Raw genomic sequence first — 57,497 nt, 5'->3', positions numbered from 1 at the left:
CCCAGGAAATACTTTTAAGGTCCTCAAAGGAGTGAAGTACTGTGCGCGGGCCGCGCTCGCCGCCTGCCGGGAACAGGCGTAACTGTAAGGCCTGGAGCGCGGAGCTCCGGTGTCGGGGCGGGGCTAAGGATGGCTGGACGGGACTGCGGTCCAGTAGAGGAAGAAACCAGGAGCGAACACCAGGTGGCGCCATTGCACCGGAAAAGTGTCCTGAGTCAGACAGGAAAAACAGGCCCAAACAGATTGCTCTTTTCTATTGCTTTTCTTTCTTTTTCAAACAGGCTCATACTGTGTAGTCCAGGATTCACAATCCTGCCTCAGGTTCAAAAATAACTTTTTCATCTGCATTTTAGGCGGTAACTGTACCTCTCACCAGTTCCCCAGCCCTTACTATGGGTCCTAAGCTGTCACTCTACCGCTGACCATGTCCCCAGCTGTTTTTTTTTTTTTTTAATATTTTATATTTATTTATTTATTTGGCAGAGAGAAAGAGGGAGAGAGAGAAAGAGAATGGGCGCGCCAAGGCTCCAGCCACTACAAATGAACTGCAGACTCGTGTGTCCCCTTGGCTTACGTGGGTCCTGGGGAATCAAACCTGGGTCCGTTGCCTTTGCAGGCAAAGGCCTTAACTGCTAAGCCATCTCGCCAGCCCTGTTTTTTCGTCAGGCTGACCTGGAATTCACTATGTAGTCTCAGGGTGGCCTCAAACTCATGGCGATCCTCCTACTTCTGCCTCCCAAGTGCTGGAATTAAAGTCATGTGCCAGCAGCCCTGGCTTGCTTTCCTTCATTCTGTTAAATGATTGACATCTGTCATAGTGACTTTTAGGAACTGGGGTTGTCTTTTCCTACCCAGCGTCTTTTTTAAAAATACATTTAATTAATTTAATTATTTGAGAGAGAGAGAGAGAGAGGGCGAGAATGAGCGTGCTAGGGCCTCCGACCATTGCAGATGAATTCCAGATGCATATGCTCCCTTGTGCATCTGGCTTAGGTGGGTCCTGGAGAATCGAACCAGTATCCTTTGTCTTTGCAGGCAAACACCTTAACCGCTAAGCCATCTCTAGCCCCAGCGTTGTTTTTTGGTTTTTCTTTTCTTTTCTTTTCTTTTCTTTTCTTTTTTTTTTTGTTTGTTTTTTTGAGGTAGGGTCTCACACTGGTCCAGGTTGACCTGTAATTAACTGTGTAGTCTCAGGGTGGCCTTGAACTCATGGCAATCCTCCTACTTCTGCCTCCCGAGTGCTGGGATTAAAGGCGTGAGCCACCATAGCTTCACCGTTGTTTTTTGATTTGATTTAAAAATTTCTTTTAACAATTTCCATAATTATAAACAATATCCCATGGTAATTCCCTCCCCACCCCCACTTTCTGCTTTGAAACTCCACTCTCCATCATTCCCCCTCCCCCTCTCAAACAGTATGATTTTTCTTTTAAGGCTAACTAGCCCAGGCTGACACCTGGAACTCACTCTGTAGCCCCAGCCTGGCCTTGAAGTCCCTGATCCTCGTACCTCAGCCTCCTGGGGCTACATGTGCCATCTGGTTAGGGTCCTCCTGAGTGCCCCCAGGAAGGCTTATGTGCCATAGTCTTGGTTCCCCACAGGTGGCTCAAATAGGTGGCCTCTAACCTCCATGGATGGATCCTGAATGGCTTTGTGCTTTAATGGTGCTCTTGGGAAGTGGTGGAAAGCAAAAGATGGGAACCTGGTGGGGGAACTAGTTTTCTAGGGTTGAGCAGGGGAGGAAGAGACAGGCCCTGCTGCTTCCTACCTCTCTGCCTCCTGCCACTCTGTGTGAGCCGCTTTATTTCCTCACCTTCTCCCAGGGTGCTTTGAGGCCCCTGGCAGCCATGGTGCAAAACTCCACAACTAGGAGCCCAGACCAGCCTTCCCTCCATTAAACTATTTCAGGAAAAATGGCTCCAGAGGTCATGCTCACCACACAAACATGAGGGCCTAAACTCCATCCCCAGTACCAATAGAAACCACCAGGCAGGGAGGCAGAAGCAGGAGGATCCCTGAGGCTTACTGGTCACCCAGTCTAGCCTAACTGGAGAGCTCCAAGTTCAGTGAGATCCTTTTTGAAAAAGAGGTGCAGGTTGGAGAGATGGGTTAGCGGTCAAGGCTCTCGCCTGCAAAGCCTAGTGACCTGAGTTTGATTCCCCAGTACCTACATAAAGCCAGCTGCAGTGGCATACACATCTGAAGTTCGCTTATAGCGACTGGAGGCCCTGACGTGCCCATTCTCTCTCTTTCTGCCTCTTTTTTTTTTTGTTTTGTTTTGTTTTGTTTTGTTTTGTTTTGTTTTTTCGAGGTAGGGTCTCACTCTGGCTCAGGCTGACCTGGAATTCACTATGTAGTCTCAGGGTGGCCTCGAACTCTCGGTGATCCTCCTACCTCTGCCTCCCGAGTGCTGGGATTAAAGACGTGCGCCACCACACCCGGCTCTCTTTCTGCCTCTTTCTCTCCCTCCTCTCTCTCTCACACACACACAATTGGAAAGAAAAAAAGAAAGATCCAGAAAGCCAGACTGTCAATCTCCAAATTTCAGGAACTACAAAGTGATCATGACCATAACTAGAGAAGCCAGTGTGGTGGTGCACATGTGCCACCCCAGCTCTCCAGAGCGGGAGGCCAGAAGATCAGGAAGTCACGGTCATCCTCAGCTACATATCAAGTCTAAGGCTAGCCTGGGCTACATGAGATCGTGGCTCAAACATATATATCAGGAGGACAAAACACGTTGACCAGTTATGTGTAACAATGATAAAAATAACAATAGGTACTGGAGAGATAGCTCAGCAGCTAAGGTGCTTGCCTGCAAAGCTTAAAGACCCACGTTCGATTCCCCAGTACACATGTAAAGCCAGATGCACAAAGTGGCTCACGTATGTGGAGTTCATTTGCAGTGGCTGGAAGCACACCAATACTTACACTCTCTCATGTGCTTATAAATAAAAATGTTTTTAAAATATCAGCAACAGGGCGGGTGCCTGCGTGAAGAAACCCCTGCTACAGACAGGCCGGGTGCAGATTCCCACAGAGGCGGCTCACAGAGGGGCAGTGTGTTCACTCAGGACACACAGCGCGTCTGCAGCACCCTTCCCGGGCATCCTGGCAGGAGCGGGGAGGGCGGCCAGGCTCTGCAGCTCGGTGTGGGGTGCAGCGGAGTGGGAATGTCGAGGTCCACGGGGTGTGCGCTGGCGTCGAGGGGTGCAAGGGCACACCCTGCGGAAGGCCTGCCTGAAGTGCGACCCCAAGAACGCGTAGAGCAGTGGGTTGAGCGCGGAGTTGCTGTAGGACATGCAGTGGGCCCAAATCTTGAGCGCGTAGGCTGCGTAGCTCCGGGGGTGCCAGGCTCCAGCTGGGCCTAGCGCTTGGAGCACGAGGAAGAGCTGAATGGGGCCCCAGCAAGCGGCAAAGAGCAGTACCACCGCGGCCACCAGCCGGGAGACCTTGGTGCGCACTGCGCAGGCGTGCTGGGCCAGCAGCTGGCCCTGGGGGTGGAGAAGGAGCTTCAAAGGAAGGGAATGAGGACCTGCCCTGGCCCCCTAGGCCCTGGGACCCTGACCCTCCCCCCCCCTGCGGCTACCCCTCACACCTGCAGGGCACCGTCGGAGGGTGCGGGGCGCACGGTGGCCCGGCCCAGGTGGCGCAGCATGGCTCCGTAGCAGGCGCAGGTGGCGAACAGAGGGAGCAGGTAGAGCGCCAACAGGTTGTAGATGGCGAAGGCTCGTTCCAAGGCCCGGCTGGGGAAGGCCTCGCTGCAGTAGGTGCGTGGTCCAGGCGACAGCCGGTGCAGGGCGAGCACTGGGGCCGACACAGCCGCCGAGCCTGTGCCCCCAGCCCAGGGGAACGATGGCCCTGAGCATCAACGTCGTCCCCAGGAGCCTGCCCGCGGTCACAGCGCGTCCTCCACCCCATCATGGCCCCCTGCAATGTCCCACTGAGGCCCAGGGTAGAGTCCTCCCCCCAGCCCCCTCCCCCCGAGCTGCACTCACCCACCCATATGCTGAGACTGACGGCCAGCGCCAGGCGCGGGGTCCGGCGGTGCAGGGCGCGCAGCGGGAACACGGTCACATACCAGCGGTCCACACTCATGGCCGTCAGAGTGGCACATGTGGCCTGCACCGAAACCTGGAAAAGCCACGTTGGTTGCATGTGGACCATTTTGCCCTGCTAGTCCCTCCACATGTCTGATCACTCGGGTACATAAGGATGTGTCCCCAAAGGAGTGCCCAGTCGTTGCGGATTGAGGGGACAGGGGAAGGGATGATGAGGGCCCAGAAGCCCAGAAATGGGGGTAGGGAGGGAGCTATTGGGGTTCCCCTGGTATACCAAGCCTGTGAAAGAGTGGCAGGCCCAGGTCACTCTCCTTGTGCTCACTGGTCACCTCATCTCATCGGAGACCTCCTCACCCACCTCTAACCGCAAACACCACTTCTCCTCAGCACAGTCCCCATGTGAGGGTCCACAGGAGCCTCTGGTTCTAAGTCGGTTCTAATTCGCGCTCTCTTTCTGCTTCTTTTTCTCTCTCAAATAAATAAATATATATTTTTTAAGCCTCCAGGACTGGACAGATGGCTTAGCAATTAAGGCACTTGCCTGTGAAGACAAAGGACCCAAATTCTACTCCCCAGGACCCACATAAGCCAGACGCACAGGTTGGCATACGAGTCTGGATTTCGTTTACAGTGGTTAGAAGCCCTGGTGTGCCCATTCTCTCTCTCTCTCTCTCTCTCTCTCTCTCTCTCTCTCTCTCAGACAAATAAAATAAAAATACAAAAAAAAAAATTTAGAGCTGGGTATGGTGTCGCACGCCTTTAATCCCAGCACTTGGGAAGGCAGAAGTAGGAGGATTGCCGTGAGTTCAAGGCCACCCTGAGACTACATAGTGAATTCCAGGTCAGCATGGGCCGTAGTGAGACTGTACCTCGAAAGCCCCCCCCAATTTTTTTAAAGTCCCCAGTTTCAGTTCCGCCCAGTCTGATACCACCACGCCCACTTAGGCTCTGCCCTTGCCCGCCCCGTCTCCACAACAGCCTGGATTCTCCTACCCTAACTACGCTCCCACCAGAGCTCACGAGGCCCACCCCTAGTAGACTAAGGCCCCAGGCCCTGGCCCCGCCCACACTCTCCATCACTACAGGTCTCCTGCTGCATCTCGCCCTCACTTCAGTTTCTGGCCACCACCCACACCAACCCCACCCCAGGCCCCATCCACCGCCCACCAAATCCTTAGCCCGCCCCTCCCACCACCAGACCACGCCCCAACCAGGGTTTAGCCCCGCCCACATCATACGCTACTTACCCCCACAGGCCCTCCCATATCCACAGGCAAGACCCCACCCCAGTCCGAGCTTCGAGCTTCACCTACTGACTGGCTCCAACACCCGTCACCACCCCAGCCTTGGCCTCATCCACAACGAGGCACTACCCCCTAGATAGACCCTGCCCACGCCCAGGATCCCGGGATAGACCCCGCCCACACCCAGGATCCCTGGATAGACCCCGCCCACGCCCAGGATCCCTGGATAGACCCCGCCCACACCCAGGATCCCTGGATAGACCCCGCCTACGCCCAGGATCCCTGGATAGACCCCGCCCACACCCAGGATCCCTGGATAGACCCCGCCCACACCCAGGATCCCTGGATAGACCCCGCCCACACCCAGGATCCCTGGATAGACCCCGCCCACACCCAGGATCCCTGGATAGACCCCACCCACGCCCAGGATCCCGGGATAGACCCCGCCCACACCCAGGCCTCTCCCCTGAGCTAAGCCCCATCCACACCTAGGCTCCTCCCCTGGATAGACCCCGCCCATATTCTTCCCCGCCGAGCCCAGCCTACCTGCTGGATGTAGTTCACGAACTTGCACATGAACTCGCCCAGCACCCAGGCGGGCAGCGGGTAGAGCAGGGCGGTGAAGGGCACACAGCAGAGCAGGAAGGTCACGTCCGTGGCAGCCAGGTTGGCTGCAGGTGGGAGACAGCCGCGGTGGGGGGGCACTGTAAGCGGCCAGAGCCCAAATCCCCCCTCCTCTTTCTTCTTCTGAGCCAATCGTCCCCTCCCCCCGTGTCTCAGTTTACCCACCTCCCAATTAGAGACAGCGCGTGCGTGCACAGAGGGGGGGGCACAGACCCCTGCTGCGAGGACAAATGTCCCCACTGCTTTTGTCCAGCGGATCCCTTGTCATTGTCATTTGGACACGGTGCTTGGGTGGTAGGGAAGTCTCCATATCCCTGGCTACCGCCTGCCTGGGCGCTCGCCCGCTGGGCAGGGTGGCATGGGGCACCAGAGAGGAAAGGACCAGGGGAGGTGGGGTGGCCGGCGGGAATCATGCTGGGGTCTGGGGGCCTTAGTGAGCCGGGCACCTCCAGGTATCACCGGGCATCGCAGGGCATCACCGGGCACTGCGGGCGGGCACTCACTCACCGATGTAGAAGTTGGTCACCGTCCTCATGTGCTTGTGGCGGCAAATAACGTAGATGACCAGTGAGTTTCCGACCAGGCCGAGCAACATCAGCGCAGCGAAGAACACAGGAACTAGCCAGGCGTCCAGGAGCCGCGGCGCCGGGTCCGAGCTATCCGAGGCGTTGGCACCACAGCCCGGGCATCCGGATCCGTTGGCTGGAGTCCACCAGGTCGCGTTGGGTCTCGCTATAGCTTCGGCCGGCATGGCTCGCCGTCCTCCTACTCCTCCTCCTCCCGGCAGCCCGCAGGGATTGCTGCTTGGGGTCTGGCCAGCTCTGGGAGGGGGTGCGCGTAGAGCCTTGGAAAGGTCTGGACTGTGTGCGGTTTTCAGGCGACAGCGTTTATACCCCGAGCCCCCCTTGTTCCCGCCTTCGCTCCTCCCTGCTCTTGGCCCTCCTCCACAGCTCGGCGGGGTGGGTGCGCTCCGAGGGGACCCACTGACAGAGGACAGGCGGGCGGGAGCTGAGCATCAAGAGAGGCTCAGGAGAAGCGTGGAGGTGGCAGTGCCTTCCACCTCCCCAGAACTGGCCACCAACATCAGAGGCCGGGAGTCCTTGCGGGGGTGTGTGGGGGGAGCCTCCTCACCTTAGGGAGGGAACCCCAGGAAACCTAGGATCATGCAGCACTCTGAGGGTTGAGGGGTTTCAGGGCAGGAGGGAGAGCCCGGATCTGGCTGGTTTGTGACTGAAACTTGCAACTCGGTCCCTTAGGCTGCCTGTGTCCCAGGGCGAGTGACACCTGCGGGGAGGGGACGGAGGCTCTCTTTCAGTGTTGGCTGCACAAGCTACCCCAACCTGCATTTCCACAGTGGCACCGCATCCCAGAAACTCCTCAGCTTCCAGGACATCCAAGCTGCCAGAGGCCCGGGAGGAAGACCTAGGATGCAGGCCCTGCTCACCCAGTACAGGGAAAGGTGATTTTGCTTGAATGGATGTGGATGCAGAGGACCAGGCCAGGGAACCTGCCCTCTCTCCTTCAGGTACTTCAAGGGCACGTGTGACACCCATAGTCCAAATGTTCCAACCCAGTTTCCCTCCCAGCACATCCTGTGGATCTCTCAAGACCTGATTTATTTATTTATTTTAATTTTTATTAGCATTTTCCATGATTATAAAAAAATATCCCATGCTAATTCCTCCCTCCCCCTATTTATTTATTTTTATTGACAGCTTCCATAATTGTAAACAATATCCCATGGTAATTCCCTCCCTCCTCCCACTCTCCCCTTTGAAACTCCACTCTCCATTATATCCCCTCTCCCTCTCAATCAGTCTTTCTTTTATTTTGATGTCATGATCTTTTCCTCCTACTATGATGGTCTTCTGTAGGGTAGTGTCAGGCACTGTGAGGTCATGGATATCCAGGCCATTTTGTGTCTGGAGGAGCACGTTGTAAGGAGTCCAACCCTTTCTTTGGCTCTTACATTCTTTCCGCCACCTCTTCCACAACTGACCCTGAGCCTTGGAAGGTGTGATTGAGATAAATTAGTGCTGAGCACTCCTGTCACTTCTCAGCACCATGGTGCCTTCTGAGTCATCCCAAGGTCACTGCCATCTGAAAAGAGAAGGTTCTCTACTAAAAGTGAGAGTAGCATTAATATATGGGTATGAACATTAAGAGAAGTGCTTACTGGGCGATTTGGTGAGCATAGTATATACATTTAAACAGACACCACCAGATGTTACACCCCTAGGGCTCATGACTACCCCTATTGTAGGTTTTCAGTATCAGGGATGTATTCCCTCCCATGGAGCAGGTCTTCAGTCAAATTAGAGGGTGGTTGGTTTCCCCCATGACAGATGTGCCACTATCACAACTGTTGGCTCATTTGGCCTGGCTGGCCAAATGTAAGGCTTGCAGTGTACACTGTGGAGTATGTTCACAAGCTTGCAGTGTCAGAACCTGATTTATGATTTATGCCACCATTGATTTCTTTTGCTCCACACAGTATCTCCAAGAAACCTCACAGTAGGTATTGTTTTGGGTCTCTTTATTTTTATTTATATTATTACTATTACTTTGGTTTTTCAAGGTGGAGTCCCACCCTCGCCAAGGCTGACCTGGAATTCACTATGTCTCAGGCTAGTTGAACTCACAGTGATCTTCTTACCTCTGCCTCCCAAGTGCTGGGTTTAAAGGTGTGTGCCACCAAACCTGGCTTGGGTCTTTTATTATTATATAATTATCTTGAGATAGGGTCTCATGTAGCCCAGGCTGCTCTCAAAATCACTATGTAGCAGAAGTTACTCTTGAACTCCTGATCCGTCTGATTCTACTCTGCTGCCCTGTGCCTGGCATTTTAAAAATGTTTATGTATTTATGCGTGTGTAGGTGTGTGCACACGTATGTCAGATCTCTTGCTGCTGTAAACAATTACCTGTCCAACCTTACATGAGTGCTGGGGAACTTAACCCTAGGCCAGGAGGCTTTGCAGGCAAGCAGCTTTAACCACTAAGCAATCTCACTACCCTCTATTTATTTATTTATTTGGTTTGTTTCAAGACATTGGCTCCCTCTAGTTCAGGTGCACCTGGAACTCACTCTGTAGTCTCAGGCCAGCCTCGAACTCACGGCAGTCCTCCAAAATTCTGGTATTAAAGGTGTGCACCACCATGCCCAGTTTTTTTGTTTGTTTGTTTTTTGTTGTTGTTTGTTGTTTGAAGGAGCAGTGTTTCTCTCTAGCCTAGGCTGACCTAGGACTCACTACGTAGTCTCAGGGTGGCCTCAAACTCATGGTGACCCTCCTACCTCTGCCTCCCAAGTGCTAGGGTTAAAGGCGTGAGCCCCTACACCCGGCTTTTTTTTTTTTTATTCTTTAAATTAATTTATTATTTTTTATTAACAACTTCCATGATTTGTAAATAATATTCATGGTAATGCCCTCCTTCCCCAATATTAATTTTTTTTTATTTTTTATTAACATTTTTCTTGATTATAAAATATATCCCATGGTAATTCCCTCCCTCCCCATCCCCACACTTTCCCGTTTGAAATTCCATTCTCCATCATATTACCTCCCCATTACACCGGCTTTTTAAATATACATATTTTATTTATTTATGTGAGAGAGAGGAAGAGAGAATGAATGGGCGCGCCAGGTCCTCCAGCCATTGCAAACGAACTTCAGATGCATGCGCTTCCTTTTGCACCTGGCTTATGTGGGTCCTGGGGAACCAAACCAGGGTCCTTTTGGCCTTGCTGGCAAATGCTTTAACCGCTAAGCCATCTCTCCAGCCCCCAGCTTTCTTTTTGGACACAGTCTCACTCCATCTGGCTGTGACGCTCCTGCCCCCCCCAGTAATGATGCCAGGTCTGCGCCCCACATGGCACCTCTCCCTTACTGTTCATTGATGAAGGCCCCCTGGAGGGTGTGGGGGGCCCGGTCAGGGTCACCTCCTGCCCTGGAGGGTGTGGGGGGGCTCGGGTCAGGGTCACCTCCTGCTCTGGAGGGTGTGGGGGGGCTCGGGTCAGGGTCACCTCCTGCTCTGGAGGGTGTGGGGGGGCTCGGGTCAGGGTCACCTCCTGCCCTGGAGGGTGTGGGGGGGCTCGGGTCAGGGTCACCTCCTGCCCTGGAGGGTGTGGGGGGGCTCGGGTCAGGGTCACCTCCTGCTCTGGAGGGTGTGGGGGGGCTCGGGTCAGGGTCACCTCCTGCCCTGGAGGGTGTGGGGGGGGCTCGGATCAGGGTCACCTCGGGTCTCCGGCGCCCCAGTCTCGGGAGGCACGACGCCGGGGTGCACCCCGGGGTTAACTGACGCCGCAGGTCCCCACGCCCAGCCGCCAGCCGGTCCCCGCCTCGGCCGGGCACAGACTCCGCCCCCCGCCGTCACTTCCTGCGGGGACCGGGACGGGCCCAGCCGGGCGCGGAGGCCGCGGCGCCGGCCATGGTGGCTCTCGAGAACCCCGACGGCGGCCCAGCGACGGCCGCGGGGACGCCGGGCGGCCGGAGCGCGCTGTGAGCCGGGGCGGTGTGGTGTGGTCCTCCCGTCCTTCCTCTTCGCGGGCTGGGGCCTCCTCTCCCTCGTCCTTGTCCACCTCCTAGGCTAGATCCTCTCCGGTAGGGCTACGGTCCTCTCCTGCTCCTCCCAGCTGGGGTCTCCCTCCTCCTCTTCCTCCTCCTCCTCCTGGGGTTGGGGCCCCTTCTTCCTCCTCCTCTTCCTCTCTGCCTTCCTCTTTCTCCCTCCTCCTTTCCCAGGCACAGATTTCCTTCTCTCAACCTTGGCTGGGGTCTCTTTTCCACCTTCTCCTCCTCCTTCTCCTCCTCCTCCTCATCTTCATCCTGGGCTAGGGTCCCTTCTTCCTCCTCCCCTTCCTCTTTTTCCCTCCTCCCCTTCCAGGCACAGATTTCCTTCTCTCATCCTGGGCTGGGGTCTCTTCCCCACTTTCTCCTCCTCCTCCTCCTCATTTTCATCCTGGGTTGGGGCCCTTTCTTCCTCCTCCCCTTCCTCTCTGTCTTCCTCTTTCACCCTCCTCCCCTTCCAGACACAGATTTCCTTCTCTCATCCTGGGCTGGGGTCTCTTCTCCTCCTCTTCATCTTCATCCTGGGCTGGCTTCTCTTTATTGGCCACCTCCTCCCCCTTGGCTGTTCACCTGCAGACTTGGGAGACTTCTCCCAAGCTGTGGAAATAACCTCCTGCTCCTGGGGTCTGCTGGGGAGGGGATCCACCTGGTCCCCACTAGTGCCGACATCTCCGTACTTCCTTGGAAGGGCCCTTTCCACCTCCTCCGTGGGTGAGGTGTGGCTGGGCCAACGTGGCTGTGCCCTTGGTCACTGTGGAGCTTCCATCTCCACCCTCCTGGCATATGCCCCTCTTGGTCCCTGCAGATAAAGTCCCAGATTGAGTAGGGAGAGGGGTGATAGGAACCCAGGAGCCACAGCCCTGGTGGAGGTAGTTGGTGACTTTGGGGAGCAGGCCGCTGTGACACACTGTGATGTACTATGTGATTGGCACCGTGTCCCCATCACCGTATGTGGGGGACGAGGAGCCCATTTGGTGGGCTGTGACAGGTGTGGGCTGTGCAACCTGGGCAGGTGACTCAGCCCTTCTGTGTCTTGGATTTCCCATTTGTACATGCACGTGGCCTTCTGGAGTGGTGGGCTTCTGGAAACTTGATGCCTTCTGCGTTCCTGAGCTATGCGATGACCTCCAGTGTCATTACTTCAGTGTGTCCTTTGTTTTCTTCAGGCAGGGTCTCATGTAGCCCAGGCTGGCCTCCACCTCACTGTAGCCAAGGATGACCTTGAACTCCTGATCCTCCTGCCTCCACTTCCTGGGTGCTGGGATCACAGGTACTCACGACCACACCCAGCTTAACTTTTTATCGAGATAAAGTCTTGCTGAATTGCCAAGGCTGGCCTTGAACTTTGACTCCCCCTACCTCAGCCTCCCTAGTAGCTAGGTTGACCAGCCTGTAGCACCATGCCAGGCTACCTCAATATGTTTTTATACTGGAGTTGTAGGTACTGGTGTCTAAATAAGTTTGGTGTTTTCTTGAATTACTTCCTGGTTGTGCACCTATTGGGGGTTGGGGACAGTGGGTCCCCAACATGCCACACCCCACTGACTCACCTCACTCTGCTTCCTGCTGGGGAAATGGGTTGTTCCGGGGTGCTGGGGGCAGAGAAGGTGTGGCAGGGTCAGCTTTCCCTTTGCCCAACCAATAGGGTACAGAAGGGGGTTCCCAGAGAGACTGCTTTTGCCAAGCCTCTCCTGATTTGGCGCAGTCTGCCCCTTGTCTGTCCTGTACACCCTTTGTGGGGGGGGTCTGGTCACTTCTTAAGGCCTCAGTCTGCCCCTCTGTAAAGTGGTCTACGTTTGGGGGGGAAGGGGAGCAGAGATACGGCCTTTGGGAGTTTTGCATCCCATAGACCCCTGACAGGTTAGTTAATTCACTCAACAAACCTGCTGTGAGCACCCCAATCCTGGCTGTGGTCACCTGCCAGGGGACTCAGCTTGTTGGTGTGTAGGGAGACAGAGAAGTTGGGTAAACAAATGACCAAGTTGGTTCCGGTGCCAACTGATAGAGCAGGAAGAAGACCTGATTGGACCAGCTAGGGGGCGGGGCTGTGTTCACCTCCTGGGAGTGACATTTGGACCAAAAGCAGAACCCAGAAGGTGGCAGAAGTCTCTGCACTTGCAAAGGCCCAGAGGCCTGGGAAATCGGAGGCACATTACTTGGGGCCATGTTGTGGCCCCTGAAGTCTTAGCTTCTATCCGAGGACTCCCCAGAGCCCATTCTCGGGACTTGCCCCTCTCACACCGCCTCTTCTCTCCCTGTGCCTGGAGTGCAGTGTTTGTGAAACTTGAACCCAGCACAACATTGGCCATGGGGCTTATTTCCCCACCCCCCACACACATACCTTTACAACCAGGCCCTGGAAGATCCAGGCTGCCCTGAGGGTACTGGACAGCCATGGGCAGTGCCCAAGCAGGGGCAGAAACTTAGGTCTTTCCTATCTGCAGGGGGAGGCTTGACAGCTGTGATGGGATGAGCCTGGTGGGGGGGGGGGTGCTGAGTGGTTCTAGGTCAGCTATAGGTTCCTAGCGTGTCAATGGAGAGAACCTGTTTTCTGGGTCTCAGATCTTTCTTCTGTCTGTACAGTGCGTGATGCCCATCCCATGTGTGGAGTCCCCAGGCCTGGAGGATGTGGTTTATTATCAGCCTGCTCCAGCTGCCCAGCTGGGGGGTGAGGGGGTGTGTGGCAGGATTCTTGGCCTGACGTCATTCTGAGTGTTTACTAAGGGACTTTGTGACTTGCTTTATCAACCCCCAGAAGTTACTCATCTGTAACACTAGGGAGTCACTGTGGTCAGAATGGTGCAGTGTTCCCCTGGACATACTTCCATCCAGGTGCCCCCACAAGCCCACTTTCCCTGAAGTGTCTGTCCCCTCCCTCCAAGTGGCTTGGCTGTTGGGTGCCCAGCAGTAGGTCTGTTTGTGCCAACTAATCCGTTGCCATAATAATAAGCAGCACTTGCAAGAGGGAGCAGTTAGCTCCGTGGGTGGCCGATTAGCTCTCCGAGGAAGCCATTACCTGGAACCCATTAGCTCCCCATTGGCTCCAGCCCTGTCTGTGGTCCCGCTACTCCAGCATCTTGTTGGTATATGTGTACGTGTGTGGCGGGGGGGGGGGGGTACTTGGGATACCAGACAGGTTAACTTGGGCATCACTTTGAAGTGATAAGGGGTGTTTCTTGATTTGCCTGGTGCCAGGGTAGGAGACAAAATCAAGTCTCTTGGTTTTTCCACTTCACACAGGTTGGGTTCAAGCCTCAGAGGATGTGTGAGCCTCACTGTATGTGGATAAATTCTGGAAGGCTTGAGGTGATGGGAGGGGTTTACAGTTCTTTCAGATGCCCACCTTCCCTTCTCTGAGCCTCAGGTCGTAATTGCACCTGCAATCCTGCTCTCTGCACAAGGGAAGGGTTGAGCGCCTTGTCAGCAAGGAAACCAAACCAGTAATGGCTGGGTGCTCCCGGACCTGCCAATTTTGGCCCTAAGGATCAACTCTCCTTGCCCACAGGCCCCTTCCAGGCTGCCTGCCCCCGCTAGCGGGCTCTCAAGTAAAGAGACTCTCGGCTTCCAGACGCAAGCAACACTTTATCAATCAGGCTGTGCGGAACTCCGACTTGGTGCCCAAGGCCAAGGGACGGAAGAGCCTGCAGCGCTTGGAGAACAGTGAGCAGGGTGGGGGGACACCTGGGAGTTCCCAGCCTCCGTGACAGTGGAGTACATGTGGGTGCTGTCTGTTTCTCTTGGAGCTCTGGGCATTGAAACTGGGGCTTTAATGGAAATGTAGTTCAATGAGGCAGGGTGAAATAAGTGGGGCCCTAGAGGCTAGATTGGAAAGGCAGTGGGGAGCCGAGCATGGTGGCATACAACTTTAATCCCAGAACTCAGAAGGCAGAGACAGGAGGATTGCTGTGAGTTCAAGGCCAGCCTGAGACTAGAGTGAATTCCAGGTCAGCCAGCGCAAGAGTGAGACCCTACCTTGAAAAAAAACTGGGGGAATGGAGGTCCTGGGGGCTCCATATGTAAGCCCCCAACACACATCATCTGTTTCCATCTAGCCCAATATCTTCTGACCCTGCTGGAGACAAACGGGGGTCCGCCTGGTGTGGAGGATGTGGATCTGACGCCCCCTGCGGCACCTGGCATCTTTGCAGAAGCCTGCAGCAATGCCACCTATGTGGAGGTAAGGGAGGGGTCCCTCACCACCTCCACTCAGTCCTTGCGCCCATGGGCTTGCCCACTGACTGATAGTGTGCTGTGTCAGTGACTCAGGTTTGTGGTGACTCAGGTCACCTGAGGTGTCCTGCCTGGGCTTCCTTGGAGGTGGGGTTGGGTCCATGCCCTGTTGAATAAACTGTTTCACATCCTCCAAAGTCCTCTTTCCAGCATCCAGCCCAAGTCCCATGTTCTTAAAGGGCTCTCCAACGAGGGTCCAGTGGACCTGTGTCTGGTGTACATTTACTTGATGTGAAAAATGAGGCCCTGAAGGTGGGCGTGGTGGTGCACGCCTTTAATCCCAGCGCTCTGGAGGCAGAGGTAGGAGGATCGCCATGAGTTTGAGACCAGCCTGAGAATACAAAGTGAATTCCAGGTCAGCCTGGACTAGAGCAAGATCCAAAAAAAAAAAAAAAAAAGGCACTTTCATTATTTTAGAGCCCAGGTTGACCTGGAATTCACTATTCACTAAACTCATGGTGATCCTCCTACCCCTACCTCCCGAGCGCTGGGATTGAAGGCCTGTGCCGCCACACCTGTGTCTCCTTTCAAGTGGCCTTCTAGAGGCCAAATGTGAGAACTGTGTTGGGGGGCTATAGGACAATAGCGAGGGCGGTTCTGGGGACCTCCATGCCAACCCAGCCCAGCCCAGAGATCAGCGCAGGGTGAATCCATCTGCCGCTCCTCCAGGTCTGGAATGACTTCATGAACCGCTCGGGCGAGGAGCAGGAGCGAGTGCTCCGCTACCTGGAGGACCATGGAGGCCACAGCAAGGCGCGGCGGCGGGGCCCTGGCCGCGGGGAGGACCGGCGGCGAGGTGGGGCCTGGCTGGGGGAGGGGGCGGGGCTGGGCGAGGGAGGGGTTTTGGGGTCTGGTGTCAGCTCCCTGTGCTCCCGCAGAGGACCCAGCCTTCACGCCCCGAGACTGCTTCCAGCGCATCAGTCGGCGCCTGCGCTCCGTGCTCAAACGCAGCCGCATTCCCATGGTAAGTACCCTCCCTCCCCACGGGCCTGGACCATGGCACGGATAGTCCAGCGTGGTGTGGGTGAGGTGAAAGGAGACCCAAGGACCGTGAGGTGGGGGACAGCGAGCTACAGACCATGGGGATCAATCAGTGTGCAGGGGCCCAGTTAATGACAATGGGCATTGCAGAGTGGATAGGAGTTCACTGACCCCGAGATCTCTTCCTTCCACAGGAAACCCTGGAGAGCTGGGAGGAGAGGCTGCTCAGATTCTTCTCTGTGTCCCCTCAGGCTGTGTACACAGCCATGCTGGACAACAGGTAGAGGGGCCGGGGGAGGAGGCGGCCAGCCTTCCACGCTCGCTCGGCCATTCATGTCCCTGTCTTCACAGCTTCGAGCGGCTGCTGCTCCACGCTGTGTGCCAGTACATGGACCTTATCTCAGCCAGTGAGTGTCTGATGCCCCACAGCCCACCTGTAGGAGCAGAGGCCAGTGTCCCCCTGGGTCAGGTTTCTGAGCCCGAGATTCAGGCATGGGGTGAAAGGAGTCCTTAGCAGAGGGCTGGCCAGATTGCAGGAATGTGCCCAGTGGGTAGAGCACTTTCTTAGCATGCACGAAGCCCTGGGTTTAGTTCCCGGCACCATAGAGAAAAAGGGTGGTAGCTGTCACTTGGGAGGCGGAGGTAGGAAGATCAGGAGCTCAAAGTCATTCTCATTTACACAGGGAGTTTGAGGCTACAGGAGACCTCCATATCATAAACAACAAAAACATAACTGGGAGGGGGGTTTGCACACACCTTTAATCCCAGCACTCAGGAGGCAGAGGTAGGAGGATTGCTGGGAGTTTGAGGCCAGTCTGAGACTACATGGTAAAATCCAGTCAGCCTGGGCTAGAGTGAAAACAAACAAAACAACAACAAAACCATGGAAGCACCCTGCGGGACAAGTAGACAGACCATCCACAGTCACAGGGCTTGAGGAGTCCACATGTGACATGATAAAAGCCTGAGGCACTCTCCTAAATCTGGAGATCAGATGAGGGTTCCCATTGTCCAAACACTTAGTCCACGTAGCCCTGTCGCTAAGACCACTTGCTTTGACCAGTATTCCCAGTGGACACCATTCACCAGTGAGGGTTGTCATGGACCCTCACTGATCCCAGGTGCTTTATTTGGTCCTGGCTTCTTGCACCTGTCTCTGCCTCCTGCCCTAGAGTTGCTAGGATACAGTTTCCATGACAACCTCCAGATAGTTCCTACTCTGCTTCCTCTGGGAATCCAGCCTTTGTTCCCTCAGACTGAGAGCCAAGGCAGCCTGGCTGGTGAGTGGACAGGTTTCGGTAAGGGTCCAGCTATATGCTGGACACAGCAAGGTCTAGAAAGATGGAGAAAAGTGGGTCCCAGGCCCAAGCGTAGGGACAGAGGCAGTGACTTGAGAAATCAGCTGGAGAGCTACTTGTAGACTAATACAATGGGGACACTGGACCCTGTATTTAACTTCATATTAGCAGAGGTTGATCTTGGTCCTCCTGCCTCCTCCCCGGTGCAGGTGACAAGTGTGTGCCACCTGGTTTATGCAATGCTGAGATTGGAAGCTGGGGCTATGCAAGAGTTGTGCCTAAAAAAAAAAAAAGTTCCAAGTATTGAGTCACACCCCCAACCCTCATTGTGGATTCTGGGCTGTTACTCTACCATTGACCACGCCCCCACCCCCCTCATTGTGGGGATTCTAGGGTGTCACTCAACCTCTGGCCACGCCCCCAGCCCTGGCTGTGAGTTATGGTTACTACCGCTGACCACACCCCCAGCTCTGTAGGATTTTTGGGGGGGGTTGGTTTTTCAAAGTAGGGTCTCACTGTAGCACAGGCTGACCTGGAATTCACTCTGTATTCTCAGGGTAGCCTTGAACTCATGGCGATCATCCTACCTCTGCCTCCCGGGTGCTGGGATTAAAGGCGTGTGCCACCACGCCTGGCTTTTGTAGTTGTTTTTAATGCTCTCTCCTGTCCCCACCTGCAGGTGCTGACCTGGAAGGCCACCGACAGATGAAGGTCAGCAACCGCCACATGGACTTCCTTCCACCGGAGCTGCTCCTGTCTGCTTACCTGGAGCAGCAATGATGGTGGCATCCTAATGCCCCTCTTGCCACCTCGCCTGGCCCCAGACATCCAGTATCTGCTAACAGATCTTCCGTATTTTTAGAATTTGTCCTTGGAAACCCATTCTTTCCCTCGGGGATCTCTCTTGTCACCTTTCTCTCACTGTTCTGTTCTCATAGGTTAGTGTTCTGTGGCAGGGAGGCTACCCAGACCATCCCAATTCTACCTCCCTACTTCTTGGACTTGTATTTGGGTGGGGAGACCTGACCTGAACATTTGTGTGGTTTTTTTCATTTAGCTTTCTTGGGGCCTAGTCTGAACCTCAGGCGAGGAGGGACAGGCTAGGTTTTTATCACTTTTAATGAACTTGACATGTTTTGTCATAAATTTTTTAAAATTTTCCCTTTGAAGCCAGGCATGGTGGTGCACCCTTGCCTTTAATCCCAGCACTTGGGAGGGAGAGGTAGGAGGATCACCGTGAGTTTGAGGCCACCCTGAGACTACATAGTGAATTACAGGTCAGCCAGAGCTAGAGTGAAACCCTGCCTTGAAAAACAAACAAACAAAAAAATTTCTTTTGAAAAGGAGAAAAACAAACTTGTCCTGAGCTGGGCATGGCAACACCTTTAATCCCAGCACTGGGAAGACTGAGGCCAGAGGATCACCTTGGGTTCAAGGTCAGCCTGGGCTACAGAGTGAGACTCTGCCTCCGAAAACTAAAAACCAAAAACCTTGCCCTAGCTGGAAAATGGGGTTTTCTCATAACCTTTGCTTGATCTCTCCTGGGTTTAAGCACTGATGGGGGTGAAGTTAGTCCTCTTGGGACCCTGCTGTCCACCCCACCCAGGAGCATTTGTCTTGTTAGTGTGTGTGTGTGTGTGTGTGTGTGCGTGTGTGCGCGCGCACGCATGTGCGTGTGTGCGCGCGCACGCATGTGCGTGTGTGAGCCCTGTGACCCAGGAATGCTTTCTTTCAAGGGCTGATTTTATGCATTTTCTGACGTGTGTATAATGGGCCCACCTGCTCTTCACAGTGTCCCCTTTTTGTATTGGGGGTCCGGAGCTTCCAGCCAGAAGCCTCTAACCTCCTCTGTCCCATCCCTTGCAATCTCCTCTGTGGCCCAGCCTGCCTCTGGTGATTTGCAGGGGACTTTAGTTTTCAGCAGGCCTGGCCCTCGCCTTTCTTCCCTTCCCTTTCATGTGATGAATTGTGCTTGGGGGAAAAGGGACACTTTAATAAATTCTGGTGCTCTGGCTTCTGCTGGTGTATTTGTCTGTGAGTCCAGAAGGGGGTGATGGGTCACTCAGGACAATGGGCTAAATCTGGACACTGATCCCCCCCCCCACACACACACACACGTCACCTCCAGGTCTGGGGAACCTGAGCCCCTGCCACAAAGAAAAAGAAGAAAGGGAAGGGGAAGAAAAGGAAAGGAAGAAGAAAGAAAAAAAGAAAAAGAAAGCCAGCCTGGCTTGCATAGCAGGCATAATGCTCCACGTTTGTTTCCCAGTACTATATAAAGCAGGGGTAGTAGCTGGGCATTGTGGCCCACGCCTTTAATCCCAGCACCTGGGAGGCAGAGGTAGGAGGATCACCATGAGTTCGAGGCCACCCTGAGACTACAGAGTGAATTACAGGTCAGCCTGAGCTACAGTGAGACCCTACTTCGAAAAAAAAAAAAAAGAAAGAAAGAAAGAAAAATAAAGCAGGGGTAGCGGTGCATGTCTCTGCAGCACTGACAAAGCTGACATAGGATCCGACGTTCAAGGCCTTGGCTACATAGTGTGAGGACGTCTAAAAAAAAAAAAAGTTGGTGAGTGTGGCAGTGTAGAGGTAGGAGGATTGCCCTGAGTTCAAGGCCACCCTTGGGAAATCCAGATCAACCTGGACTAGAGTGAGATGCTACCTCAAAACACCTGGGGGGGGGGGGAAATCATCACCAATTAAAGCCTGCAAGAGTGTGTGGATATAAACACACTAGGGCCTTACCCAACAGTTTCCATCATCAAAATATGGAACGCTTCACGAATTTGCGTGTCATCCTTGCGCAGGGGCCATGCTAATCTTCTCTGTATCGTTCCAATTTTAGTATATGTGCTGCCGAAGCGAGCACAAACAGAGGCTCTAGTCCATTGACTATTTATAGGCATCATTGCACACAACTTTTCAGAAATGGTGGTTTGCTGGATGTAAAATTTTAAGCTTTTCTCATGCTTTCTAGTACAAGTTTAAAAGTAATACCATATTATAATATCTCAGGATGTAGTTAGCAAAGAGAGTTGCCAAACTGCTCCCTTTACATGATAACACAGTGCCGCAAAGCCTGCAGGGAAGAGTCGAGCATGCAAATAAATCCGGAAGCGGGCGGAGCCCTCCCAATAGTCTGTGCGCGGCGCGGGAAGATGGCGGCGCCGGATCCCGGGCGCTGGGGCGAGTGTGGCCCTCGGCCGCCGGGTCGGCTGGGCGCACGGGCTGGTCAGGTCAGTGCGGGCTGCCGGGAGGAGGGTGGGGCCTGTTGGGGTAGAGGGCAGAGAGCGGGAACAAAACCAGCTGTGTATGCGGCTGGCACGTGAGGGGCGGCTTGAGGCTGATGGAGGCGGAGCTTGAGTTCTTCGCTACTCTGGGGCGTGGTCAGAGCGTGTGGGAAGGCGGGGCCAGGTGTGTGAGGGCGGGGCTTAAGGGACCTGTATTCATTCTGGGGCGGGGCCTGACCGTTTAGGGGCGGGTTTGAGGGCTTTTGTCCATCATGGGGCGGGGCCTAAGTGACCGGGGACGGGGCTCGAGTAGGGCTTGTGTTCTTGTTGGGGCGGAGCTGAAGGGCTTGGGGTTAATGACCTGAGGTGGTTGAGGGCCTGGGTCTGGATGCTTGGGTATGCCTGGGGCTGGCTTAGGGAAGTAAGTCTTTGGGGCGGAGCTGGGGCAGGTAATTGGAGTGAAACGTGAGGTTCACATCTTGAAAGAGGCGGGATTTAGGCCTGAGGTTGGTCTGGGGCGGGTCTTAGGTTAACCAGCCTAGTAGGGCGTGTCCCAGGGCAGGAATTTGGGGTGATCCCCGAGACGCAGATGCAGATGGAGCTGGGGGCTACCTTTGTGATTTGGGGATGGGACTTAGAAATGGGCTGGTCTGAAGGTTTTAGAGGAAGAGCCTCTAGACTGACAGGGTCAGGGGAGGGGCTTAAGTCATTTGGTTGCTCTGTGGACCATGCTTAGAGAGTTCGAATCTTGGGGGCGGAGCTGAAGTGGGTGGGCGGGGCCTCATAACCTTCCTGAAGTCAGTGTATTGGTCTGAAGCTGAAGTGGTGCTTAGCTTGTGACTACTTTTAGAGCTATGTGGTGTCCTTGGTACAGCTCTAGGGCATGGTTTGGCCTGGTTCTGGGACTAAAAATCTCTTTACAGAAATTGTGGGCAGAGTTTGGTGACTTGAGCCCAGGGAAATTGAGCAATGGGGTGTCAATAAGTCACCAAAGAAAACCATCTGTCCACTAAGCCCAGCACCTTAGAAAGCACTGCTGAGAGATAAAGGAAAAGAGAGAATTGGCGTGCCAGGGCCTCAGCTACTGTAATCAAACGCCAGATGCTTGCGCCACCTAGTGGGCATGTGTGAATTTGTGCTTACCTCACCTTTGTGTGTCTGGCTTACCCTTGGGATCTGGAGAGTGGAACATGGGTCCTTTGGCTTCACAGGCAAGCACCTTAACCACTAAGCCATCTCTTAGCCCCCTCTTGTCTTTTCTACCCCACTAGTCTGCTTTGGCACCCCTAACCCCTGTAGAATAGCCCAGGACACCCAGCCTGTTGACCCCTACATAGGTCCCAGCCTCCAGGCTCTTATTTCACCTGAGGTCAAAGGCCATGAGAACCAGGAGAAACCCCCACTTTCTGCGCCTACTCTTTGACATCTACTCTATGACAAGCACAGTCTAGCACTTTGGGGATGGCCCAACCAGCACAGACACAACACAAAAAACCCTTCCAAGCTAGATGTGGTGTAACACGCCTTTAATCCCAGCACTGGGGAGACAGAGGTAGAAGGAATGACATGAGTTCGAGCCCAGCCTGAGACTACAGAGTGAGGTCCAGGTCAGTCTAGGCTACAGCGAGACCCTACCTCAAAAATTCCCTGCCCACAAAATACCCTGAACTACAGGTGTCCCCTCAGTCACCCATGCGATGGCATTAAGGAAGGGGACTTGACTGCCCATTCCCAGCATCCTTTTCAGCATTCAGCCTGCTGCAGTCAACTTGGGCATTGAGCCACACCTCCCTCCCTCCTGCAGGAGCTGGGGACCGTGCTCGGTGCTGTGGGCATGATGGATCTGGCCTACGTGTGTGAGTGGGAGAAGTGGCCCAAAAGCATGTACTGTCCCTCGCTGCCATTGGCCTGTGCCTGGTCCTGCCGTAACCTCATAGCCTTCACCACGGACCTCCGCAACGATGACCAGGGTTCGTCCCCGTCCTCCCTTCCTGGTGGGGAGTTGGCATGTTTAGGTGGACTGGATTCGGGTGGGTGTCAACACATGCCCCAGATTTTCAGGCCGAATGTGTCAAGACTTGACAGTCTCGGAGGCGCATGGTGGCTGTGCCCGGCTTTCCATTGTCCCTGTAATGTGTGCTTGTTAGAGAGAATTGGTGGAGTGCAGCAAACCAGGGTGGTGCCCTCAAGTGCCGCCTACCGCAGCTCAGCTCATTTTCTTTAGTCCCATTCTCTGAGCCTCTGACAGCCTTGGTCACGGTCACACTGGTGGCAGCTTCGTGACCTCCTGGAGTGCTCCTCCTCCCTACAGACCTGACTCGTATGATTCATATCCTGGACACTGAGCACCCATGGGAAGTCCACTCCTTCAACTCAGAACACAGCGAAGCCATCACCTGTCTTGAGTGGGACCAGTCAGGTGAGGGCCCTGGGGTCCCAATGGCTTGGTGGTCGTTGAGGCTGGTCCTGGATGCTGGGACTGAGGGCAGCACATGCTGCCTTTCCCTGTCAATCTGGAGCCTCATCCCAGAACTGGTTGCCATTGTTGTGTGTGTGCCTTTGGAAGCTTCGGTTCCACATGTCCAGCCTCATTTCCCAATGTGCCTCATGCCCTCTGCTGTTCAACATGTTTCCACGCTGTGACCCCTCCAGCCCCTTTCATGCTGCCCTTGACCATGTAGACCAGGACTTGGGATGCTGCTCTGTCTCTCCCCACAGGCTCCCGGCTCCTATCAGCTGATGCTGATGGGCAGATCAAATGTTGGAGCATGGCTGACCACCTAGCCAACAGCTGGGAGAGCTCAGTGGGCAGCATGGTGGAGGGGGACCCCATTGTGGCCCTGTCCTGGCTTCACAATGGTGTGAAGCTGGCATTGCATGTAGAAAAGGTGAGTGAGCCAGTGGGACTGGCACCCATGCCTAAGTGAGTCAATAGGATGGGTACCTATGCCCAACCCAAGTGAACCAGTGGGTTGGTCAACCATGCACCTATCCTATCTGCCAGCCTGTCTCATCCTCTCCACCATCAGCCTGAGGTTCAGCTCACCACTAGCACCCATTGTTTGTAGTTGTCCTCTGTTAGATGCTGGCCCCATGAACTGCCCATTTCACTGTTAGCTGCTGTCTGCTGCCAACCACTCACTTAAGAACTAGCTGCTGTTTGTACGATCCACTTACTTAACTGATGGCTACTGTCCCTGTAGTGCACACTTATTGGGGCCTCAGCAAGAAGATAGTGAGTTTGAGTTCAGCCAGGATTATATAGCAGTACTGTCTCAGAAAACCAAGCAAGGTGTATTGTTTGTATACATTACACATGAACAAACCCATCTTGGAAACAGCATAGCAAGGACAGGGCTCCCTACAGAGTGCACACTGTGCCCCAGGGCCAAACAGCCCCACCTGTTCTTTGTGAGACAAACCGTAAACCCCTGACTCTTCTGCCTCTACCTCCCCAATGCTGAGATGATGGGCGTGCGTCACCATACCTGGTTTTATGTGGTGCTGGGAATGGAACTCAAGGCCTCATGTGTGCTAGGCGCTTAAGTGCTCTACCCTCTGAGCCCCAACCCCAACCCTTCACTTACTCTGAAAGGACTGTTGAGAGACTTGTAGGAAGTCTAAATGGAGACAGAGTCCGGAGTCCCATCAGAGACACTGATTACATCAAGTTTTTTGGCTCTTCCCATAGTCCTCTGGGGTAGGATTGTCATTCCTTGCTTTCTACCGAGAAAGAGGCTGAGGGTCCTCAGGGAGAACTCAGCACTCGGTTCTTTGGCAGCACCTTTGGCTCTCATTCTGTGGTGGGGGGAAGGTTCAGCAGGCACAGTTTCTGGGGTCAAGAAGGCTGGCCTTGGAAGGGCCTTTCCTCACCATTGCCATTCTCCTCCAGTCAGGCGCCTCCAGCTTTGGCGAGAAGTTCTCTCGTGTGAAGTTCTCACCATCACTCACACTGTTTGGTGGCAAGCCCATGGAAGGCTGGATCGCAGTGACTGTCAGTGGCCTGGTCACTGTGTCCCTGCTGAAGCCCAGTGGGCAGGTGCTTACGTCCACTGAGAGCCTGTGCCGATTGCGTGGCCGTGTAGCACTGGCTGATATTGCCTTCACGGGTGGTGGGAATATCGTAGTGGCTGCTGCAGATGGCAGCAGCGCGTCCCCTGTCAAGTTCTACAAGGTGTGCGTGAGCGTGGTCAGTGAGAAGTGCCGAATTGACACGGAGATTCTGCCCTCCCTGTTCATGCGATGTACCACTGACCCTGACCGCAAGGACAAATTCCCCGCCATCACCCACCTCAAGTTCCTGGCCCGGGACATGTCCGAGCAGGTGAGCTGGTGAGCAGCATTCCCCAGACTGCAGGCCAGGCAGGGCCTCCTGAGGGTTCCCAGAGCTCTTCTCTTCAATGGCAGCAGTAAGGTGTCTCCCAGTCTCCACCTCGCTCAGGACCCTGGGGTGACATGAGCTTGGGGTGATCATGCATGGTCTCCAGCTCAGAATCCTTAGTTTCAGCCTGTCTGCAGAGTCCCTTTTGCCGTACAGGTGACAGGTCCTAGCATCAGGAGAGGCTGGTCTTTGGAGCTATTGCTTTGCCATCCAACAGGCCACCCAGATTGTATTTTTCATCCATAAGGCCCCAAAAGCCTCTTGAAGGCCTGGACAGGTTTCTGTCCCTCCCACCTGGCTATCATGGAGGGGTACCATGTCAGCCAGTGCTGGCTGTCCTGCGTGGACCCCCCTCACTGGAAGAGGCAGGGGAAGGATGGTGCAAAGTAGCCTGGGAGGTGGGTGCCGGGAGCTGGGCTTAGGCTTAGGGGTGATGCACCACTGGAGGGTCCCATGGCCTGTGCTGGGCAGGAACGGTGTGGAAGCCCGGGGTTGGAGTGCGGACACGAGACCAGGCTCTCACTGAGCCCCACCCCAGGTGCTCCTGTGCGCGTCCAGCCAAACCAACAGCCTGGTGGAGTGCTGGTCCCTGCGGAAGGAGGGGCTTCCAGTCAACAACATCTTCCAGCAGATCTCGCCTGTGGGTGAGTCTCCTAGGTCCCTGAACCCAGACACCCCTGGGTACTTTTCACCAGTATGCCCTGAAACCCTGCCAGGGCCACCACCCCACCATCCCCCACACACGTAAAGATGTTGCTTGCTTGTCACCATCCCCAGAAGAGCCTCTTGATAGCAGAAGCAGCCCAGGCCAGAGCAACTCCCCCCAGCCCTCACTGCACAGCCCTGAGTTCTGTGGCGTTACCCCCGAGAGATGCTCCCACACACTTGAGCTTAGCCGCTGCCACCAACGCTAATGGACCCGTGGCCAGGCCCTCCTTCCATAGGCTCAGCAGGGAGTGTCAAGAGGCCCCTTGCAGCAGTTACATAAAGTGCCCATTGTGGCTTGCCAGGTAATTACCTATGAAGAGGGTCACGCCCTGCCACAACCATGAGTTACTAAGCAACCTGGGCCACCTGCCTCAGATGGCACCCCCTCACCTCCACTCAGCACCCAGGCCTGTGCTGCTAGACACTGTCTCCTGAGTCTGCCTGGCTGGAGTGGACATGAGGGGTCAGATGTGGACGCCCTTTGACACATAGTAGCACCATGCAGCTTTGCACTGTGGAGATGATGCTTGAAGACCATGGTGACAGAAACCATGCTGGGGTCAAGGCAGCAACGTGTCTGCAGAGCCCCGGACTTTGGCCACATGGGTACCCAGGATGTTGCCATTTATTTTTTTGTTTTTGAGGCAGGGTCTCACTCTAGCTCAGGCTGACCTAGAAATCACTTTGTAGCCCAAACTGGCCTTGAACTCATAGTGATTCTCCTACCTCAGCCTCACAAGTGCTGAGATTGAAGGCATGAGCTACCATGTCGGGCTGTTTCATTATTTATTTATTTATTTTTGTTTTATTTTTGAGGTAGAGGTTCCCTCTAGCCCAGTCTGACCTGAAATTCACTATGTAGTCTCAGACTGGCCTCAAACTTAAGGTGATCCTCCTACCTCTGCTTCCCAAGTGCTGAGGTTAAAGGCATGTGCCACCATGCCCAGCTATATTTTAAACTATTTTTTTGTTTGCTTTGTTTTGCTTTTCGAGGTAGAGTCTCACTGTAGCCCAGGCTGACCTGGAATTTGCTATGTAGTCTCAGGGTAGCCTCGAACTCACAGCAATCCTCCTACCTCTGCCTCCTGAGTGCTGGGATTAAAGGTTTGTACCACCACGCCCTGCTAAACTATCTTTTACTTATCTGCAAGCAGAGAGAGAGAGAAAGAAAGAAAAATAGGCATGCCAGGGCCTCTAGCCACTACAAATGAACTCTAGATTCATGTGCCACCCTTGTGCATCTGGCTGTACATGAGCACTGGGGAATCAAACCTGGATCCTTTTGTTTTTGTTTGGATTTTTGTTTTGTTTTGTTTTTGTTTTTGTTTTTCGAGATAGGGTCTCACTCTAGGCTCAGGATGACCTGGAATTCACTATGTAGTCTCAGGGTGACCTCGAACTCACAGTGATCCACTTACCTCTGCCTCCCGAGTGCTGGGATTAAAGGTATGCGCCACCATGCCCGGCATGGATCCTTTTTTTAAGGGAAAAAAAAAAAAAAACATTCTTTTTTTTTGTAAATATAATTTATTTACTTGAGAGAGAGAGAGAAAGAGGTAGAGAGAAAATGGGTGAGCCAGGGCCTCCAGCCACTGCAAAGAACTCCAGATGCATGTTCCCTCTTGTTCATCTGGCTTCCATGGGTCCTGGAGAATTGAACTGGAGTCCTTAGGCTTTTCAGGCAAGTGCCATAACCGCTAAGCCATCTCTCTAGCCCAGACTTGCCTTGAACTCCCAGAAATCCTCCTATCTCAGGTACTGGGGTGTTAGAATAACAAGCATGTGCTACCTTACTAGGTTTGAATCCAGTGAGGACTGGGGGCATGGTCAGTGGTAGAGTGACAGCCTAGAACACACAGTGATTGGGGGGAGCACAAGAGAAGAATTTGGTTTGTGAGGCCATCAGGTTTGTGGACAGCCTCCCACTGATTCATGGTGTTGAGTGTCAGGGGACAGGAGGGTGTCCCCAGCATTTCCCAGCTCCTACCCTCCAGTTTTATGTCAATCCCAAGCCCAAATCCTATTGATCTGCCTCTGCTCCTGTGTCACAGACTAAGTCAATCGGCTGGTGGGTAAAATGCACCCTGATTGGCCAGGCAGTGCTTTTCTGGACTAGGGGAAGGGCTGGGCCAGGCTGGCTATGGGGATGGGTGCAATCTTTGTCTCATTCTCCTCTTACCCCATTTTCTACCTCCCATGTTCTAGTTGGAGACAAACAGCCCATGATCCTCAAGTGGCGGATCCTGTCAGCCACCAATGACCTGGACCGCGTGTCAGCTGTGGCACTGCCCAAATTGCCCATCTCACTCACCAATACTGACCTCAAGGTGGCAAGTGACACCCAGTTCTACCCCGGCCTCGGTATGCCAGGTCTTAGAACAGCCAGCATGGACCTTTGGAGGGTCTAGAGGTTAACAAGGTGGCCTTTTGAGTGCCGTGGGAGTGCCTTGTCAGCCTCCCAGCCTGGCAGATTCTGGGAGCTGATAAAAAGCTGAGCCCTTCAATATGTAAAGAGCTTGTAGCATTATCAATAAGAGGCTGGCTAAAAGGTAGAGTAACATCCCTTTGTAGAGAAGCACATGGAACCACCACAGTGCCAGTCCTGGGTTCAAATCCCTAGTGTCCCTGGACATGAACTCATCAGACACCTTCTTCAGCCAAGCCTCAGTCTGCACATCTGTAAAGTGGGGATGGACACATCTGTGTGCCTTGGGCCTTTCTCAGTACCCGCTCCTACAGTTTGCTGGGTTGAATGTATTGCAACCTGGAAGGCTGACACCCTGTTTCTTGAGATCCTGTCTGTCAGTAAAGCAAGTGAGGAACATGTCTCCTGGGGGAGGGTAACTCATCCCTACCGTGTATAGCTGTCCTGACCCTCTGCCTGTGCCCAGGCCTGGCCCTGGCATTCCAAGATGGCAGTGTCCACATGGTGCATCGGCTGTCCCTGCAGACCATGGCAGTCTTCTACAGTTCTGCGGCCCCCCGGTCCCTGGACGAGCCGGCCCTCAAGCGCCCTCGCACCACGGGTCCCGCCGTGCACTTCAAAGCCATGCAGCTGTCATGGACGTCCCTGGCCTTGGTGGGCATCGACAACCACGGGAAGGTAAGTGTGTGCCCAGATCCTCCAACCCACTCACTTGGGGGCTCTGGGACTAGCTGGTTGGGGACATCCTCCAGGCTGGCCTCAGCCTCAGCCTCCCTCCCCCCAGCTCAGCATGCTGCGCATCGCACCATCACTCGGCCACCCCCTGGAGGCCAAGCTGGCCCTGCAGCACCTGCTGTTCCTGCTGGAGTACTGCATGGTGACCGGCTACGACTGGTGGGACATTCTCCTACACGTGCAGCCCGGCATGGTGCAGAGCCTGGTGGAGCGGCTGCACGAGGAGTACACACGCCAGAAGCCCGCCCTGCAGCAGGTGGGGCCAAGCTTCTGATGAGTGGGTGCGGCATGGGGGGGGGGCTTCCCAAGCGAACTACTTGGGCGTGTGGGACCAGCTGGGTGGCTTAACTAAGGAGGTGTGTCGGGCTGTGGGGGTGGGTACGGTGCTGTGAACAGGACACACACAGCACATGGGTGAATGGGGGGGCTTCATGCTGGGCAGGGTGTTACTCTGCTGGGGTCATGGGTGGGTGTGACTGTGTACTTTGCATCAGGCTTCATAAACTCGGGTTCTTTGGAGGGTTGTGTGTGGGGGCGGGTTGTCACCTGTGTTATCTGAAACCAGCAGGTGAGACTTCTTTCTTCCCAGCTGTCAGAGACTTTGTTGCTTAGCCATGAGGAGAGTGGGATCCCAGGGTGGGAAAGCTGCTTGCTCAAGCTGGGCTTCTTCCTGTCCAGCTTCCTCTTCCCTACCCCAGTGGGTGTTCCCAACCCACCGGGCCTTCTGCTCACACCTTCCCTCCACCACACCCAGGTCCTTTCCACGCGGATCCTGGCCATGAAGGCCTCTCTGTGCAAGCTGTCCCCCTGCACGGTGACACGCGTCTGTGACTACCACACCAAGCTGTTCCTCGTGGCCATAAGCTCCACCCTGAAGTCCTTGCTGCGGCCCCACTTCCTCAACACGCCAGACAAGAGCCCTGGTGACCGGCTGGCCGAGACCTGTGCTAAAATCACAGATGCTGGTAGGTGCCAGCTGGTTCCTAGTGTGGCTGGCAGAGGACAGCATACAGATGTGAGCCTTGGGTTTCGGGGGACCTCTACCATCCCTGCCTTTGCCTCGGGGGGCTCAGCTCAGAGGCAGAGCCTGGCTTGCTTAGGGCCCCTAGTTCATCCCCAGCACCAAAAACAGTAAGTGAATTCAAATTGAACTTTCTCACCTACAACCAATGCTAGGACCATCTGGAAAAGCCCCCCAGGTCCGCTTCCTCTACCTTCCTTCCCTACACAGGGGTGCCTGCATTGGTCTTTGGAAATTGACATCCTTGCCCCCACCACCACCACCACACGCCAAGTCCCCAGTTGCAAATAGCTTCAAGACTCAGAAGCGTAACACAGCTGGCTTTGCACATAGTAGTTACCGGCTCTTTCTCCTGGAGTTATTACACATTTTCATGGCCTTGTGACGCATTTTCATGGCCATGTGATCTCCTTGCTACACAACCATGGTGACAGCTTCCCCCACTGCTGCATGTAAAATGGCTAGACCACCACACCTTCCTGACAGCTTAGTGTTGGGGATACTCTGTGGGGCCACCCTCGGTTCTATTTGAGAAGTATCTGCTGGGTGCCTGCTAGCTGCTGGGGCACAGTGGGAGCACGTACTATTGAGTGAGGGGAGCTGTTAGCCAGCCGGCCAGAACGTAGACTTGGGACAATTGTTGCCCAGGGGTTGGGTCTGTGACATGTCCAGGTGGAAGTCTCAAATCCTCTGTATAAAGACCCTCACCGCAGGATGTCACCTAAGTCATGGGCCCCAGCCTTGCAGGAACCAGTGGGAGGAGTTCCATCCCTGTGGGTGGGTCATGTGTTCTTGGCTGTCCCTGCCCACCCTGTGCTGTGTTCCTACAGACATTGACAAGGTCATGATCAACCTGAAGACTGAGGAGTTTGTCCTGGACATGAACACCCTGCAGGCCCTTCAGCAGCTCCTGCAATGGGTGGGCGACTTTGTGCTCTACCTGCTGGCCAGCCTGCCCGACCAGGTGCTCACAGCCTCTGCCCCTGACTGTCCCATACCCATCGTGCCCATGGCAGAGTGGAGGCTGCATGCTTCCAGCCCTCACAACCAGCATCTCCACCCTCAGGGTTCCCCGCTGCGGCCAGGCCACAGCTTCCTGCGTGACGGCACCTCTCTGGGCATGCTGCGTGAGCTAATGGTGGTCACCCGCATCTGGGGCCTGCTGAAGCCCAGCTGCCTTCCAGTTTACACAGCTACCTCGGACACCCAGGACAGCATGTCCCTGCTCTTCCGTCTGCTCACTAAGCTATGGCTGTGCTGTGAGACACCTCATCCTATATTCCCATCTCCCCACTAAGATACAAGTCCTATGTAAGCCCCTTCTTCAGAATATGAACTCACACAGGTGGAATGGCTCCTTGCTTTCGGCCATTTCCCCAGCAGCTCTCTCAGGTCTATACTGTTTGGCTGCTGGTCCCCATTCTTCAAAGGAGATGGCCAATACCAGAGGGGACAGCCCTTCACAGGGTCACTCAGTAGGGAAGGACACAGCCAGGATGATCTGGTGCCCATGAGGCTTGGGGTGTCTACAAGTATGTCCCATATGGGTGGCAGCTGGTATTCTGGGAAGGCTGCTGAGACAGTATCCCCCTGTCCCTTCTCTGCAGGCCGTGATGAGGGCCCAGCCAGTGAGCCAGATGAGGCCCTGGTAGACGAATGCTGCCTGCTGCCTAGCCAGCTGCTGGTCCCCAGCCTGGATTGGCTGCCTGCCAGTGATGGCCTGGTCAGCCGCCTGCAACCCAAACAGCCCCTGCGCCTGCGCTTTGGCAGGGCACCCACTCTGCCCAGCAGCGCCTCTGCCCTGCAACTGGATGGCCTCGCCAGGTGTGTCCCCATTGGCCTGTGCACAGGTCCCTAAAGGAAGTCTCCCTTTCTCCTTCCTGCCCTACCCCAGGGCCTTTGTATGGCTTGTTCTTCCCTTTCCAGGCTTTTCCCCACTCACAGATTCCTGGAGTGCCCTATGTCAGCTTCTAGATCTGTATTCAGGGGTCTCTCCAGGACCTGTCTGTATGCAAAAGTTTTATGTCATCAGAACCTTGCAATAAGACAAGAAAAAGTAAAGAAGTAACCCTCCCTGAGCTTTGTTAAAAATTATTTTTATTTATTTATTCATTTTGAGGTAGGGTCTCACTCCAGCCCAGGCTAATCTGGAATTCACTATGTAGTCCTAGGCTGCCTCAAACTCACAGTGATCCTCCTACCTCTGCCTCCCAAGTGGTGTGACTAAAGGCATGTACTGCTACACCTGACTAGACAACAGTACTTATTTATTTGCAAGAGAGAGAGAGAAACAGACAATATAGGTATACCAGGACCTTTTGCCACTGCACAGAAACCCCAGGTGCATGTACCAATTTTTTTGGATATTGGAGAATCCAACCTAAGCCAGCTGGTTTTGCAGCAAGTTCCTTTAACATAGAGCCATCTCCCAGCCCACATGGCTTTCCTTTTTCTCCCTCCTGTGTGCCTATATTCAGCCACATTCAGGTGGTTCTGGAAGGACCAGGTGAGGCCTACTCAGGCATGGGTGTGGTGGGTCTGGGGCCAGGCAGTCCACCACTGTCAGGCTCCAGAGTCCACCCTCTGCCTCCTGGTGGGCAGAGGGAGGAGACACTGGGGACAGATGTTGCTGTGCACACCAGGGGCTACATTCCCTCACACTGTAATATACTCTTGGCCCAGGGCCCCTAGTCAGCCCAAGATCGACCACCTGCGGAGGCTGCACCTGGGTGCCTGCCCCACGGAGGAGTGCAAGGCTTGCACCAGGTAAGGAGTTACCGCCCACCGCCACCCTGGGGTCTTGCACCTCTGGGACAAAGCTGGGGTCTCTAGGGCCAAGCAAGGGCCCCTACAGGCCCTCCTGCCACCATCTGTGTGGACACTAATCTCTGCCAGGTGGCAACACCTCTAGGAAGCAGGCCAGGAGAGGCTTTGTGAGCCCTGTGGCCAAACCAGGATTTGGGACTGACCACCAATCTTTACACGGAGCCAAAGGGCTGACGTGTTTTTCTGGTGGAGAAGAGCATGTGTGGGCACTGAGGATGGGGTCCTGCAGGAGGCCCAGCATGGCGGCGTCAGCAGGCTCTGATCCCCCAGGTGTGGCTGCGTGACCATGCTAAAGTCACCCAACAAGACCACGGCTGTGAAGCAGTGGGAACAGAGGTGGATCAAGAACTGCGTGTGTGGGGGGCTGTGGCGGCGGTTGCCCCCCAGCTGCCCCTAACGTGCTGGTAATAGGCTCATAGGCTGTGTGACTGCATTGCTACCCTCACATGACGGTGAAACATTGATACATCCGTGGTGCCTGCCTTTGTGAGGGACAGTTGTAGCCAGAACCTCCATCACTGGAGAAGACCGGATAGAGTCTGGCCCTCACTTCACCCCCAGGACCTGAGGTCAGGAGTGCATCAGGCTGCCAAGGCCCCAGCCTGGAGGATCTGAGCCAGCTGTGCACATCTGTCCTTTAAAACAAACGTCCCCAGTATATCTGCCACTGTCCAGATGGGGGCTATGGGTGCTTCTGAACCTGGGTGGGAAGTCCATCAGCCTCAGTTTCCCTCTTGGGGCTGTGGAGCACTTCTGAGCCTGGATGGGAAGGGCAGCCCAATAAACATCCATTATTGTCCCAGGTCTGTGGAACTGATGGGTGCTCTGTGCTGAGGCAGTGAGTAAGCACTGAGTGTATACCAAGCCTGTGTGTATGCCATGGTGGGGCTTCTGTCCCTTAGTGTCCCTAGACCCTCTTCTTTCCTGGAAGGCAGCCTTGGCCCTGGCTTACTGGCAGCCCAGTGGCCCCTGGGCTCCAGGAGTCCTGCTGTCCTGTGCCAGCAAGCCCTAAAGATTGTGTTCCATTGTGTCTGCCCCCCACAGCTCCTGCAGCTAGCCCAGCGCCTGCCTGTGTGTGGTAATTGGTTTTCTTGTTTTTCCCCTGGAGTCCCGCAGAGCTAAGCACATGGCCGGCCTTCGACTTCAGTAACCTGCCTGCATGGGGGGAGGGGGGGGCAAGTGCTGGGCCAGGGCCCAGGTTGAGTCCCTGTGCTGTGATATGCCTGCAGACTTGAGCCATGGTTGGACAGACTGAGTGACATCCAGGTGGGGTGACAGTGTCAGCCCGAGTGAAACCCACCCATGTCAAACTGTCAAACCATAGGATCCCCTCAACCCTCTCTCATGCTTCTAGACATTTTTTAAAATATATTTATTTTATTTATTTATTTTGGTTTTTCAAGGTAGGGTCTCACTCTGGCCCAGGCTGACCTGGAATTAACTATGTAGTCCCAGAGTGGCCTTGAACTCTCGGCGATCCTCATACCTATGCCTCCCAAGTGCTGGCATTAAAAGCATGTGCCACCACACCTGGCTTTATGTGTTGTTTTTTTTTTAATATTTTATTGATTTGAGAGACAGTTGGAGAGAAAGAGAGTGGGCACACCAGAGACTCCAGCCACTGCAAATGAACTCCAGATGCATGTGCTATCTTGTGCATCTGGCTTATGTGGGTACTGGGGAATTGAACCTGGGTCATTTGGCTTTGCCAGCAAGCTCCTTAATTGCTAAGCCATCTCTCTACCCCTTATATTTTATTTTTATTTATTTGAGAAAGAGGGAGGAAGAGGCAGGGAGGGGGAGAGAGAGAGAGAGAGAGAGAGAAAATAGGCATACCAGGGCCTCCAGCAGCTGCAAACCAACTCCAAACATATGCACCACCTTGTGCATCTAGCTTTACATGGATACTTGGGGAATCAAATCTGGGTTCTTTGGCTTTGCAGGCAAGCACCTTAACCACTAAACCATCTGTCCAGCCCCCCGTTTTTTGTTTGTTTTTCTTTTTGAGGTAGGGTCTTACTCTTGGAATTCACTCTAGAACCCCAGGGTAGCCTCAAATTCATGGTTATCCTCCTACCACTGCCTCCTAAGTGCTGAGATAAAAGTCATGTACCACCATACCTAGTACCCATAATTTTTTTTCAAATAGGGTCTTATACAACCCAAGTTGCCCTCACGCTCAGTGTAGCTGAGAATGACCTTGAATTCCTGGTCCTCCTGCCTCTACTTCTGAATGTGGATGTGATAGGCATGTACCAATACACCCAGCTCCCTTCTGTAATATTCTGTAGGTTTGCGCGGGGGGGGGGGGGATTGGATACCCTATGTCCCAGATCTGGGACTTCCTGTGACCCACCCTCAACCACCCCTGAGGCTCTGCCCCTAAGATGGGATTCTGCAGAGCAGCATCTGTAGCCTCCCACCCTAGGGCCCGCACACAGTAGGTGCTCAATAAGTTCTTGTGCATGGGGGTGATTGCAAAGTGAACCTCCATGGCAGAAATGAAACCCATCCATGGAGTCCAATTTCACCTTCCCTCATGGGCCGCATGACCACCTCTCATACCCTCCACCTGTCTACCTAAATGGGATGGGAATCCTTCCTCTGTCTTTCAGGTAGGGGGAGGGGTCCTGAGCCTGCTGGCTGCCTGCTGTCCCCCCTCCCATCACCTAGAGAGGTGTTGAGTCACCAGGTCTGCAGCAAGGGTGACCTCTCGCCCTTCCTTCTTGTGACCCCAAAACACTGGTATGGGCTTATGGGCCAGCACCCAGCTCTGTGTTCGAATCCAGCATCTGCCCTGCAACTTCTGCATGGCTCAGATTCATACTGTCCCTCTGGACAGTTTCTCTCCCTGGCCCATGTCACACAGCCCAACATCAGGGGGTCTGTCACTGGGAAGAGGAGGCCCTGAGCTTCCTCGAAAGGGCGCGGGCGCCCCCGTGCGGCCGAGCCCAGGACGACAGGAGTCAGGCCAGCTGTGCACCCGCAGCAGGCGCTCCATAAAAAAGCAGCAGGACGCAGAATCGGGTCCCACGCTTTTATTACCGTTCAGGCCGCCGCGCCCTCCGCCATGACCCGGTCCATCCAGGACACGTAGCTCGCCACGCGTGTGTAGATTCCAGGCTTCTTGCGGTTGCCACAGACGCGGGAGCCTGACGTCACCACGCCTTCGACCACGCCCCCGCACACCAGCGGGCCACCCGAGTCGCCCTGCAGGCCAGGATCGTGAGTGTCACGCCCACCGCTGCCACACCCACGACTTAGCCTCCCTGGGTGAACCTCCGCCCGGCCGAGACCACGCCCCTACCTTAGCCGTCCCGCCCTGACCCCAACTCCCACTAGCTCCGCCCCTCTCCGGGGCACGCTCTCTGGCCCCGCCCCTGTCTGGGGCAGTCCTCTCGATGACCCCGACCCATGCACCTTGCAGCTGTCCTTGCGGTTGCTCTCAGCGCACATCATGCGCGCGGTGATGGCGCCGTCGTGGTAGGTGCGCCGGTTGCAGGTGTCCCGGTCCATCACCGGCAGGAGCACGTGCTGCAGAAGGTCGGGCCGGCGTCCCGCGTGGGTGACCACGCCCCAGCCGGCCACGTCGCACAGCGTGCCAGGAGCCACGTCGCGGTCTTCGCGCTGCCAGGGCACTGGGCGCACGGCGGGGCCCAGCGCGGCCTTCTCGGACAGCTGTGGGATAGGGTTGGGTGTGGGATTCGGGGCTCAGGAGACGGCGAGGACGGGGTGCGGCCGGGATGCGGCAGGAGCCCCACCTGCAGGAGAAGGAGGTCGTGCTCCGTGGTGTCCGGCCGGCTGTCCGGGTGGGGCACCGCACGTCGCACGTCGTACCGGCGCTTGGACGGCTCAGGCCGCGACAGCGAGTGCGCACCCAGGAGCACCTGCACCGGGCTGTCCTCGGCCCTGGGGACCACGGGGTGACGTCAGATCCGGGGCCCACTGGCCCCCAGGCCCTACCCGAGGCCTCCCCCCAGCCCGCTGCTGCCACTCACACGCCGTCCAGGCAGTGGGCCGCGCTCAGTACCCACTGCTCGGCCACCAGGACCCCGCCGCACACGTGCCTGCCGTCCACCTGCACCGACGCCATGTAGGGCCGCGCGTGGGCCTGGGCCTCGCGGCCGCCCAGGATCCGACCTCGGGGCTGCGCTGCTGTGGCGGGCAGGCGGGCAGTGAGAAGCCGGGGGCCGCTTTCACCAGAGGGACCCTCTCAAGCCCCCAGCCTCTCATCTCCTTACTATCAAGCGCTTCCTCCAAGAGGTGTGGGAAACCCTAATGTGTCCTGCATGCCCCCTGGGAATAGGACCATGGGAAGGAGTGGAGTCTAGAGCTAAGGGCAAGCCCGCCCTGGGAGCCCAATGGCTGAAAGTTAAACCTAAGAAATAAGAAGCTGCCGGGCGTGGTGGCACACGTCTTTAATCCCAGCATTTGGGAGGCAGAGGTAGGAGGGTCGCCGTGAGTTCGAGGCCAGCCTAGGACTACATCTGAACCTACCTCGTAGAAAAAAAAAAAAAGAAGAAGAAGAAGGAAAGAAAGGCTGGCCATAACTCTCCTGTTGTCCACTGGGGAGTGTTGTCCACAGAGGCCTCCTGCCCATTGGGTACTCTTGTCCACGTAACACTGGGACATTGCAGACTGTAGTGTGAAAGGCTCGCATTTCATATCCGAAGTTCAGAGTCCACTTGCTTCCTGCACACCTGCTGGAGCTGGGGATGTTCCTTTCCGACCCCTGGCTACTCCTGTACCGTCTCCCCCACCAAAAAAAAAAAAAACAACACTTACCGCACACAGCCGCCCCCAGGAGGACGAGAACCGCCATGCACTCGGCGCTCCGCATCCTGACACCGCCGCCGATTGCTTGCTGACCCAGGCGGGGTCCAGGGCCGTTTTATGGGGCTAGAGGGGGGAGGATGTCTCCCAAGTGCCTCTCTGCTGGGTGGGCAGCGGCCCAGCTAGGGAAAGGGGAATTTGTCCTTCCAGCCTCCACCCTCCGGGATTAGCTAACCCTTCCCCCCCTGGAACTCCAGCCAGGAAGCAGGAGGAGGCTGCACCACCAGCCCCCCGGGCCCACTCCGTGCTTCAGTCCCGATGGGATTGCAAGTCCTTCCAACTAGGTTTCACAATACCAACTGGAAACCTCAATTGTAAACAACCTCTTCTTCTTCCTGTCTTCCTGGCCCTCCCCTTTCACTTCTGCCTCCTCCAACTTGGACAGAAGGTGGGGGGGGGGGGAGTGGGGTGGGTGAAGGGCCCCCAGCCGCCTGGTTCCTGTGGCCCTGGGGGAGGGAGGGGTCTGACCCTCAGACCAGGGGAACGTGAGATGGGGAAAGGCTGAAGAAAGCCAAGGGAAATTAAGTGCAAATTTCAGTGATATCTACCTTGACACGTGGCTTGGTTAAGGTGCTGGGTTTTTTCTTTCTATCTTTTATTTATTTATTTATTTATTTATTTGAGAGCGACAGACACAGAGAGAAAGACAGGGCCTCCAGCCTCTGCAAACGAACTCCAGACGCGTGCACCCCCTTGTGCATCTGGCTAACGTGGGACCTGGGGAACCGAGCCTCGAACCGGGGTCCTTAGGCTTCACAGGCAAGCGCTTAACCGCTAAGCCATCTCTCCAGTCCTCTTTCTATCTTGATAGCCTCTCTCCTCACCAGGCACAATAGCCAAGAGGGAAGTGTTGGTGTTGGGGATGGAAGGGGAAGACCGAAGTCGCCCGAGCAGGAGCTGCACTCCGACTCCCACCAGTTCCTTTCTTTCAGCGTGGACTCCCTCTCGCGTGGAGAAGATGGCATAGACTACTGCAAACGCAATTTGTCACCACCTCACAGGTTTCCTTATTCAGCTGACAAGCTCCCGACGACAGCCTTTTAGGATGGAGCCCAGATAGTGCAAATGTTCAAAACCACAACAAAATTAGGCTACTACCAGAAAAGACAAAATAGCAGGGCGGTTGAGGCCCGCGGCTGTAGGAGGGACTTTTGACACACTGCCTTGTGTCCTTTCATGATGTCTGCCACTTGGGCCTGCTGACGAAGAAGTGTTTTTTTTTTTTTCCTGATTTACTTTATTATTATTATTTTTATTTATTATTATTATTTTGATTTTTTGAGGTAAGGTCTCACTCTAGCTCAGGCTGACCTGGAATTCACTATGTAGTCTCAGGGTGACCTCGAATTCATGGCGATCCTCCTACCTCTGCCTCCCAAATGCTGGTATTAAAGGCGTGTGCCACCATGCTTGGCTTGATTTCTGTTCTTTAAAACTCACTTTCAGGTGGGCACAGTGACTCATGCCTTTCATAAGGGAGGTTAAGGCAGGAAGATTGTTATGAGAGACCCTGTCTCAAAAAAAAAAAAAAAAAAAGAGAGAGAAGGGAGGGGGCTGGAGAGATGGCTTAGCGGTTAAGGCGCTTGCCTGTGAAGGCTCAGAATCCAGATTCGATTCTCCAGATCCTCCGTAAACCAGATGCACATGGTGGTGCATACCTCTGGAGTTCATTTGCAGTGGCTAGAGGCCCTGCCGCACCCATTCTCCCTCTCTCTGTCTCAAACAAATAAAAGTAGCCGGGCGTGGTGGTGCACGCCTTTAATCCCAGCACTCGGGAGGCAGAGGTAGGAGGATCGCCATGAATTCAAGGTCACCCTGAGACTACATAGTGAATTCCAGGTCAGCCTGAGCTAGAGTGAGACCCTACCTTGAAAAACAAAAAACAACAACAACAAAAAACACAGAAATCAAAAATCTGAGCTGCAAAGTCTAACAACCTGGGTTCAATTCCCCAGTAACCATGTAAAGCCAGATGCACAAAGTGGCGTGTGTATCTGGAGATTGTTTGCAGTGGGTAGAGGTCCTGGCGTGTCCATTCTCTATGTCTGTATCTCTCTATTTATAAATACAATATTTTTAAATGGCATTTAAGAAAAATGGCCATCATGGAGAATGGAATTTCAAAGGGGAAAGTGGGGGGGAGGGAATTACCATGGGATAGTTTTTATAATCATGGAAAATGTAAATTAAAATTAAAAAAAAAAAAGAAAAATGGCCATCTGACATGCTTCTGTAGAAAGCAGGGGAAAGCACAAGGCGGTGGTGGCACACTCCATTAATCACAGAACTCAGCCTTCGAAGGCCGAGATAGGAAGATTGCTGAGAGTTTGAGGCCACCCTGAGACTACATAGTGAATTCCTAGTCAACCTGGGCTAGAGCGAGACCCCTACCTTGAAAAAAAAAAAGAGAAAAGAAAGAAGCAAAGTGGGGGACAAGGATTCACTTCTCTGCCCAGAGCCTTACTATTGTCACCTCTTGGTGACGGGTACAAACACTGTTCCCGACACTCCTGTAGTCCACAAACACCAATAGTCTACAAAACAGAACACGCTTTTATTGTTCTGGAAATGGGGAACCCCATCATGGGCAGCTGAGGTAGGGCCTGTCCTAGCGGGTTCTGCTGGTGGTGTCTCTGGAGTGGAGAAGGGGATTGTCCTCATGTGCTCTGACAATGGAGTTGATCCAGTCTGCGAACTCTGCCACCGGGGCAAAGGCGTCCGGATAGAAGCCAGAGCCACAGCCTCCCCGGATGAAGGAGTCGATGCCTTGGACCAGCCCATTGCAGACCAAGGGTCCACCAGAATCCCCCTGTGGAAGAGTCAAAATCAGTGGCTGGATCACAACGTGCCCGCACTGGGAAGTCCTCTCCAGAGTCTGACCACCATCCCTGCTGCTGTAGCCCAAAGCAGGCAGTACGTACGAAGCAGATGCCAGCTTGCCGGCGTGGCACTAGCGTGCACACGTTCACACGGCGGCGGCACAGGTTGGTCACCACGGTCACGTTGAGCTGTTGGAGCACGCTGGGCGACTCCCGGTTGGTGCCCAGCCTGCCCCAGCCCATTGCCAGGCATCGCGTCCCATTGGCCACGCCTCTGCCCTGGGCAGGCAGCTGGGCCACCTGCACATTGGTGTTGATGGTGGCTGAGCCATTGAGCTGTGGTGATGGAGAGGGAAGGAGGACAGAATGACAAGGAGCCACTTGGAGCAGTGGACACAGACCCTCCTGCCCAGCCTCAGTACTTGTGGGGACACCTGAGTGTGCCACCTGGTGCCAGGTCATGGGGTAAGAAATGTGTCCCCTCCCCTGGAGGACAGGACATTGTACCCAAGGGAAACAGTAAGTGCTCAATAAAGTCACATGAGAAAGGCAACAGACCCTCCCAGGAAATATCCTGCAAGGTGGGGTGAGATCCGGGAGGAACCGTGACCTCGAGTCTCCAGTTGGGCCAAAAGTGAAGATTTTGCATCGTTTTCCAAAGATAGGGACAGGGTGGTTGACTAGAGACACAGAATAGTATGTTGTGATAGTTGCTAGCAGGCTCACTCAAGCAGGACACCGGGTCCTGAGGTGGAAATTGAGGCACACAGAGGACATTGTGTCTAGTGAGAGCCAGGTCTGTCCCTGTGCACCCCACAGTGACCCCATGTGTCCTCCTTCTGCAAGCCTCAGGGACTTAGCAACGTGACTGCGGCACAGGACACCCCTCCCTGCTGCCCCACACACCTGCAGGACCACGATGTCATTCAACAGGCGTATGGGGTCAAAGCCATTCTCAAAGATACGCTCGATGGCAAATGTCTGCCGGGTGGGCTCCCGCCTCCGGAGGTTGTGAGCGCCCAGCACCACCTGCACGGACCGGAAATTCCTGCGGGAGGTGAGGAGGGAAGGAGCATGGGTGGCCCTGAAGGACAGACCTCTGGGGGTCCCCAGCTGGCCTCCCATCCCACGTGGACACTGAGCTGGGATGGTCCGTGTCTGAGGGCGACTCACAGGCCATTCACGCAGTGTGCCGCCGACATGACGAAGTTCCTGGCAATCAGAGTCGCACCACAGAAGTGGCCTCGGCCCAGTTGCAGGGACACCATGAAAGGCCACGCGTGGGCCCTAGCTGGCTGGCCACCCACGATCTCTGAGGCAAGCACAGGGCCTGGAAACGCATAGGGTGGAAGAGATGAAAGTTTGCCTTGAAAACTTGATCCCACACACACACACACACACACAGAGACACATACTGGGGACCCACAGAGTGGATGGGGAAACTGAGGCATGGACAGGTAGGAACCTACCCGATTACCTTGGATTTGAGACCTAGTGGCTTCCCTGGCTTACAAACCCAGCTCTCAGTTTCCTGATGCTGGATTTGCCGATAGGAACCCGGTTCTTTCTGAGCGCCTCATCCCGGGTCATATACACAGCAGGACACTCACCACGCAGGAGCAAGGCCAGCAGTGCCATGATGGTTGGACTGGACGGTCGTTGCCTGCAGGTCATGGTGAGTCCAAAGATCTAAGCTATGTCCACACCAGGAGCCCACCAGGCCATCTTATAGCTGGAGGGGGACAGCCGTTGAATTGCCTCATGCCAGCTCAGCCCCACTTCCTCTCTGGGGTGACATGGAGAAGTGTGTGCTCAAATTCAGGACTTCCCATTAAATAATGAATGCCCACTAAACTTTTATTATTATTATTATTTTAGGTAGGGTCTCACTCTAGTCCAGGCTGACCTGGAATGCACTATGTAGTCTCAGGCTGGCCTTGAACTCATGACAATCTTATCTCTGCCTCCCAAGTGCAGGGATTAAAGGCATATGCTACACATTGTTTTTGAGACGAGGTTTTCCTCTGTAGCCCAGGCTGGCTTCAAACTCCCTATGTAGCCAAAGATGACCCTAAATTCCAAATCCTCCTGCCTCCACCTCCCCAGTTCTGGGATAATAGGCATGCACCACCACACCCAGCCCATGACATTAACCCAGGGTTCACAGCTGAGGGCACATGGAGGCCAGTTGGCCCCAGCTTTGTTGGTTGCTCTGCCCAACAAGGAGCTCATTTCCACCCAGGCTCCGGCCAGTCTTGGCCACTCTGGGGAGGGATTGATGTCCTGGCCGGACATCAGAATGTGAGTTCTTATCCATGTCTGGGGGAAGGCCCTGCACCCCACAATGGAGGCAGGGACTTCAGGGCCCCCTGCCTTGCAGCTGACTCCTCTCCTGAGTCTCCCTCCCAGGAGCCTTAGCCAAAGCTGTCGCAAGACAGATGTCTCAATTCTGGGACAAGGTGTGGGGGCGGGAACCAACGGACCAGGACAGGCTGGTAGGGTGCCAGGGGCACCTGTTTCTGCCAGGCTGAAGTCCTTTATCCCTGGTGTGTGAATCTCACATCTCCCCACTACCGATGGCTACCCTTTTCCTCAAGCTAGGCACACTGTAATTGATTAATCAGTGTTTGCCATTCATCCCTGAATTTGGCATGTCGATCTAGAAAGGCTTCACTGCTATCCTGAAGTCCTCATGGAGCATCTGCTGTATATATCACCCTGGATCATGGTGGGAGATGGCACAGAGCTAAGGAGACAGTCTTTGGGAGGCTTGCCGTATACAGTAGACCAGATGTAATCAGAGCTGAATTTTTGTTTTTCCAGGTAGGGTCTCAACTCCAGCCCAGGCTGACTTGGAATTCACTATGTAGCCCCCAGCTGGCCTCAAACTCACAGCAATCCTTCTAGCTGCACCTCTGAATGCTAGGATTAAAGGCATGCACCTCCACACCCAGCCCCACCAGCTGCATTTATTGAGCAACACCTGAATACTCTATTTACTTATGCCAGAATGGTTAAGTATGTCCGCTGAGGGCTCTCATCATTGTTCCCACCATGAAGGTTCAGGCCAGTAAACTAACCCTCTGTGACTCAGACTCTTCCTTGACCCTCCTTTTCCCAGAGCTCCAGGTTACATTTACTTGTTTTGTTTGTTTGTTTCGAGGTAGGGTCTCACTCTAGCTCAGGCTGACCTGAAAATCACTATGTAGTCTCAGGGTGGCCTCAAACTCACAGTGATCCTCCTACCTCTGTCTTACAGGTGCTGGGACTAAAGGGTGCCCCATCACGCCTGGCTACATTTTTAAAAAATATTTTATATTTATTTATTTATTTCAGAGAAAGGGGGAGAGGGAGAGAATGGGGTTGCCAGGGCTTCCAGCCACTGCAAATGAACTCCAGATGTATGTGGGTTCTGAGGAGTTAAACATGGGTCCTTAGGCTTTGCAGGCAAGCATCTTAACTGCTAAGCCATCTCTCCAGCCCCAGAGGGAGACAGAGAGAGTATGGGCACACCAGGGTCTCCCTGTGCTGCAGATGAATACCAGATGTGCCACTTTGTGCATCAGGCTTTATGTGGGTGCTGGGGAATTAAACTTGGGACATCAAGCTTTGCAAGCAAGTGTCTTTAATGGACCTCTCCGGTCCCATATTTCTTTCTTTTTTTTTTTTTTTTTTGTGGTAGGGTCTCACTCTAGCCCAGGCTGACCTGGAATTCACTATGTAGTTTCAGAGTGGCCTCAAGCTCACAGTGATCCTCCTACCTCTGCCTCCCAAATGCTGGGGATTGGAGGTGTGCACCCTCATGCCCTGGGGGTCTTTTTGTTTTTTTACAGACAGAAAGAGGGAGAGAGAGAAAGAGACAGAATGGACACGAACTCCAGACATGTGTACCCCCCTTGTGTATCTGGCTAACGTGGGTCCTGGGGAATCGAACCTGAGTCCTTTGGCTTTGCAAGCAAATGCTTTAACCACTAAGCTAGCCTCCCTCTTTTTTATGGTGTTTTAAATTTTTTGTCTTTTTTTCAATTTTTTTTTTGTTTTTTTGAGGTAGGGTCTCACTTTTTTTCAAATTTTTATTAACAACTTCCATGATTATAAAAAGTATCCCATGGTAATGACCTCCCTTCTGCCTTCCCCCACTTTCCCCTTTGAAACTCCATTCTCCATCATATCCCTCCTCCTTTCAGTCAGTCTCTCTTTTATTTTGAGGTCATGATCTTTTCCTCCTGTTATGCTGGTCTTGTGTAGGTAGTGTCAGGCATTGTGAGGTCATGGATATCCAGGCCATTTTGTGTCTGGAGGGAGCATGTTGTAAGGAGTCCTACCCTTCCTTTGGCTCTTACATTCTTTCTGCCCCCTCTCCCGCAATGGACCCTAAGCCATGGAAGGTGTGATAGAGATATTTCAGTGTGAGCACTCCTCTGTCACTTCTTCTCAGCACCATGGTACCTTCTGAGTCATCTCAAGGTCACTGCCATCTGAAAAGAGAAGCTTCTCTGTCAAAAGTGACAGTAGCATTAATATATGGGTATGAACATTAAAAGAAGTGTATACTGGACAGTTTGTTGAGCATAGTGTATACGTTTAGCCAGACAGCAGCAGATGTTACACCCCTAGGGCTCATGACTACCCCTGTTTTAAGTTTCCAGTATCAGGAATGTATTCCCTCCCATGGAGTGAGCCTCCAGTCCAATTAGAGGGCAGTTGGTTTCCACCATGACAGATGTGCCACTATTGCACCCGTTGGCTCATTTGGCCTGGGTGGCCAAATATAATTTTTGCAGTGTCTCCACTATTGAGTATCTTCACTGGTGATTTCTCTCTCTCCCATTGAACTGCATGCAGAATGGCTTCTTCCAGCTTTCTGTCAGCGGGTCTACATGGAGGTTATCAGCTCAGCTCCAGCAGGATTTTTCAGTGGCTTTGCAGCCCACGTGTGTGGAGTCCTCAGCAATAGGGTCTTACCATCTATTCCTGGTGGGAAACCAAGGGCATTGGCAGTGGCCTATAATGATTTGGGGGCATCAGGGACCTCCCTGGCCAGCAACTCACTGGAAGGTATCCCATCCCTGGCACTGAAAATTTTCTAGGAACAATCTATGGCTCCTGAGTGTTCCATTGTCCAAAAAAGTAGGTTTCCATGTGATTTATTTATATATTCTTAGGTTTTTTTTTTAATTTATTTATTCGAGAACGAGAGACACAGAGAGAAAGACAGATAGAGGTATTCTTAGGGTTTGATTAGCCCTCCCTCCACCTTTCCTTTACTCAATCTCTTCCCATGACCTCACTTGGGCCTTTTCACCCCCATTATTTATTCTTCTACTTACATATATACAATACCATGCTATTAAGTACCCCCCTCCCTTCCTTTCTCTTCCCTTTATATCTCTTTTCTAGTTTACTGGCCTTTGCTACTGAGTTTTCTTCCTACTCACACAGAAGTCCAGTCATCTGTAGATAGCATCCACATTTTTTTTTAATGTTTTTTTTTTGAGATAGGGTCTCACTCTAGCTCAGGCTGACCTGGAATTCGCCATGTAGTCTCAGGGTGGCCTCAAACTCATGACGATCCTCTTATCCCTGCCTCCTGCATGCTGGGATTAACATTTAGATCTCCCACCTTTTTTTTTTTTTTTTTAATTTATTTGAGAACGACAGACACAGAGAGAAAGACAGATAGAGGGAGAGAGAGAGAATGGGCGCGCCAGGGCTTCCAGCCTCTGCAAACAAACTCCAGACGCGTGCGCCCCCTTGTGCATCTGGCTAACGTGGGACCTGGGGAACCGAGCCTCGAACCAGGGTCCTGAGGCTTCACAGGCAAGCGCTTAACCGCTAAGCCATCTCCCCAGCCCCCCACCTTTTTTAATGAGAGGGAATTGGTGTTCCTGGGCCTCAGCCACTGTGTGACCTTGCACACTTGTGTCATCCTGTGCATCTGGCTTACGTGGAGTCTGGAGAGTCAAACATGGGTCCTTAGATTTCACAGGCAAGCACCTTAACCACTAAGCCATCTCTCTAGCCCCCATTAACTTTTTAATTAGTTATTTAGGGACTTAGGGAGATGGCTCAATGCATAAAGGCACTTGCTTGCAAAGCCTGCTGGCCTGGGCTCAATTTCCCAGTACCCATGTAAAGCTGGACAGGCATTTGTTTGCAACACCCAGAGACCCTGGACTACATACATGTACACACACCCACATGCAAATAAAATTATGCACACAGCTCTGGGTTCCACCCTCAACACCATATAAATCGGGCATAGTCGAGCATTGTCTGTCATCCCAGCACCTAGGAGACTGAGACAGGAGGATCAGGAATTCAAGGTCATCCTTGGTTAGTAACCAAGGCAGTAACAAGTAACCAGAGGCCAGCCTGGGCTTGTTGAGATCCTGTCTGAAAAAAAATGTTTGAAAGGGGAAGCATAGTACCTGGCATGATGGTGCACACCTGTGACTACAGAACCCTGGAGGGAGGAAGATTGTGATAGTGAGACCTCGCCTTAAAAAGAGAAAAGAGGGGGCTGGAGAGATGGCTTAGAGGCTAAGTGCTTGCCTGTGAAGCCTAAGGACCCCGGTTCGAAGCTCAATTCCCCAGGACCCACGTTAGCCAGATGCACAAGGGGGCACACGCGTCTGGAGTTCGTTTGCAGTGGCTGGAGGCCCTGGCGCGCCCATTCTCTCTCTCTTTATCTGCCTCTTCCTCTCTCTGTCTGTCACTCTCAAATAAATAAATAAATAAATAAAAAGAGAAAAGAGGGGAAAAAAAGTGATAGAGAGAAGAGGGATGGAGAGATGGCTTAGTGGTAAAGGTGCATGCTTGTGAAGTGTAAGGATCCAGGTTGGATTCTCCAGGTCCCATGTAAGCCAGATGCATATAGTGGCACATGGTGGAGTTTGTTTGCAGTGGCTAGAGGGCCTGGTGTTCCCATTCTCTCTCTCCCTTTCTGTCTCTAATAAAGAAATAAATAAAAATAAATCTTAAGGGCTGGAGAGATGGCTTAGTGGTTAAGCACTTGCCTGTGAAGCCTAAGGACCCCGGTTCAAGACTCGATTCCCCAGGTCCCACGTTAGCCAGATGCACAAGGGGGCACACGCGTCTGGAGTTCGTTTGCAGAGGCTGGAAGCCCTGGCGCGCCCATTCTCTCTCTTTCCCTCTATCTGTCTTTCTCTCTGTGTCTGTCGCTCTCAAATAAATAAATAAACAAAAAATATTTAAAAATATATTTAAAAAATAAAATAAATCTTAAAAAAAAAAAAAAGAAAAGGGACAGGCATGGTGGTACACGCCTTTAATCCCAGTACTCAGAAGGCAGAGGTAGGAGGATTGCCATGAGTTCGAGGCCACCCTGAGACTACATAGTGAAGTGAATTCCAGGTTAGCCTGGGCTAGAGTGAGACCCTGCCTTGAAAAATAAAACCAAAAAGAAAAAGAAAAGTTAGTGCACGCCTTTAATCCTACTGACGCAGAGGTAGGAGGATTGCCATGAGTTCGAGGCCACTCTGAGACTACATAGTAAATTCCAGGTCAGCCTGGGTTAGAGCAAGATTCTACCTCAAACACACACACACACACAATTTTTTTTTTTAAAAGGGCTGGAAGGATTGCTTAGCGATTAAGACACTTGCCTACAAAGCCAAAGGACCCAGGTTGGGTTCCCCAGGACCATATAAGCCAGATGTGCAAGGTGGCACATGCACCTGGAGTTCTTTTGCAGTGGCTGGAGGCCTTGGAGTCCTTCCCTCTCTCTCTCCTCTCTATCTATGTCTCCCTCTGCTTGCGATAAATAAATAATGCATAAGTATAATGTTAAAGAAAAAGAGAAAAAACAAGGGGCTGGAGAGGTGGCTCAGTGGTTAGAGGCACTTGCTTTCAAAGCCTGACAGCCAGGTTCTATTCTCCAGTGCCCACATAAATCTTTAGCTGTTGATAAAAGTTAAGAGTCAGAACCAGGTGTGGTAACACATGCCTTTAATCCCAGCACTCAGGAGGCAGAGGTAGGAGGATGGCTGTGAGTTTGAGGCCACCCTGAGAGTACATAGTGAATAGCCTGGGTTAGAGCAAGGCCCCACATCGAAAAAAAAAAAAAAGAGGGCTGGCACTTGCCTGCAAAGCCTAACAACCTGGGTTCAATTCTCCAGTACCTGTGTAAAGCCAGATGCTCAGTGGCACATGTGTCTGGCATTTGTTTGCAGTGGCTGGAGGCCATATTTCTCCTATGTTTCCAAATAAATACTTAAAAAATAACAAACGAGGGCTGGAGAGATGGCTTAGCGGTTAAGCGCTTGCCTGTGAAGCCTAAGGACCCCGGTTCGAGGCTCAGTTCCCCAGGTCCCACGTTAGCCAGATGCACAAGGGGGCGCACGCATCTGGAGTTCGTTTGCAGAGGCTGGAAGCCCTGGCGCGCCCATTCTCTCTCTCTTCCTCTATCTGTCTTTCTCTCTGTGTCTATCACTCTCAAATAAATAAATAAAATAATTAAAAAAAAAATAACAAACGAGGGGCTTAGCAGTTAAGAGCACTTGTCTGCGAAGCCTAAGAACCCAGGTTCAGTTCCCCAGAACCCACATAAGTCAGATGCACAAGGTGTTGCATGTGTCTGCATCTCATCAGGGTAGAGGCCCTGGTGCATTCTTTCTCTTTATCTCATTCATAAATAAATAAATTAATTAATTAAACAATAAATAAATTAATAAAACTTTTTAAAAGGTTGGAAAAGGGACACTTGGGTGTCCTCACAGGGCTTGAATTAATCCACTGCCACCAGGTGGCGGCAGAGCGCCTAAATCAGAAATCCGCCTTCCTCCAGAGCCCCCACGCCTCATTTTAGTGCCCACTCAGGGCTGTTCTTTGACCCCCACCTCTTCCCCTATGGGAACACCCCATCTCATTTTTCTGTCATATGTACGTACGTATGTGTGTGTGTGTGTGTGTGTGTGTTAGGGTCTCACTCTAGCCCAGGTGGACCTGGAATTCACTATGTAGTCTCAGGCTGGCCTTGAACTCTCAGCCATCCTCCTACCTCTGCCTTCCAAGTGCTGGGATTAAAGGTATGTGCCATGACACACAGCTATATTTTCTTTCATTTTTATTTATTTGAGAGAGAGAGGAAAAGGCAGAGAATGGGCGGGCCAGGGCCTCCAGTCACTGCAAAGGAATCCAGAGGCATGTGCCACCTTGTGCATCCATTTCTTCAGCCCTCACCTCATTTTTCATTCTTCCTGGGGTACCTCTCCCAGAGAAACGATTTCCTTTCTTTGCAACCCCTGGCCAGGCTCCTTTCCAGCCACACTGCTCTGGCCTTCCTGTGCCTCAGCTTGCTCCCAAGACAGTGTTGGTGGTCCCCCATTCCTGTCCACACTTTAACATCTGGCTTCCACATTACCTCCTCATCTAGGGAGCAGGCCCCACAGATGCAGAAATGTCCCATCTTGGGCCAAACTGCCAAGTGTGACATCAACTTGGCCCTCAAAGAGCTCCAAGGTGGAGGACACAGAATAGAACGCCCCTGGTCAGAGTTGAGGTGGCTCCATGTCCCAGATGAGGAAACTGAGGCAGGAGATGAGCAGTAACTCTCCCAGGACCACACCGTAGAGGCTGGACTCGAGTCCCCAGCTGTGGGTGTAGGGAGTTCTCCACCCCACATCCGAGGTGACCCTGGTACCCATGGAAAGTGAAACAGGATCCAACGTTGTAACTGAATTTCAGCTTTTATTGAGGTCACACGAAGTGGGGAATTGAGCTGTCCTGGCTGCAGAGGATTGGAGAGCAGCTGGGGTGGCCATAAGACCTCCATGGTCTCGGAACAGGAAGAGGGCCTTCTGGAAGGATCCGCTCTGGAGGTTCTCCGTCCAGGACTTGCTAGTGGCTTGGATGCTGGGCTGGCTGGGGTGCAGAGGGCGGCTGCGGGCCGGCCTCGTCCCCCGCGCTGAGCAGCACCGTGTGAATCCAGTCCACGTACATGGACACCCGGGCAAAGAAGTCGGGGAACTGGCCAGTGGCACATTCCCGGATCACGAAGGAGTCTACACCTTGGAGGACCCCGTCACAGACCAACGGGCCACCCGAGTCACCCTGGAGGTGTGTGGGGGGGGCACAGAGTCAGTACTGAGGCTGGTCGCGTGGAGGGGGGGACCCAGGGGCAGCTGGTGGTGAACGACGGGGGAGAGGGGCATTTTTTGGCCTCCTGCTGGACACTGGGGACAGCGAGGGGCTGGGAAAAGAGGTCTGTGGTGTAGGTCAGGAGCGACCATCCTAGTCCAGGGTTGAGGGGCTCCCCCCACTCCTTGTGTACCCCAAACTGGTGCCACCCTGCAGGTGGGGACATTAGCAGAGCTAGGAGGTAGGAGCAGACCTGGAAACTTGCCACCTTCGCCTGATCCGTCCAATCGGGAGCCCCTCTCTCTGGAGAAGCCCCGCCTACCGGCCAGCCAGACCCACCCCCTCTAGTGCCAAGTCCTGGGGCCCGCCTCCCAGACTCAGGGGCACCCCACCCCTGCAGGCCGCACCCCCGAGGCCATTCCTCTTTGGCCCCGCCCCCAGCACCCCCGTCCACCGCGGACAGCCTCTTCTGAAGCCCCACCCGCTCCACGCCCCCACCCTCCTTGGACCACGCCCTCCCTAGGCCACGCCCCCTTCAATTTCCGCGCGCGCCACGGGACTTACAGAGCAGATGCCGGCGGCGCGGCGCGGTACCAGCATGCGTAAGTTGTGCGGCCGGCACAGGAAGGTGACCACGGTCACGTTGAGCTCCTGCAGCACGCGCGGCTCGGGCGCTCGGGTGCCCAGGGAGCCCCAGCCCATGGCCAGGCACTGGACGCCCTGAGACAGCCGTTGGTCCTGCTGGGGGAGCGGGGCCAAGGCCACCTGGGCTCCGAGAGAGGCCGGCCGGCCCAGCTGCGGGAAGGGGGGCATAGTGAGGGCCTGTCCCCGCTCCCAGTCACCCATCTTGCCTCCTCTCGGCCTTTCCAAGCATCGTTTCCGCCACCCGGACTCCCGTCACGACACAGTGCAGAACACTTACTGAGTACCGACTCTACACCCAGTCCTACTTTTTTTTTTTTTTTTTTCGAGGTAGGGTCTCACTCTGGCCCAGGCTGACCTGGAATATTCACTATGTAGTCTCAGGGTGGCCTCGAACTCACGGCGATCCTCCTACCTCTGCCTCCCAAGTGCTGGGATTAAAGGCGTGCACCACCACGCCCGGCTTCCCAGTCCTACTTTGAACTCCAAAGCTCCAGGCGTGGACAATTTAAACATTTCAGATGAAATTCTCTTCTGCCGGGGGAGATTGGAGGAGATGCTTATGGGGTGGGAAGGCTTGTGCGCCACACAGGACGGCGGGCTGAAGGTAATGTGTCTAGAACCCAAGCTTGGCCCTGCCCTGCCCCCGAACCTGAAGCTCGGGCACAGCCTGGGCGCAGTCCGTGAAAAAGGTCGGGGCCACTTGTGTCCCACCCACAGCTCCATGGTCTTGGTGAGGCATACAGTAAGTGCTCAGTAAGCCTCCACCTGAGCACATCGTTGAGGGTTTCCTCCGCGTTGTAGTTGTTCTGGAAAACCCGACTGATGCTGAACTTCTGCTGCTCCGGCTCCGGGCTCAGCAAGTCGTGGGCACCCAGCACCACTGACACCAGATGCGGGGGTCTGGGGAGTCGGGATGTCGGAAGATGTGTTTGTTTGCAGTGCTGGAGCTAAAACCCAGGCATTATGCATGCTAGGCAGTAGCTCTATCGCTGACCACGCCCCCAGCCCTCACTGTGGGTTCTGGGCTGTCACTCTATTGCTGACAACGCCTCCAGCCCGCCCTGTGGGTTCTAGGAACTCTACCTGTGAGCCACACCCCAGTCTTCTTTTTTTTAACCTTTTGTTGTTGTTGTTGTTTTTGATGTAGGGTCTCACTCTAGCTCAGTCTGACCTGGAATTCACTATGAAGTCTCAGGGTGGCCTCGACTCACCGCAAACCTCTGCCTCCGGAGTGCTGGGATTAAAGGCGTGAGCCACCACGCCCAGCTATTTTTAACCTATTTTGAGAGACTCACTCTTACCCCAGGCCAACCTCAACTCTCAAACCTGCCTCAACCTTCCAATAGCTGGAAAGTTAGGACTATGCACCAAGGCCCACCCAGTCTCTTATTTCCTACCCCCCCTCTCACCGATCTCAAATCCACCTGTTCACTCCACTGACAGCCTGAGACCCCCAGAATCTCTGCCAGGCTGGGGAGTCCATGTATGAGGATGCTCCTGGGAAGAGGCTGCTGGACTTGGGATCAAGTGTGGAGCAGGAGGGTTTTTGGAAGCTGAGCCCTCCAGACACCCAGCAGGGTTGTGCCACCCACTTGGACCTGCTGTGCCCACGCTCCTTCAGACCCCTCCCACTCACATGTCCTGCAGGCAGTGGGCAGCTGTTAGCACGAATCTTGGGTGGATCAGGGTCCCACCACAGAAATGGCTCCCTGGAATCCCTCTGAGCTGCAGGGACGCCACATATGGTCGGGAGTGGGGCTGTGCCTCCCGGCCGCCCACGATCTTCACTGCCTGGACGGCACCTGGGAGAAGCAGGTGTCAAGACCATGGACCAGCCTCAAGGCCCTTGCTGCTGTGTGACCTCAGGCTGACGGTGGATGTCTCTGGTCCTCCATCTCTCTGTCTGCACAAGGCACAAGCCACTGTATCCAGCATCTGCCCTGCCCAGCTACTGCGGAAGGGCAGTGGGGCTTGGCTTGGAGATGACATTATATTATCATTATGTTGTTGTTGCGTGAGGCAGGGTCTCACTTAGTAGTCCAGACTGGCTTCCAGCTTGTAGTGATTCTCCTGCCTCAGCTTCCTGAGTGCTGGATAGCAGGTATGTGTTACTACACCTGGCCTGCAATTACTGTTGTTATTTTGGGAGAGGTCAAGGTAGGGTCTCTCTTTAGCGCAGGCTGACCTGGAATTCACTGTGTAGTCTCAGCTCAGGCTGGCCTCGAACTCATAGAGACTCTCCTACCTCTGCCTTCCAAGTGCTGAGATTAAAGGTGTGCATCACCACGCTGGTGTACTGTCTCGACCTTATTTTGAGTCAGAGTCTCCCATTGTTTTGGAGCTCACCAATTAGGCTAGACTACTAGCCAGTGAGTCCCTTCCCGGTGCCGGGATCACAGGCACAGGCATGAAGCCCCATGCCCTGAATTCATGTGGGTTCTGGGATTCGAACTCAACCTCTCATGCTTTCAGGTCAAGCACTTCACCTACTGAGTGAAAATGCCCAGGTCTCTCCATCATTGCACATTCCCCACCCAGGCATTCAGCCCAGGAGCACATGGATGCTGCCTCAGTCTCCCCAACTGTGCCAAGAAGGGGCTAGACAGAACCTTGTGGGTGGACATCCCCCCAGAATCAACAGATGGGTAGGCTGGCAGGACATGCCCCACTCACCTCCCAGGAGCAGGACTAGCAGGAAGGAGGCTGGGACAAGACTGTGCAATCTGCTGCTTCTGGCCATGACCAAGGTCTGGGTCCCCACAGGGTTCGCCTCTCTTATAGCCCAGCACTGCAGGAAGCCGTTCAACGACCTTTGCTGGACTGTGAGCCTACTTCCTCCTTTTATCTTAGGGAGTTTGGGGGCCAGACACCTACGTGAGGTTGGACTTCGGGGGCTTTGGGCTCCAGGGGTCTCAACATCCTGGGTGTGTGGAAAGCCAGTTGATGTCCATCCAAGCTGGGGGTTCCTGGGACAAAAGGACAGCATGCCCACAGTCCTGAGTCTTGGTGTTCATTCTTTTCCTCTAACATGGTTCTTAGTCAAAGGGTGATTCTGTTCACAGGGGACCCCAGACATGACCTGGGGAGCTCTGGGCACAGAGCAGAGGAAGATTCCTCTCACCACCCCACTGGGCCCAGGACACCCACCCAAAGAATCACATATCCCCAAATATGAACAGAGCAGATGGTGGAAGTCTAGGTGCAGATAAGGTATTTGAATAATGAACTTATTTATATTTACATAGTTATTCATTCCTTATTATTATGATTTTATTTATTTATTTATTTATTTATTTATTTATTTATTTATTTGACAGAGGAAGAGGGAGAGAGTGAGAGAATGGGTGCACCAGGGCCTCCAGCTACTGCAAATGAACTCCAGATGTGTGCGCTCCTTTGTGCATCTGGCTAACGTGGGTCTGGGGAATTGAACCTGGGTCCTTTGGCTTTGCAGGCAAATACTTTAACTGCTAAGCCATCCCTCCAGCCCTATAATTAATTTTTTTGTTGTCGTTGTTATTTTTCTAGGTAGGGTCTCATTCTAGCCCAGTGTGACCAGGAATTCACTATGTACTGTCAGGCTGGCCTTGAACTCATAGAGATCCTCCTACCTCTGCCTTCTGAGAGCTAGGATTAAAGATGTGTGCCTCTACACCTGGCTTTTTGTGGGTTTTTTTCAAGGTAGGGTCTCACTCTGGCTCAGGCTGACCTGAAATTCACTCTGTAGTCTCAGGGTGGGCTCGAACTCTCAGCGATCCTCCTACCTCTGCCTCCCGAGTGCTGGGATTAAAGGTGTGCGCCACCACACCCGGCTTGGGTTTTTAATATATACATATATAGATTTTTTTTTCCCCCCCAAGACAGGCTCTTACTCTAGCTCAGGCTGAGCCAGAACTCACTCTGTTGTTCCAGGATGGTCTCGAATTCACAGCAAGCCTCCTACCTCTGCCTCCCAAGTGCTGGGACTAAAAGCATATGCCTTTAGCTTTTTTTGTTTTTTGTTTTTGTTTTGTTTTGTTTTGTTTTCCGAGGTAGGGTCTCACTCTAGCTCAAACTGACCTGGAATTCACTATATAGTCTCAGGGTGGCCTCAAACCCGCTGCTAGGAGACAGAAGTAAGAGGATTGCCGTGAGTTCAAGGCTACCCTGAGGCTACATAGTAAATTCCAGGTCTGCCTGAGCTAGAGCAAAACCCTATCTCCCGAAAAACCAAAAAAAAAAGAAACCCACAAAGAGAGAAAGAGATTACTGAATGTGGCCCCACTCCCAAAAGTCTTGTTACAGTTTCCGGTGAACGAGAAGCGACGCCAGCAGGAGCTGCTGGTTCCGGGACACTGCTGCTTCTCTGACAGTCCCCCGTCTTATGCAACAGGAGAGCTGATGGGAACCAGCATGAACCCTGCTCCAGAGAGAGCGCACCGCTGCCTGGCATCTGCGTCTCAGGACGATGCCCCAGCATCTTCTGAGACCACTGTCCTCATGAGTGAGAACTGTCCCCACCTATCCTGCATGCACAGGCTGTTGGAAGGTCCCAACATGGGCTCTTGCCATGAAATCCTGCTCCATCTGGTCCTGTCTCTGTGAAGGATGACCCTTGACATGGGTCTTTAGGGCCCAGTTACCCAATTCTCCTGTTCTTTTTGGAATCAGTAAATGGGGAGTGTTCTGAGACACCCCAACCTACGCTGAGACATCAGGCCTGAGATTTCATGCTTCTAGCACCAGCTGACTGCCATCTTTCTACCACTCACTACATCCCCAGCCCACTTAACTATTTTTTTTTTTCGAAGTAGAATCTCACTCTAGCCCAGGCTGACAAATTCACTCTGTAGATTAGGGCTTGACCTCACAGAGATCCTCCTACCTCTGCCTCCCGAGTTGGGATTAAAGGCAGGCATCACCACACTGGGATATATATGTACTTTCTTTTTTTTTTAATCGGGCTTGCCGGGTGTGGCAGCACACACCTTTTTTTTTTTTTTAATTTTTATTTATTTATTTGAGAGCGACAGACACAGAGAGAAAGACAGATAGAGGGAACGAGAATGGGCGCGCCAGGGGTTCCAGCCTCTGCAAACGAACTCCAGACGCGTGCGCCCCCTTGTGCATCTGGCTAACGTGGGACCTGGGGAACCGACCCTCGAACCGGGGTCCTTAGGCTTCACAGGCAAGCATTTAACCGCTAAGCCATCTCTCCAGCCCTGTACTTTTTTTTTTTTTTTTTTTTTTTTTTTTTTTTTTTTTTGAGAGAGAGAGACAGAGACAAAGTATGGGCACACCAGAGCCTTCTGCCACCGCAAATGACTCCAGGTACATGTGCCACTTTGTGCTGCTGGCTTTATATGGGTGCAGGGAAATCAAATTCAGTCCACCAAGCTTTGCAAGCAAGTGCATTTAACCACTGAGCCATCTCTCCAGCCCAACTTCTTCTGTTGAGACAAGCTTTCACCAAGTTGCCCAGGCTGATCTTGAACCCACAGCCCTCTTTTCTTAGCCTCCCAATATGAGAATGACATCCACAAATTCACTTCCTGTCTCTAGATTCATCTGTTCTGGACACTTCCTGCCCATGGAACCTCACTGAGTGTCTGGTCCTCTGAGCAAGATGGCTTCCATGTCTCTCCGTACAGTAGTGTGTAGCAGAGCTTCTCCTGTTCACAGCTGATTAATAGGTACGCATGGGCCATGGTGAGTGTGTCCATCATCTTTCTATGGACACTGTTGAGAATGGTTCATTATGGACACTCGTGTGAAAGCCCAAATCTGCCTGGTGTGGTGGCGCACGCCTTTAATCCCAGCACTCTGGAGGCAGAGGTGGGAGGATCACTGTGTGTTCGAGACCAGCCTCAGCTACAGCGAGACCCTACCTTGAAAAAAATAAAACCCACATCCGAGTCTCTTTCCATCTCTCTTGGGTGAAGGGGTTATGACGTCTGGTTTATTTTGGGGTGTGTTTATCTTTTGAAGCACCCACTGGGCTATTTTTCAAAGTAACCCCTCCATTTTATTTCCACCAGGAAGGAATACAGGTTTTGGTTTCTCACATCCTGTTTGCTTGCTTGTGAGGTTTACTGCCCGCGTTACAATCATGTTGTTTGCAGTTCTGAGTGACAAGAGTCGGTGTGTTTTGGGGGGGTCAGCCTCATCTTTCTTATGTACCTCTTAGGCCCTCAAACCTTGGCACACTCAGCATTAGTGATCCATTGTGACAGTGTCTCCCACAGTAACCACATCAGGCTTTGAACTTGAGCTCCTCTTGCCTCAGCCACTGGAAAGCTGGGATGACAGGTCTGTCCCACTACCCCTGGTTCAGACCCATCTTTGAAGACAGAGAAAGTTGGAGCACTTAGTTGGGCATCATAGCCAGCAACTTTCCCCTCATCCAACCATCATGGACTGAAGGCATCAAACGAGCTGCACAGAGAACCCTCAGGCCAAAGACCACACATTGTGGGACTCCATGATAGAAAATCCAGACAGAAGCCGGGCGTGGTGGTGCACGCCTTTAATCCCAGCACTTGGGAGGCAGAGGTAGGATCACTGTGAGTTCAAGGCCACCCTGAGACTATACAGAATTAATTCCAGGTCAGCCTGGACCAGAGTGAGACCCTACCTCAAAAAACCAAAAAAAAAAAAAAGGAAAAAGAAAATCCAGACAGGCACTCCCAGAGAGAGGAAATAGATTCATGGGTGACAGAGGCTGTGGAACAGACAAGGTTCCTTTAGGGTCATGGAATGTTCTGGAACTGGACAAGATACAATTCATTG

At 53.6% G+C, this 57,497-nt stretch overlaps 6 protein-coding genes and 1 non-coding gene across 7 annotated transcripts; 2 read left to right on the top strand and 5 right to left on the bottom strand.

The window, feature by feature from the left end:
* Positions 1-2,642: 2,642 nt before the first annotated feature.
* Positions 2,643-6,776, bottom strand: Kiss1r (KISS1 receptor). The gene is made up of 5 exons (XM_004654684.2): positions 6,437-6,776; positions 5,852-5,976; positions 3,999-4,134; positions 3,599-3,831; positions 2,643-3,494 (listed from the first exon to the last, which is right to left on the bottom strand). Exons 1-5 carry the CDS (start codon positions 6,678-6,680, stop codon positions 3,048-3,050), a joined length of 1,185 nt encoding a protein of 394 aa, XP_004654741.2. The 5' UTR covers positions 6,681-6,776; the 3' UTR covers positions 2,643-3,047.
* A 3,580-nt stretch (positions 6,777-10,356) lies between these two features.
* R3hdm4 (R3H domain containing 4) lies at positions 10,357-18,268 on the top strand. The gene is made up of 8 exons (XM_004654866.2): positions 10,357-10,427; positions 13,999-14,153; positions 14,546-14,670; positions 15,393-15,519; positions 15,602-15,687; positions 15,899-15,984; positions 16,056-16,111; positions 17,682-18,268. Exons 1-8 carry the CDS (start codon positions 10,357-10,359, stop codon positions 17,780-17,782), a joined length of 807 nt encoding a protein of 268 aa, XP_004654923.1. The 3' UTR covers positions 17,783-18,268.
* Positions 18,269-19,767: 1,499 nt separating this feature from the next.
* On the bottom strand, positions 19,768-19,874 carry LOC123455251. Its single transcript, XR_006633788.1, has one exon. It is a non-coding gene; the product is annotated as a U6 spliceosomal RNA (small nuclear RNA).
* A 283-nt stretch (positions 19,875-20,157) lies between these two features.
* Positions 20,158-33,133, top strand: Med16 (mediator complex subunit 16). The gene is made up of 15 exons (XM_045135117.1): positions 20,158-20,241; positions 22,040-22,205; positions 22,547-22,654; positions 22,954-23,123; positions 24,128-24,559; positions 25,155-25,260; positions 27,530-27,685; positions 28,216-28,427; positions 28,534-28,740; positions 29,239-29,449; positions 30,336-30,469; positions 30,572-30,764; positions 31,113-31,329; positions 32,188-32,271; positions 32,602-33,133. The coding sequence occupies exons 1-15, from the start codon at positions 20,164-20,166 to the stop codon at positions 32,726-32,728; spliced, it is 2,601 nt and encodes an 866-aa protein (XP_044991052.1). The 5' UTR covers positions 20,158-20,163; the 3' UTR covers positions 32,729-33,133.
* A 2,221-nt stretch (positions 33,134-35,354) lies between these two features.
* Cfd (complement factor D) lies at positions 35,355-37,449 on the bottom strand. The gene is made up of 5 exons (XM_004654865.2): positions 37,117-37,449; positions 36,330-36,486; positions 36,093-36,240; positions 35,752-36,009; positions 35,355-35,541 (listed from the first exon to the last, which is right to left on the bottom strand). The coding sequence occupies exons 1-5, from the start codon at positions 37,169-37,171 to the stop codon at positions 35,380-35,382; spliced, it is 780 nt and encodes a 259-aa protein (XP_004654922.1). The 5' UTR covers positions 37,172-37,449; the 3' UTR covers positions 35,355-35,379.
* Positions 37,450-39,772: 2,323 nt separating this feature from the next.
* Elane (elastase, neutrophil expressed) lies at positions 39,773-41,657 on the bottom strand. Its single transcript, XM_045134715.1, has 5 exons — positions 41,594-41,657; positions 41,157-41,313; positions 40,890-41,031; positions 40,086-40,319; positions 39,773-39,973 (listed from the first exon to the last, which is right to left on the bottom strand). The coding sequence occupies exons 1-5, from the start codon at positions 41,655-41,657 to the stop codon at positions 39,773-39,775; spliced, it is 798 nt and encodes a 265-aa protein (XP_044990650.1).
* An 8,187-nt stretch (positions 41,658-49,844) lies between these two features.
* On the bottom strand, positions 49,845-53,469 carry LOC101594350 (myeloblastin-like). The gene is made up of 5 exons (XM_004654682.2): positions 53,403-53,469; positions 52,366-52,531; positions 51,503-51,629; positions 50,649-50,906; positions 49,845-50,057 (listed from the first exon to the last, which is right to left on the bottom strand). Exons 1-5 carry the CDS (start codon positions 53,467-53,469, stop codon positions 49,845-49,847), a joined length of 831 nt encoding a protein of 276 aa, XP_004654739.2.
* Between the last annotated feature and the right edge of the window lie 4,028 nt (positions 53,470-57,497).

Source organism: Jaculus jaculus, chromosome 15 (genome assembly GCF_020740685.1).
Source record: "Jaculus jaculus isolate mJacJac1 chromosome 15, mJacJac1.mat.Y.cur, whole genome shotgun sequence".
In the NCBI taxonomy this organism is placed as follows: Eukaryota; Metazoa; Chordata; class Mammalia; order Rodentia; family Dipodidae; genus Jaculus; species Jaculus jaculus.
The sequence above is the reverse complement of the archived record's forward strand: the minus strand, read 5'-3'. Positions and strand labels throughout refer to the sequence as shown.

What these genes read in the sequence shown, in the direction of transcription:
- Kiss1r (XM_004654684.2), bottom strand. Translation starts at nt 6,680, where the DNA reads ATGCCGGCCGAAGCTATAGCGAGACCCAACGCGACCTGGTGGACTCCA. An exon ending in TCGTGAACTACATCCAGCAG is followed by an intron (nt 4,135 to 5,851) that starts GTAGGCTGGGCT and finishes TGGCTTTTCCAG; the next exon opens with GTTTCGGTGCAGGCCACATG. An exon ending in CAGTCTCAGCATATGGGTGG is followed by an intron (nt 3,832 to 3,998) that starts GTGAGTGCAGCT and finishes CTGGGGGCACAG; the next exon opens with GCTCGGCGGCTGTGTCGGCC.
- R3hdm4 (XM_004654866.2), top strand. Translation starts at nt 10,357, where the DNA reads ATGGTGGCTCTCGAGAACCCCGACGGCGGCCCAGCGACGGCCGCGGGG. An exon ending in CCGGGCGGCCGGAGCGCGCT is followed by an intron (nt 10,428 to 13,998) that starts GTGAGCCGGGGC and finishes CCTTGCCCACAG; the next exon opens with GCCCCTTCCAGGCTGCCTGC. An exon ending in ACAGCCATGCTGGACAACAG is followed by an intron (nt 15,985 to 16,055) that starts GTAGAGGGGCCG and finishes CTGTCTTCACAG; the next exon opens with CTTCGAGCGGCTGCTGCTCC.
- Med16 (XM_045135117.1), top strand. Translation starts at nt 20,164, where the DNA reads ATGGCGGCGCCGGATCCCGGGCGCTGGGGCGAGTGTGGCCCTCGGCCG. An exon ending in TGCTAAAATCACAGATGCTG is followed by an intron (nt 29,450 to 30,335) that starts GTAGGTGCCAGC and finishes GTGTTCCTACAG; the next exon opens with ACATTGACAAGGTCATGATC. An exon ending in CAACTGGATGGCCTCGCCAG is followed by an intron (nt 31,330 to 32,187) that starts GTGTGTCCCCAT and finishes CTCTTGGCCCAG; the next exon opens with GGCCCCTAGTCAGCCCAAGA.
- Cfd (XM_004654865.2), bottom strand. Translation starts at nt 37,171, where the DNA reads ATGCGGAGCGCCGAGTGCATGGCGGTTCTCGTCCTCCTGGGGGCGGCT. An exon ending in CCTGGGGGCGGCTGTGTGCG is followed by an intron (nt 36,487 to 37,116) that starts GTAAGTGTTGTT and finishes TGCCCGCCACAG; the next exon opens with CAGCGCAGCCCCGAGGTCGG. An exon ending in ACCGCAAGGACAGCTGCAAG is followed by an intron (nt 35,542 to 35,751) that starts GTGCATGGGTCG and finishes CCTGGCCTGCAG; the next exon opens with GGCGACTCGGGTGGCCCGCT.
- Elane (XM_045134715.1), bottom strand. Translation starts at nt 41,657, where the DNA reads ATGACCTGCAGGCAACGACCGTCCAGTCCAACCATCATGGCACTGCTG. An exon ending in GCTGGCCTTGCTCCTGCGTG is followed by an intron (nt 41,314 to 41,593) that starts GTGAGTGTCCTG and finishes ATGCGTTTCCAG; the next exon opens with GCCCTGTGCTTGCCTCAGAG. An exon ending in GCACACTGCGTGAATGGCCT is followed by an intron (nt 41,032 to 41,156) that starts GTGAGTCGCCCT and finishes CACCTCCCGCAG; the next exon opens with GAATTTCCGGTCCGTGCAGG.
- LOC101594350 (XM_004654682.2), bottom strand. Translation starts at nt 53,469, where the DNA reads ATGGCCAGAAGCAGCAGATTGCACAGTCTTGTCCCAGCCTCCTTCCTG. An exon ending in GCCCACTGCCTGCAGGACAT is followed by an intron (nt 51,630 to 52,365) that starts GTGAGTGGGAGG and finishes CCGACTCCCCAG; the next exon opens with ACCCCCGCATCTGGTGTCAG. An exon ending in GCGCCGCCGGCATCTGCTCT is followed by an intron (nt 50,058 to 50,648) that starts GTAAGTCCCGTG and finishes ACACACCTCCAG; the next exon opens with GGTGACTCGGGTGGCCCGTT.